At 41.4% G+C, this 72089-nt stretch overlaps 3 protein-coding genes and 1 pseudogene across 4 annotated transcripts; 3 read left to right on the top strand and 1 right to left on the bottom strand.

Annotated features, from left to right (window-relative positions):
• Positions 1 to 561: 561 nt before the first annotated feature.
• Positions 562 to 1494, top strand: LOC308272366 (olfactory receptor 1L6; the record flags this gene model as incomplete). Its single annotated transcript, XM_080709133.1, has 1 exon — positions 562 to 1494. The coding sequence occupies one exon, from the start codon at positions 562 to 564 to the stop codon at positions 1492 to 1494; it is 933 nt and encodes a 310-aa protein (XP_080565259.1).
• Positions 1495 to 7626: 6132 nt separating this feature from the next.
• LOC308272099 (tubby-related protein 4-like) lies at positions 7627 to 13031 on the bottom strand (annotated as a pseudogene). The gene is made up of 2 exons: positions 12900 to 13031; positions 7627 to 10962 (listed from the first exon to the last, which is right to left on the bottom strand). The product of its transcript is annotated as a tubby-related protein 4-like (transcript).
• Positions 13032 to 32105: 19074 nt separating this feature from the next.
• On the top strand, positions 32106 to 33035 carry LOC308272367 (olfactory receptor 1L1-like; the record flags this gene model as incomplete). Its single annotated transcript, XM_080709134.1, has 1 exon — positions 32106 to 33035. One exon carries the CDS (start codon positions 32106 to 32108, stop codon positions 33033 to 33035), a length of 930 nt encoding a protein of 309 aa, XP_080565260.1.
• Positions 33036 to 39239: 6204 nt separating this feature from the next.
• On the top strand, positions 39240 to 69547 carry OR5C1 (olfactory receptor family 5 subfamily C member 1; the record flags this gene model as incomplete). Its single annotated transcript, XM_080708886.1, has 7 exons — positions 39240 to 40165; positions 50014 to 50168; positions 50241 to 50344; positions 50561 to 50698; positions 55043 to 55170; positions 66097 to 66220; positions 68549 to 69547. 7 exons carry the CDS (start codon positions 39240 to 39242, stop codon positions 69545 to 69547), a joined length of 2574 nt encoding a protein of 857 aa, XP_080565012.1.
• Between the last annotated feature and the right edge of the window lie 2542 nt (positions 69548 to 72089).

The following is a 72089-nucleotide window of genomic DNA, read 5'->3' as shown; positions in this document are numbered from 1 at the left end:
ATTTTAATAAATATTAAGCAGGTTTTATTCTGAGGTATAAGAAGTCTCAGCTGAATCCTCTGGGTACCGACGAGAAATGATTAATTCTCATACTCACTTTTCTACTAACACCACTAGAATTATCACCTCTAAAGCCCTGCAGAGAAGAAGACCCTGAGTGAGAGACGATCATTCATGAATATTCCTTCCCTGAAAGCATCCTAAGAAATATGAGGCCCAGAATATCCTTCCTCTAGGACAAAAAGAAAGAGACTAAGGAGCTGATCAACCAACAACCTAAGAAGAATGCTTAGAAAGAAAACAAGAACTCAACCCAGGTGATATAGAGTGGCTAAACACCCATTTAAAAAACCTTCAGCTTTTAATTTATGAAGTAACTTGAAGTCCTTTTAACTCTCTCCTTGCCTCCTCCATATGTCTCTTTAGTTTCTTAAAGTAAATATTTTTAGAAATCTTAACATAGCAGCAAGAAATTATATGGACTTGGTATTAGGGAAAAATCTGCCGTGCTAACATTGCCCTTTGCATCAATCTCTCAACAATTTAAACCTGCTCAGAGCCATGGAGATGAACAACTACAGCAGCAGCACAGGCTTCGTCCTCCTGGGCCTCTCTTCCAACCCTCACCTGCAGAAGCCCCTCTTTGCCATCTTCCTTGTCATGTACCTGGTCACCATCCTGGGGAACGTGCTCATCATCCTGGCCATCTACTCCGACTCCAGGCTCCACACACCCATGTACTTCTTTCTCAGCAATTTGTCCTTCATGGATATCTGCTTCACAACAGTCATTGTGCCCAAGATGCTGGTGAATTTCCTATCAGAGACCAAAGCCATCTCCTACATTGGATGCCTGGTCCAGATGTACTTCTTCATGGCCTTGGGGAATACAGACAGCTACCTGTTGGCCTCCATGGCCATTGACCGGCTGGTGGCCATCTGCAATCCCTTCCACTATGACACCGTCATGAGCCCGCGGCGCTGCCTCCTCATGCTGCTGGGCTCCTGCACCATCTCCCACCTGCACTCCCTGTTCCGAGTGCTGCTCATGTCTCGCCTCTCTTTCTGTGCCTCCCACGTCATTAAGCACTTCTTCTGCGACACGCAGCCTGTGCTGAAGCTGTCCTGCTCTGACACGTCCTCCAGCCAGATTGTGGTCATGACCGAGACCCTGGCTGTCATCGTGACCCCCTTCCTGTGCATCCTCTTCTCCTACCTGAGAATCATCGTCACAGTGCTCAGAATCCCCTCTGCAGCTGGCAAGTGGAAAGCTTTCTCCACCTGTGGCTCCCACCTCACTGTGGTGGCCCTGTTCTATGGGAGTGTCATCTATGTCTACTTCAGACCCCTTTCCATGTACTCGGTGGTCAAGGACCGGGTAGCCACAGTTATGTACACAGTAGTGACTCCCATGCTGAACCCTTTCATCTACAGCCTGAGGAACAAAGACATGAAGCGAGGTTTGGGGAAACTGAGGGACAGAATTCACTCATAGAAATGAACAAAAGGAGGTAATGTGATAGCTGTGAGATGACCGAAGAGAGTATCAGGTTCAAGGTGCAATATCATAATTGTGGGATGACCTAAGAAGTGACCTAAGATATTATCAGGTTATCCCTTCTAACCACTTTACATGTGGCATTCAAAAAGGTCACGATGGGTAATGCTGGATACCAATGAGAACATTAGCCTGACAACAAAACATCTGATTTCTGCCCATAACCTTAACCAAATACATATTCAGTACCATGTAGGTAATAAAGGGAATCCAGATTTCAAGAAAATCATTTTTGCCATCCTTAAAAGACCTGAAAATGTACAGTAGGATGATGTGTCTCCAAGTATCTCTTCTCTAAGTCTTGCTATGTTTGGTATATTAAAAAATTACAAATTCTATTTACTGGTTTTCAAAAGAAGAAATTACCTGGCTTGGTAGATAATCAGAAAAGACATATTGGACCAATGGGCAAAAGTCACTCAAGAACGGTTTGAGCATTGACAAAGAAAATTCCAGATTGTGAGGAAATAGGCGAAGTGTCTCAAATAGTGGAATCGAGCCACACAGGTCAAGGCAATGAACATGGCGGTGTGTGTGCCACAACTGTGAAAGCCCTGTGGGGTGTGTCCACTGTGAGAACAGGGGAGGAAAGCTGGAAAGACAGAAGAAACTCTAAGAATCTTTGCTATCCTCATCAGCACTGAAGTGTCATGACAGTGTAGCCAACTGCTTTCCCATTCCCCTTGTTTAATATACTTTTATTGGCACATTGTAATTATACATCATCATGAGGTATAGAGTGACAGGAATATACACGCATACAACAACTGGTATGTTTCCCTTCAGATCCCACCCACTTAATTCTGCCTTTCTCCACATGTCCAGGATCTTCACTGAGCTGCCCTTAGGTATCTCAGGTAGGACAGACTTAGGTCATACTATGCAAATAGCAACTTCAAAAATCTTAGGACCTTAAAACCAAAGCTTTCCTCCTCACTTAAGCTGTATGTCCCCTATAGGAAACTATAAGGGAGCTGCTCGTTTTAAACACCCAGTGACCCAGATGATGGAGCAGCCATCATGACAGACACTACTCATCATTTTGTCAGAAGTTGATAGATACTCTTCAGGATTTCACACTTCTAAGTAAATACTCTGATCCAGAAGGGACCCACATCACTACTATTCAGAACTTTTTGTCCACAACTTACCTTAGGACCTTACCCAACTTGGGGAGACAGGAGAGGCCATCCTGCCACATTCCTGTAAGAATGAGAGCCAGAAGGATTTGGTAAGCAGTATTAATGACTATTACAAAAACATATGAATGCACAAACACATCAGTGTAATAGTTGCTTCATAAAGCCTCATTGAGTTACTGTTAATAACAATACTAATGTAAGATACACTCTCTCTGGATCCCTCTGCCTCAAACATTTTATCAAATTCTCATTCATAGGGTAAAAAAATGATTGTAAACTCATCTGAATGCATAGGGTCCTGGAAGTGCTTACCACTTCCATAAAAGTCCTTGATGCTTCCTCCAAATATCAAACTGAAGTTCTTAAGTTTTCATGTTAAAGAAATCACTGAAGTCATTGATCACCGTTAAGATATGCAACCTAGCTAAGCTTACTAATAATCCCAGTACTTGAGAGGCTAAAACAGGAAGATCAAAGATTCAAAGCCAACCTGGGCAATTTAGTGAGGCCTTCAGCAAGACCTTCAAAATAAAAAATTAAGGAAGTCTGGGGGAATAGCTCATATGTAGAATGCCACAGTACCAACACACACACATGCACGCACACGCACACACACACACACACGCACACGCACACGCTGCATGCAACTTAGGAACAGAAGTCAGTTGGTCAAATTAGAAATCATTACACTTGATGGGAATGAATGACCTGAGACCACATTTTGTCTAGGAATATGAGAGAAAAGCATGTGAAATAAAGAGAAATGGGCAGAAATGTAGAAGCCTAGAAGAAACAATTTCTGTAGAGAGGTCAAGAAGCAATGCTGCAAGCCTCAAAACCAACAGAGGGATGACTCCCAGTCCCCACGTGGTCATCAGTGGCTCTGCATTCTTCCACAATCTGGGAGCTTCTAGTCTTGATCTTTCTGAGCAACAGCCTTTCCTCAGGGAGATCTAGTCACATTTTACATCCAGAAACAAATTCTGGGTGAAAGGCAAATAAGGAGAGATGCTGATAATTATAAAAGCTAGAATGATAAAATTATCTTGCTTCCAATGAAAAATGTAGTCCTTTCACAGATGTGGTTTTAATTTTTTTAGACCTTTTGGAGAGTGCTACTTTGATTCACCATACAGGAAGAATTTTGTAGAATTTCATCTATTATAATTCTACCTTCTCAATAGTTAATCATTATCAATATATTTCTATCTTATCTCTGTTCTGTGTGCTGCTCATGTCTCGCCTCTCTTTCTGTGCCTCCCACATCATAAGCACTTCTGTGACGTGCAGCCTAGGCCGAAGCTGTCCTGCTCTGACACGTCCTCCAGCCAGATTGTGGTCATGACCGAGACCCTGGCTGTCATCGTGACCCCCTTCCTGTGCATCCTCTTCTCCTACCTGAGGATCATCATCACAGTGCTCAGAATCCCCTCTGCAGCTGGCAAGTGGAAAGCTTTCTCCACCTGTGGCTCCCACCTCACTGTGGTGGCCCTGTTCTATGGGAGGATCATTTATGTCTACTTCAGACCCCTGTCCATGTACTCGGTGGTCAAGGACCGGTTAGCCACAGTTATGTACACAGTAGTGACTCCCATGCTGAACCCTTTCATCTACAGCCTGAGGAACAAAGACATGAAGCGAGGTTTGGTGAAACTGAGGGACAGAATTCACTCATAGAAATGAACAAAAGGAGGTAATGTGGTAGCTGTGAGATGACCTAAGAGATTATCAGGTTCAAGGTGCAATATCATAATTGTGGGATGACCTAAGAAGTGACCTAAGATATTATCAGATTAGCCCTTCTAACCACTTTACATGTGGCATTCAAAAAGGTCATGATGGATTGCCACCGGCGGTGGCAGCAGCAGTGAATTCACCGAGTCCAGTACAGCTACATCTGCGTACTCAAGAACAGTGAGTCAAATTGCGGGACACAGAGGAGAAATCCCAGTACTGTACCTCCTGGGACTTGACCCAGTGAGGGAGTGGTGGTGGCAGAGATATCACACCATAGGAGAACGTGCAACCTGGCACCCCCCATAGTTTAAAGCAGCCTCTATCGACTCCCTGGGTCGGAGACTCTGTGATACAACCCAGTAAAGGAGTAGTGGGGTCTGAGATAATACAGACTCGAGATCCAGAGCACCTTAAGTGAAGCCATAGTGACCTAAGGGAAGAACCCAGAGAAGGCACAAACCTCCGAAATCATGGGAAAGAGGAATAACACTGGAGCAATGAATGTCCACAACCCCACAACATCAGAACCCGATAAAACAGAAAATCAGAGATTTCTAGAAGATCAAATCAGGAAAATAACTGTAGAAATAATAGAGGTGCTTCGAAAAGAACTCAGAGAGAGCCAAAAAGAGATAAAGGATGCAATTAATGAAGTAAAGGCCTCAATTCAAAGCACAAACAACCAATTAGAACACATGGAGAACAGAATCTCGCTCTTAGAAGATGAGCAATCCAAAAATGAACGCATAGTTTCTAATCTAGAAAAAAATATCCAACAGCAGGAATCTGACATGGAAGAAATATGGGCCCATCTTAAGAGAGCTAACCTAAGAATAATTGGAATAGAGGAGGGAAAAGAAAGTGAAACCAAAGGGATCAACAATCTCTTCAAGGAAGTAATAGCAGAAAATTTTCCAAATATAGAGCAAGAGGTTGATACACAGGTCCAGGAAACTTATAGAACTCCCTTTAGACAGGATCGGAGAAGAGGATCCCCACGCCACATAATTGTCAAAATGACCAATGTGGAAGCCAAGCAGAGAATCTTAAAGGCAACAAAAACAAAGGGCCAAGTGACATTCAGAGGCAAACCAATTAGAATCACTCCAGACTTCCCAAACCAAGTTATGAGAGCCAGAAGGGCTTGGAGTAACATATTCCAAACTCTGAAAGAAAACAACTTCCAGCCAAAAATTTCCTATCCAGCAAAACTTTCTATCAAATTAGATGGAGAAATAAGAAGCTTCCACTACAAACAGAAACTGAAGGAATTTATGTCTTCAAAACCAGCGCTAGAGAAAATACTCAAAGAGATTAACTACAAAGAAGAAATAGGTAACACTCACCAGAACCAGAGAAACAAGATTTTCCATCCAACAGACAACTAAGATTGGTTATCTGTGGAGATTCATTATTTTTGTTAGTCTTTACCTATCTCTAAATTGTATTGTTTGCCTTTATTGTTGTTAATTTTTAGGATTTCTAGTTGGAATATTAATATACCTTCAGATATAGCATTTGGAAATATTTTATCCAATTCTATTAGTAACTTTTAACTCTGTTTACATTGTCTTTGGATATACAATATTTTTTTTTATTTTCTAGGGAGTTTGTATATTCTTCTGTTGCCTGTGCCATTGAAATCATAACCAAGAAATCACTGCCAATTTCAATGTTGTGAGGTTTTATGACCCAGATTTTCTTCTAAAAGTTTATAGTCTTAAGATTTATATTTAGGTCTTTTATCTATTTTGAGTTAATACTTTTATGTGGGATTAGGTAAGGGTCCAATTGTATTCTTTTTCATGTAATTATTATTTTTCAACAATATTTAGTTAAAAGATTATTATTTCCACCACCAAATGTTCATGGAAACCTTGTCAAAAATAACTTGACAATATAGGGAAGAATTTAGCTCTAGGCTTGTATTTAACTCCAATGGTTTATATATCTGCCTTTAGAACAGTATTACACTGTTTCAATTATTGTAGCTTTATATGGTTTGAAATCAGAAAATATATATCTGCTAGCTTTGTTCTTTTTCAAGATGGTTTTGGGTATCTAGAATTCATATTCCATATTAGGATAGATTTTTTTCTGAAAAATAAATATATGAATGTATGATAGTTTCACCTAAAAAAACAGAAAAAAAATATGCTCTGGTAAGAAAGAAAGCAAAAAGAAATATTGAAATGTTATCTTTAAGTTATCAAAAGCTTGGTATCAGACAAATGAAACTGTTATGTGAGATTAACATTTTTAATTTTGGATAAATTGCTATAATACTAGATGTCAACCACTAAGCCAAGCATGGGAAGGAGGGATGGGGAGGGAATGGGGTGGGGATCGGGTGGGGGCTGACTGGGCGATGTGTGCATGTATGTCTACAAAAGTTTGTATTCCACTATGATGTATGAATACAGTGCACCAATAAAATAAAATTTAAAAAAAAAAGGTCATGATGGGTAATGCTGGATATCAATGAGAACATTAGCCTGACAACAAGGAGGAGTGTAGCCCTAGTACAAAACACACCACAGTCTCCCCTAGGGTCTGCAGAGCACTGTGAGCCTGTCTACATGTTCCTTCCTCCCCCATCCTTCCTTCCCTAACACCACGGATGACTCAATCATGTCCATGTGATGGTCGCACCCCAGGACAGAGCCCACTTTCCTTGGGAACCATCATTTCACTCAGACACCCTTCATTCACCAAGCCACCTCTTAGGAGCAGCATAATACCAGTGAATTGAATGCTCTCTCCTACCTCCAAAAGAACAAGAATCTTCAGGAATTTTGGTGGTGGTGGTTGTTGTTGTTGTTGTTGTTGTTGTTTTGTGGGTTCTGGGGGGGGGTTGTTTTTGTTTTTGTTTTGCAGTACTGGGGATGGATCACAGGGGCATTTTACCTCTGAGCTCCACCCCCAGCCCTATTTTTTATTCTTTATTTTGAAGCAGGGTCTCACTGAGTTGCAGAGGGCTTCACTAAGCAGCTGAGGCTGTCTGTGAACCACAATCCTCCTATCTCAGCCTCCCAAATGCTGGGATTACAAGCGTGCGCCACCACACCTGGCTTATTTGTTTTTTAAAAATGGTTTTTTCACTAGTGATAATGTTAGGAAAGTAATAAAGGACAGAAATCATGGAGAATGGTCACTAATGTTTCCTCCTTAAGTCTTTAAAAACAGCAGGCTAGGTGGCCCTGGTCCAGCTGCTGAGACGCAGCTGTAAACTGGAGCACATGATGCTTCCTGGGTACATGGGGCATGGGGCAGCAGGCGAGGCTGGGTGGGCAAGCAGGCTGAAGGATCACGGAGGGCTCCTGCTGAGCAAACGGTTCCGGGGACAGGACATCTTTGAGGAAACAGGAGCCTGCACTCTGGGCAAAGGGGGGTTATTATAGCTTCCTGGATACCACACTCCCATCCCATAGCCTGTGTGGAAAGTGGCAATGAGGCTGGCCAGAGACTTGGGGAAGACGAATCGTTCTCAGGCCATATCCAGGTGTTGGCCCTGCCCTAGCATCAGAGGGGACACCTTTGGGGGGGGGGGGGTTGGGCACTGCAGTCGGTGCTTTCCTTTCCTGGGGGACCCAAATGTCCTCAGCCAGCACAGGGTCCCACTGGTAGGGGGGAGGTCCCATGGTGACAGCAGCTTCGGGTAGCAGGGGGCCCCTTGGGGGCTTCTCAAACTGACAATGCTGGGGCAGGGCCTCATCCATGGGGATGGAGCAGCAAGGGGCAGTCAGGCGGTTCAGGGTGGCAATGCTGCAGGGCTGGGGGACCTTCTTCTCTGTGGCCGTGAGCTTTGGGTGGCTGAGCTGCCCAGGCCATGTAGAGAGCATGCAGATGCAAGTTTGCATACCTCCTCAACATTGCCACTGCTGTTGAAGGTGGTGATCCTCTCGTAGCCCAGTGAGGGCTGGTCGTGCGTTGACATGGGGTAGAGGGAGAAGTCACCCTTCTTCAGACACATGCCCACTGGGTGGCAATGGGGAAGGGAGTGTTGCCATGGTGGGGCAGTGGGGATGGCTCCCAGGTAGGGGGGCAGGGCATTTTTCTTCGTCTCCTGGATTTCCTGGAGGTCACTGAAGACTACTGTGTCCCCTCCACTGCCAGCTGAGGCACCGGCCACAGGAATTTGGCCAGCTTCTGGAGGTGCTCCTTGTCTCCATCATCGTGGTCTACCACCAACAGCGGCATGGCCCCCTGTGGTGTTGGCAGTGGCAAGGACAACTGAGGGGTTTTGAATGATGCAGCCCATATCCATGCCCCCCAAAATCACCTATCCAGTGTTGGAGTACCGGTTGGAGACTGGGTACTGGTTGGCACTATCACCTGCACGTTCTGCTGCCCCCACAACTGTCATCTGATTGGTCAGGATGTCCAGCTTCATGTTCTGATTGGCCAGCAGGAATTGCACTAGCCCAGTGCTCTGCATGGGGGACATCGCTTGAGCCCAGCTATGGATTGGTGCTATAGGGATGTTCACTGTACAAGGTGGATTGTTCTGAGGGACACAAGATGATCCTGTCACTGGTAAGTCATCTTCATCTTCGCTGAAAACATGTGGGTTGAAGGTAAATTTAAATAGTCCATGGAGATCTTCTGAACTTCTGGGAAATAGAAGGGCAACTGCCATGGCCAGGTGATGTAGCAGGCTGGTTTTTTAGATCACTACAACAAGGTTAGTTGGCAGGAAATCAGCCAAGCCCACAATTTTAAATTTGGTTCCCCAGATATTGGATGTGATTTGAGCAAGATAGGTGTGCTGAGTGATGTCTTCAGAAGGAAACTCTCTCTGAGTCAGGCTAGGTGACCCAATGGAGGGCTTACAACTGGGTATCTGAGGCCATTGGGAGATCTCCTGAGCAGCCCAGTTCTGCCTGAGAGACTTGAAGGCTGCAATGCTGATCCTTGGGAGTTTGGATGACTTGCTAGCTCTGGAATTTTGGGGAGTTTTTTTGGCAGCCCAGTCATCATTCAGTTCAATGTCACTGGACTCTGAGCAGTTGCAACTGTCAATCACCATAGAAATCAAGCTGTTCTCATAGATCTTATCTGACTTTCTGTCTATCCCTTAGGTCTATGGTGACAAACTCTGGCCGCGGCTTGCTGATGCATTGTCCCTTGAGGACAGGCTCAAGCCCACCCAGGTACTCCAGGTAGAGTGTGTAGCACAGGCCGCCCACCTCTGTGTCATCCTCTGTGCGCTTCATGATGCAATGCAGCCACCTGTTCCCAGCAGAAGGGTAGCTGACAAAGTATCCAATATTTTTTGGGTCTAGGAACGGGGGCTTGATGGTGGAGACAAATGCAGTAGAGAGATAGGAGCAGAGGCAGGGAGAGACAAGGTCAGCTTGCTGATGTCCTTGTCTTTTCACAGGGTGCTGGTAATGGCCTGTTGGCACAGCAGCTGCAGACTGGGCACCTGATGCTCCACACAAACCACATAAAGGCTTGGACCCAAAGCCATCAGCAGCCATGAGTTCCAGTGGCCTCAGCAGATCAAGATAATAGGGCACTGCACAAGCATTTTGAGCTCCCCACAAACATTGTAGAACATGATCATGGCACTCTTAAGAAGGGGACCACTGGGGAGCTCGCTGAGTTGGGTCTACTGCTCCACTCAGCAACTGCCAGCATGCCTCCCTGTGTGCACCAGTGGGCCACCAGCTCTTTCAGTCTGGAGTGGATAACAGTGGGAGACAGGTCATTATAGTTGTGTATTAAGCTGATATCTCAGGACACGAAGCTGACAGTGAGCAGAGGCTCTGCACTTGGATGGGTACACTTCAGGCCCATCTTGGGGCAGGGAGTAGTTCTCTGAGTCAATGTCACTCTTGCTGCTGTCTTCCATCAGGAAGATGGAATAGTTCCAGGACATGCTGAGGATGCCATCTGCCTCATGCAGCAATGCATGGGTCAGCTTCCTGCCATGGCAATCCATGACAATCACCTGCCCATTGGACATGCCAAATAGTACCTGTTGGTCATCCAAAGTCCATAAGCCATATGTGATTTGATTTTCCAGGTTAATTTCAAATGACCAGTGTCTTTGTCCACTGACAGAATCAACCAAGACAAACCCATCTTGATATGAAATAAGTGCTTGAGTTCCATCGTGACTCCACGTGAAATTACTCACTTGAGCCCCTTGGTTCTTTACCAAATCCACGGACCACATGCCTTTGTACTGGATCCACAAAAATATTCTACCATCTGCATCACATGTGGCCAGTTTCTGGTATGGCTCACCCCATCTCACTAGCACAACCTCACTATTGTGGCCCTGAAAGTTGAAGTTCATCCTCTGTGGAGTACTCCTGTCCCTGTAGCAGTGACTGGAGGTGAAAGTCACCCCCACCACACCACTGCCATTGCCCATGGCCAGCCAGCCTTCCTCATAGTAGTGCCTCCTGCACACAGGCTTCTCCTTCTCACTCTTGAGCACATGCCCTTTCCATGACAAGCAGAGGATGTTGGAGTTGCTGCAAAGCACGGGCCCATGTTCCACAGAAGACCTAACCTAATACTTTGAAAATTATTCTGTAAGATTGAAAGAGATAGAATTCTTCCAAACTCCTTCTATGAGGCCAGTATCACATTAATACCAAAATTAAATAAAGATACTTTAAGAAAAGAGAATTAAAGACCAATATTGCTTATGAACATAGATGCCTTGAGAAGTCATGGTGGGTGTTGGAGAACAGAATCATGTTCCCAGGTCATGGACAGCTATGGGAAAACTAAACTATAAAGTTTGAATTGTTTTTCTATTTTTACATGCAAGCCTAACTTTCCTGCCTTATCTCTGGTCACTCCAACATATTGACTCGAAGCTTGCATGAGTATGGCAACTGGCAAATTCCCAGACATAACAAGCCTACCCAGAGATGGTCTTAAATAATCTTTTCCCTTGATTCCCTTGTCATCTTTTACTTTACTTTCTTTTTAAATATACTTTTATTGGTTCATTGTAATTACACATCATAATAAAGTTCAGAGTTGGCCGGGCGTGGTGGCGCATGCTTGTAATCCCAGCATTCGGGAGGCTGAGACTGGAGGATCGTGGTTTGCGGACAGCCTCAGCTACTTAATGAGGCCCTCTGCAACTCATGAGACCCGGTTTCAAAATAAAGAATTAAAAATAGGGCAGGGGGTGTAGCTCAGAGGTCGAATGCCCCTGGGTTCCACCCCCAAACCCACAAATAAATAAATAAAATTCAGAGTGATGGGGACATTCATGCACACCACAGCACTTGGTGAGCTTCCCCCCAGGATCCCACCCCAATATGTCCCTTTTCCTATACATAAAGTTTGAGATTGACATTGATAATATAGATAATTTTGTATATGTACATAGCATCATTGGAAGTGTTTCCTTCATCAAGCCTCTTTTCCCCCCACCACTTCTCTCCCATATACCCTATTCATTGCTCAACTGGGATTTCTTCTTTATCTGAAGTCCCTCTTATAGCCCAGTTTTTCTCTAGCTTCCTCATATGAAAAAACACATGATCCTTCACATTCTATGACCAACTTATGTTATTTAACATACTATTCTCTAGTTCTATCCATTTTCCTGCAAGTGATATAATTTTGTTCTTCATTATAGCTGAGAAAAATTTTATTGTATGTATATACCACAGTTTCATAATCCATTCATCTCTTGATGGATGCCTAGGTTGGTTCCATAATTTAACTATTGTGAATTGCTATAAACATGAATATACATGTATCACTATAATATTCTGACTTCAATTTCTTTGGAAAGAAAGAAAGAAAGAAAGAAAGAAAGAAAGAAAGAAAGAAAGAAAGAAAGAAAGAAAGAGAGGGAGAAAGGAGAGAGAAATAAGAAAGACAGACAGGCAAAACATGGTGGTATTGGATGCAACATAAAGAGCACAGGACTGAAAAAAGCTGCAGGTATCTCATCTGGTGAGCAGAGAATGGAAGCAACATCATCTTGGCAAGCCCGCACATGAACTGGTAGTTACAGCTCTCAGAGACCTACTTCAGCAAAGAAGAATGCTGTTGAGCCAGTGATCTTAGAAAACCATCATCAAAAACAATCACAGTCTTCTCTCCATGCTTGAATATCTCAAGACTGATACTCCTCAGACCACCCAAACAAACTGCCAGTGAACTCCTGCAACTACAGCTAAACTCAGATCAAGAAAAACAGGACCTTTTTGTAGCTACCCCAGAAGCTACATCCTGCCTCATCAAAACCACTGTGAATCTCCAGATCAACCAACCAAATTGCCCAGTGAATCCTATGGTTGCAGCTGAACTCATCCCTTCTGACAGGGGCCTGAGCTGCACTCATCAAGACCATGAGTTTATAAACCATTCTAGCAGAAACCTTTATGGCTCCAGGAACTTTCTTTTTAAAAAATCATTCCTTCAGAGATGGGTGCCAGGGGCTAAAGTTGGACATGTCAGAAACATGAATTAGCAAACAGTCCCTAGGGACACATAGGCAGCAGAACCTAGCATCATAAGTTCACTATGTTCCTGCAGCATCTCCAGCAATGACCACAGGAACATCAGCAGCATTGTCTGTGTGATTAAATAACTCAGCCAATCAGCCATGATGGTATATGCTTATAATCTCAGCATTTGGGAGGCTGAGACAGGAGGATCACGGTTCAAAAACAGCCTCAGTTACTTAGGTCCTTTGCAATTCAGTAAGACCCTGTTTCAAAATAAAGAATAAAAAATATGGCTGGGGGGTAGCTTGGAGGTAGAATGCCCCTGCATTTCATCCCCAGTACCAAAAAAACAATAGTAATAAATAAAAAATAGCTCAGTCAACTGTGCTGCAGGCTCAGAAAGCTATAAACTCATGCCCAGCAATGTTTGGGCTCTACAAACACTAAGGCCAGATGCCAACTAAATCTATGAGATCTCAACTGACTGGAGCAGCAGTGGTGTTCCTGGAACTAAATACCTCAGCCACTTAATCCCCAACCTAAGAATGATACAATTTCTCTCTCCCAGAGCCTGGGCCCTGAAAAGAGGGGCCAGGGGTCAGCAGGGATTTATGTGAGTGCAGCTACAAGCTGGGAACACAACACTCCCTCTTCCAGCAGAGTTTGTGCTGAGCAATCACACATGCCAGTTAACAAACAGTGCTCCAAATGATCACAACCAGCAGATCAACAGTGGTATTCCTGGGCCATCATAGCTCAGCCAGCTGGGCCAAAATTTTGAAATATAGTAAATTCTGGCCCTGCTTTACTTATGCCCCATGATCACAAAGACTGGAGGTCAGAGCTCTACAGTGTCTCATGAGTTTGCAACAAGCGGAGTAGTGATGGTTTCTGTAGGGCATTAAATACCAACCAACAGACCACAGACTCTGAACAAAACATCATTAATTTCTGGCTCTGCTGAGCTTGAGTCTGGAAAGCACAGTGACTTGCAGCCAATGAGATATGCCTGTTTGCCTAAGAACTATATCTCATTAAAGATATTCTGGGGGACAAACTCAAAAGTATGATTATTTGAGATTGACACATTGAGACAAATATATGCCCCAGAATATGCCTTATTATAAAGAGATAAAAAAAATAGACATAAGACTCTTATGCAAAGAGGAATAGGATGCCAAGAAAACAAAAATACAAACCTGAGAATTCTGAAGACAGGAGAATGAAGACCAATGAGGAAACACAAAACTTTTACAACTCAACAACAAGAGAGATCACCAATAAAGAGTTGTAGAAAATGCCAGGAGAATTCAGAATTTTTATTTTCTATATGATCAAAGATTTAGAAATGAAAGCAAAGAAAGAGTACAGGATATAAAATAACATATCAATAAAGAAATTGAAGTTCTAAGTAAGAACAAAAAAAGGCTTTGAGCAAAATGAATGAGACAATGAATTAAAGGCTTCAGAAGAAACCACCTATGAACAACTAGACGATATGGAAAATAGAGTCTCACTCTTGGAAGCTACCTTTTCAAAATTGACCAGTCAATATTACAGAATAAGATATAACAATGTTGTGATAAAGTGAGCCTAGGCCTTAGCTTCAGTAATGTGGTGATGTTACCCTAGATGACCCCAAGGCACTAATATTCAGCAGCCTGAGAACTAATGTTTGTCACCAGGTACATTGCTAGTCACATATAACTGCCTGTTTGGCTTCTGTAACTCAGACTTAACTGTACCTACAGAGAAAAAAAAGGTCATTAGGTACTTTTTATCCTTAAAACAATCAAAAAATGAACAATAGAATGGACTGACATGGGCTTTTGAGCTCCTGCACAATGCTGTTCCTGGTTTCTGTACTTTCCACTTGATCTGCACACTCACTAAAAGAAACTGTTGGGAATTGTCCATATCTGTGAGAACCTAAACTCTTTACTCCTGAGCTTGTGATTTTTACATATAAAAGGAACTCTGAAAAAAATGGCTCTGGGCTGAACTCAGGACTAAACACCCTGCAGTTTAATCGCTGGCCAGCTAATAAAGACTTTCAATTCAGCTTAAACTAAGTCTGAGTGGTCTTCTCTAGTGGTCTCTCTATAACAATATGACCAGAATATTTTTAAAATATGACATAATATGAAATGACCCAACTTATGGATAATAGACATTGAAGAAGGTCTAGTAGCACAAACCAAGGGCATTATAACCCTCTTCAGAGATAATATCATAGAATTTCCCAAATATAGAAAAAGAGTTGGACATCCACTTACAGGAGACATTCAGAACAAGACAAAGAACTCCATGCCACATAGTAATTAAAAATGACTAACAGAACAAGAAAAGAATCTTATTCATGGGAATAAAATAACAGATGACTTCAGTTAATGGAGGAGAAACTTCAGTGGAGTCAGGAAAGTGGTCTAGGGGAAGGTGAGGGAGAAGAAGCAAAATTAACAAAGAAATCACTTTCACTGACACTGTGTATATATGTGAGAATGTCTATGTCAATTTCAGTATCCTGTATGGGGAAGGAAGAAGTGGGAAGAAATCCAGGGGAAAGTCAACCAAGTGCTGTGCACATGTATGTCACTATCACTATGAACGGCATTATGTGACACTATAATGCACCAATAAAAGTATACGAAAATAAACTAACACAACTGACCATACAACTTAGAGGAAGATTTATTTTCTCACAATTATTTGGAGATCTCAAAGTATCAGTTTGTTTCAGGGTTACATATGCAGAGCTCAGATCATGACAAGAGGAAGCAGAGAACGAGTGAGAGCAAGGGCTCTGAATCTCATGTCATCAAAGTCAGAAGCAGAGAGCAAACAAGCAAGGGGCTTCAAAGTAAAAAACACAGTACTTAAGGCCATATCCCCGGGACCTACCTTTTCCAGACATAACCCACCTGCTTAAGCTACTGCCCAGTAAACCCACCACAATGAATTTACATGCTGATGAGATTACAGTCCTCATGATTTGATTGCATCGACTCTAAACATTAATACATGAGCTTTTCAGGGACATTCTATATTTAACCATTGCAGAGATGCATAAGTGAACTAAAGAGAGGACATGGTTCTCCCCTCATGGAGCCATTTGATGAGTGGAGAATCAAGCTGGTCAGTATTACCTGAATTGAGAAGGGGGCTAGCTAAGTTTACAGAACATCTAAGAATGAGCCAGTACCTTGGAGGAGAAAAATGAGAGGAAAATATAAAAAGAAATTCGCCAGTGTAGTCTTTGCCCAACCAAGCAGAAAAGTATGGAATTTAGGAGCAAAACATTGCTTAATTGAACCTAGACCTAACACTTTCTAGCCATGTGATTCTGGGAACATTACTTAATAAGAATGGCAGATGAATGGATAAAGAAAATGTGGCATATATACACAATGGAGTTTTATTCAGCCATAAGAAAGAACAAAATTATGTCATTTTTAGAAAAAAATGGATGAAACTGGAGAGCACCCTGTTAAGCAAAATAAACCAGATTCAGAAAGTCAAGAATTATGTTTTCTCTCGTAAGTGAAATCAAGAGAGAAAAGGGGGAGAAACGCATCTCATAAAAACAGAAAGACAACCAGAAGAGGACAGGAAGGAAGTAAGGGGGAGGGAGGAGATGAAGTCAAAGGTACCAGAGAACAAAATTGATCAAATTATTTGTGTGTGTACATATATGCCACAGTGAAAATGACTATTCTGTATAATTATTATGTACCAATATTTTTTAAAACAATGAACCTCAATTTTCTCACCTATAAAAAAAGACATTGTAACTGAATACCACATACAAAGTGTCCTGTTGATGTATGATAGAAGAAATAAGTAGGTAGAAGGGAGACAGACAAAAAGAAAAAGTAAAATATAACTTTAATGTAAAAACATGGAGCTAAAGTGCTTCAGCCTCTAATCCACAGTCCAGTTCACTTTCCTAGGCCTGACTCTCCTAAAATTCCTGGAAAACTTGTAAATCCTAGAGTTAACTAAAAGAAACTATAATTGCTCTGTGCATTGATAACAAGACAGATACAATATTTCATAGAAACCTTTAACTTAGGTTAATCAGCTAATGAGGACCCCAATCAGCCTGAAGACTCTAAGGCTGACTGGACCACAGACCACCAGGAAGCTCCTCGGGACTACTGGACTGAGATCATCCACCCTAAGGCTGACCAGACCACCTGCCAACCATAAACTGCCTCGGGACTACCAGACTGAGCTCATTCTCACATACCTTCTTTAGCCCACTCCTCACGAAAGTCTCCTATGAGAACACTGAACTCCCCAAAATGCCTTCCTCATCTTGAGGTGGCCTGCATTCTCCCTCAAATGTGTACTTCCTTCCCTTTTCCCCAAATAAACCTCTGTCCATGTCTCTGACTGGTGCATACTGAAATTCTTTCCCATCACGTTAACCAAGAATCCTGCAGACCCTGATTTCCTGAGCTGAGGGCTCATCCCAACAATATGAGCATTAGATAAATGATGATTATGTGAATATGTTCTCATGCTTGAGATTATTTAATTCTCCATCAATTCTTTCTCATTTACTGGTTCTACCAAACCTATGTTATAAATGCAAAATCTAAAATTCAGAGAAGCTACAAGTTTATCTGAAATCACAGCTATTCATTGGCTGACTAGAGCTCAGGAATCTTCATTCCCAGGACCCTTTCCAGAGCACTACGCATCCTCCTCCAAATCCCTCAACATCCCAGGTACTTCCAAGACCCAAGCTTTTTCTATTTACCTACCTCTTGATCTCTTTCAAAATCACAATGGTAACAAGCCACTAATTATCTGAGATTGGAAAAAGCTTGCGAATCCTGAGATTCCTGTCTTCACTCTTCTCCCAAGCCTCTCTTCTTAATAAGCTCCCTGGAGATGGTTGATGGAAAGATTGCCTGTTTCCTCAGGGTGAGGTTATCTGAAGAGCATTCACCTCCTTCCAGCAAAGGGCCATAGATGGCAGTTGGGGAGGGGGAAACACATGTTCCTCATGCCTAAGGTTGCATGTGAAAAAGTACTACCCCGAAGGAAGTGGGGGGAGGGGCTGAGATGACGATGGCACCCACACCTCCCAGGGTGAAGTGAACCCTGTTACCCCAAATGCAAGTCCTGAGCCCTTTTCTTCTTCACCTGATTCAAGAGCTCTGCCTGTCTCCCCAGCTTCCTTTCTCTCCTATTCACCAAGGCCAATGAGACTGAGAAGATGCCTGGGCCTTCAAACAACCACCCTGCAGGTTACCAGCCCTTTTCTGAGTAAGTACTGTTTTGGGTTGGTTGGCTGATCGGGTGGTAGAACCCAAGAATGTTCTACCTCCAAGCTACACTCCAAATCTTTATCATTTTTTAAATTTTGAAACAAGGTCTTGCTAAGATGCTGAGGCTGGTCTCAAATCTGCAATCCTTCTGTCTCAGCCTCCCAAGTACTGGGATTACAGGCATGTGCCACCACTCCCAGCGAGGACTGTTACCTTTAGGCCTCTCTATATATCCAAATTCTATAATCCTGGCATGTTTAGAAACTGAGAACTGATTTCACATGACATCCTGTTTTCACAAGTCTGAAATCAGAGGCTTGGTGTAGCTGAGACTATAAACCAGGTCATCTGCCTGTGCTTTCTAAATTTCAGGCATGCTCTAAACACCCATACTACAGTCTCTGTATTTTCTGGTTCCTTCTACATTTACATAATAGAGAAAGGATTTTTTAAATTTTTATTTATTTATATTTTTTGTGGTACTGGGGTTCCTGGTTCCTGGAAGCCCTTCTACCTCTGGGCTACACTCCCAGACCTATTTTATACTTTTTTAAATTTGGAAACAGGATCTCTTAAGCCAACATGGCTGGCTTCGAACCAGCGCGATCCTCCTGTCTTCGCCTCCCAAGCGTAGGGATTACAAGTGTGCACCACCACGCCCGGCTGAAAGGATTTTTTTTAATTGGTGGGTAAGATCACAAGAAAAGGGAATCTTCACTTTGGAAGGAACATATTGTAGCTGCCCAGATACTAGCAGGTAGAACCCAGCTTCTGTTGGCCCCTGATTATCTCCAAAGCCAAGCCTGTAGAAGGAAGCTCCACTGAGTGAATTCATCTGAGAAAGAAAAACATAACTAGCATGATTAACAAAGAGTGGAGCAGGCTAACAGAGAATTCTGGCTTTTAAGGCCTCATAGAATCTTTGGATCTTGAATTTCCACCTAGGATATGTGAGCTACCTAGTTGTGATTACACAAGGTCCAAGGGTCCACTTTGGACTTCTTTGCTGGCAACATTTTATCCAAATGACCTGGTATTTGCATTCTTGATGATCTCATGCCCTGGAGAATATAATAGGAAACAAATTTCCTGAGTTTTATTTAAGATTTTTTTTCTTTTTCTCATTCATAGATTTAAATTTCAAATTTAAAGTATAGTCCATGCCTCAGTCCATGGCATATTACCAGTACTGGCCACTTTTATTTGTTTTTTTTTGTTGTTTGTTTGTTTGTTTGTTTGTTTGTTTTTGCAGGTTTGGTGATGGAACCCAGGGGCATTCTACCTCTGAGCTACATCCCCTGCGCTATTTTTTATTCTTTATTTTGAAACAGGGTCTCACTAAGTTGCAGAGGGCCTCACTAAGTAGCTGAGGCTGTCTGCAAACAGTGATCATCCAGTCTCAGCCTCCCGAATGCTGGGATTACAAGCGTGCACCACCACACCCAGCTTGTCTTTTTCTTTAGTCATCCATGAACTTATATAGCACTCTCTACTCCTGTTACCCTCCCCCATTCTAATATATTTAATGTTTAACTTATGCAGGGACACAATTTTCTTGCATTTTAAATTTACACAAAGTACATTGTGGCTAGGAATGGTGGTAGTGCATGCCTATAATCCCAGTACTTAGGGTGCTGGGAAGGGAAGACTTCAGGTTTGAGGCCAGACTCAGCAACTCAGTGAGATTCTCAGAAACGTAGTGAGATCCTGTTTCAAAATAACAAAAAAAGGGGGGGTGCAGGAGTGTCGTTTGGAGGTAAAGTGCACCTGGATTCAAACCCCAGTAGAAAACCCAAAAAGTACATTGCATACTTCTCATTCCTCTTACTCATTTCACTCAGATCACATTATTAAAAATCTATCTGTATTGCTATGAGTGATTCGACTCCCCTGTTTCTAAACAGCTCCAGGGTGGGCTTCTGTCACATTTACCAGGCAGAGATAGACACCCAGATTGCCTCAGACTTCCCATACTGAAAATGATAGGGCAAAGACATCCTCAGACATGAGCTCTTATACACCTGCATGGGAATCACTCTGAGATACACATCTGGGAGCAAGATCGTTGGGTCATGAAATGTTCATGCACCATTTTGCTCTTCCCAGTCCTGCCTACATTCCCAATGGCAGAACCAACAGGTCCCTCTTCTCACATCCCTGCCAAGACCTCTGCCAATATTTGTCTTTATTCTCCTTTCTAATGTTTGCCAAACTAACAAGTGCAAAGTGAAATCTTGTTTCTGTATTCCTCTGATAACCAGAATTAACCATCTCTTCATATACTTGTTACTCTTTGGGCTTTCTCATACACTTTCCAACTGGGGTTCTTATTTTTTTGTGCTGAATTAAAAGTAATTGAATAATTCTACATATTGATGCCCCATCTGTTAAACAGTGCAAATATCATCTACTCTTTCACATGCCTGTTTATTTTACTTCAAATTAGGAAGTAATCAATTTGATGTCTGCCTTTTAGCATTTTTAATGGGAGTCTTGTTTAAGTTCTCCTAATTTATAGATTATATTTTTCTATTTACCTTATATATTTGTGTGTCACAAGTAAAATCATAATCCACTTGGATTAGGATTCTAACTTTATATATAATGTATACCAATTAAGTATCAATTCTTTCCAATTATCCTCAAAATAATGAGCTCTTTTTTTTTTTTTTTTTTTGGTGTTACTGGGGATGTAACCCTTCTACATCCGGACTACACTCCCAGACCTATTTTATATTTTATTTGGAAACATGGTCTCTTAAGCCAGTGAGGCTGGCTTTGAACCTGTGCGATCCTACTGCCTCTGCCTCCCAAGCACGGGGATTACAAGCGTGAGCCACCACGCCTGGCCAAGTGTTCTATTTTCACTCTTCATTTTCAAGCTTAACATGGCTGCTTCCAATTCTTTATTAGTCCATGTAAGATTGAAAATAAATTTATTAAAAACTTTTAAAAATCCAACAGATGTCTTATGTTGAATTAAATTTATAGATTAATATGGGAAATAACATTTTTATTGTTATTTACTCAAGAAGGTGAACTTTATACTCATTCTTTCTAATTATTTTGCATGCTCATTTGTTCACTTTTAAGTGTCTCCACATCATACTTTTGTGTATTGTTAGATAAATTAATTCCAGCACTTGTGAGGCTGAGACAGTAGGATCACGGTTCACAGACAGCCTCAGCTACCTAGTGAGGCCCTTTGCAATGCAGTGAGACCCTATTTCAAAATAAAGAATAAAAAATAGGGCCAGAGGTGTAGCTCAGAGGTAGAATGCCCCAAAGTTCCATCTCAAGTACCAAAAGAAAGTTAAATTAATTTCTCAATTTTTAAAATATTCTTGTAAACTGAGCTAAGAAGGTCATCTCTCCCCCCACCCCCCATTTACTAGTTTCTGGAACAACTTTTATAAGATAGAACTACATAGAAAGTTTGCTAGAATGCACCTTAAAACCATTTGGGCATGAGTAATTTTTGTATTGTTGTTAATTGTTTTTAGAGAGGTCTTGGCTAACATTTTACATTTATTTACATTAATTAATATATTCAAATTATTTCTACATGTTTTATATGTTTACAAAAATTAGACATTTCAGCCAGGCATGGTAACACACGCTTGTAATCCCAGCATTCAGGAGGCTGAGACAGGAGGATCGCAGTTCACCAACAGCCTCAACTACTTAGACCCTCTGCAACTCAGTGAGACCCTGTTTCAAAATAAGGAATAAAAATTGGACTGGGGGTGTAGCTCAGAGGTAGAATGCCCCTGGGTTCCATCCCCAGTACTGCAAAAAAAAATTTAGACATTTCACCTAGATGTTATAATTTAATTTCTAAGATTTTTTGTTATATATTTTTGTATGTCAGAATAATTTCTCTTGATTATTTTTACATTTTTAAAATTTTTCTTAGTCTTGCCAGAGGTCTATTTCATTGATTTTTAAAAATAGGACCTATATATTAGTTTCCTATGGCTGCTATAACAAGTTATCATAACTTAGTGACTATAAACAGAAGATATTTATTATTTCACAGTGCTGGAATTCTGAAAATCAAAATTGGTTTCCCTGGGCTGAAGTTAAGTTGTCAGCAGACCCATGCATCTTCTGGGAGCTTCAGGGCAGAATCCACTCCTTGCTGAATCGTCTCCTTCTCTGTGTGTGTCAAATCTCCTTCTCCTTCTCTCCTACAATGATATTTTTTATCACATTTAGAGCCCACCTGAGCAATCCAGAACAATTTTCCCGTTACAAAAATTTTTAACTTGCTAGTCACAGTGTAGTACACCTGTAATTCCAGCTACTTAGGAAGATGAGGTGGGAGGATCATAAGATCAAGGCCACCCTGAGCAGCGTAGTGAGATCTTGCCTCAAAATAACATTTTAAAAATAACTGGAGATTTATCTCAGTAATAAAGCACTTTCTTAGCATGTGCAAGCCTCTGAGTTCATTCCTTGGTAGTGAAGATAATAAAAACAAAAACCTAATTTAATCACATCTACAACGAATTGTTTTTTTCAATAGCATTTATGGGTTCCAAAGATCATAATATTAAGTTCTGATATTTGGAAAGGCCATTGTTCAGCATACTACAAAATGATCTAAGTTTTATTAATAATTTTTGTTAGTTTGCTGCATTATTGATCTTTGTTCTTTATTCTTTCTTTTATTGCCATGTTGTAGACTTATTTTATAGAATATTATTTATTTTGGCCTCCTTTTACATTTCTTTAATATGTATTCTGCTCAAATTCTCTTTTCTTTTTTTCATTACTTGAAATAATCTTTTTAACTTTTATGGGTGCATTGTAGTCATACTTCTTAATAGAGTACAAGATGGTGGAGGCATACATGCACACATTACCCAATTAGCCGTTACCCAGTTCCCGCCCCATTCCCTTCCCCTTCCTCCTTCTCATGTTTGGCTTAGTGAATGACTTTGATCTGTTTATTAATGTACATCATGAACATTAGAGAATTTTCCTCTTCCACCCTCCCATCTCCTCAGGTCGCCTTCTTTGCTCATCTATAGTATCTCCTTCATCTAGAGTTCCTCCTAGGACCCATTTTCTCCCTAGCTTTTGCATATTAGGAAGAGCATCTGATTTCTAATTTTTTGTGACTGACTAATCTCACTTAGCATAATGTTTTCCAGTTCCATCCATTTCCCTATAAATTATGTAATTGTGTTTTTCTTTATGGCTGAGTAAAATTCCATTGTGTACATATCCCATAGTTTTGTAATCCGTTCATCTGTTGATGGACATCTTGGTTAGTTCCATAGTTTGGCAATGGTGAATTGTGCAGCTATGAACATAAATACATATGCATTAGTTTGGTAGTTCAGTTTCCATTCTTTTGGGTAGATACCCAGAAGTGGTGTTGCTGGATCATATAATAACCAGTTGTGCCAACACCATTTGTTCAACAGGCTATCTTTTTACACTGTGTGGGGGGGGTTGCCCCTTTGTCAAAAATCAATTGGCTGTAAGTGTGCAGATTTGTTTCTGAGCAGTCTATTCTGCTTCACTGGTACATGTATCTGTTTTTGTGCCAGTACCATGCTGTTTTTATTGCTATGGCTTTGTGGTATAGTTTAAAGTCAGGTATTGTGAATTCTCCTGCATGTTTTTTGTCACTGAGAACTACTTTGGCCATTCTAGGGTGTTGTTGTTGTTGTTGTTGTTGTTGTTGTTCATGAATTTAAGGACTGATTTTTCTATGTCTGTAAGGAAAGACCTTGGTAATTTAATAGTTACTGCATTGAATCTGTAAGTCACTTTTGGAAGTATGGCCATTTTGATGATATTTATTCTGCCTATTCATGAACAAAGAACTTTTCATCTTCTAATGTCTTCTTTGATTTCTTTTTTCAATGTTTTATAATTTTCTTTGTAGAGGTCTTTTAACTCCTTGTTTAAGTTTATTCATAATAATTTTATTTTTTGAGGGATATCCTGAGTGGAAGTATTTTCTGGATTTCTTTCTCAGTAGATTTATGGTTAGTATACAAATAAGCTTTCAATTTTTTAAGATTGATTTTTTTATCCAGACACCATGCTGAATTTGTTGACCAGTTCTATAAGCCTTTTGGTTGATTTTGTTGGGTCTTCTAAGTATAGTATCATGTCATCTGCAAATAATGAATATTTGAGTTCTTCTTTTTCTATTTGTACTCCTTTGATTTCCTTTTCTTGCCTTATTTTTCTAGCTAGAGTCTCAAGTACTATATTGAAAAGAAGTGGTGATAATGGACATCCTTGTCTTATTCCTGTTTTTAGGGGAATTCTCACAGTTTTTCTCCATTTAATATAATGTTGGCTGTGGGCCTATTGTAGATTGCCTTTATGATGTTGATATATGTTCCTTATATTCCTATTCTCTACAGTGCTTTTAGCATAAATGAATGTTAAATTTTTTCAAATGCTTTTTCAGCATCTATGGAAATGATCATGTGACTTTTGTCTTTGGTTCTATTTATGTGATGAAGTACATGAATTGATTTCTGTATATTGAACCAGCCTTGCATCCCTGGGATGAACCCTACTTGGTCACGGTGTATGATTTTCTTGGTGTGGTTTTAAATGTGTGTTGCTACTATTTTGTTTGGCAGGTTTTCATCCAAGTTCATCAGTGCTATAGACCTGTACTTTTCCTTCTTTGAGCTGTCTTTTTTTTTGGTTTTGATATTAATGTGATGTTGGCTACATAGAATGTATTTGGGAGAGTCCCATTTCTTTCTATTTCATGAAATAAATTGAGGAGTATTGAGATTAGCTCTTCTCTAAAGATTTTATAAAATTTACTTGGGAAACCATCTAGTCCTGAGCTTTTCTTTGATGTCAGGCTTCTTATTGCTACTTCAATCTCTTTGTTTGCTAATTGTTGGTTTAAATTTTATGTATCTACTTGACTAAGTTCAGGAAGGTTGTAATTATCTAGAAAGTTGTCAATTTCTTCCAGATTTTCCATTCTGTTGGAGTATAGTTTTTCAAAGTAGTTTCTGGTAATCCTCTGTATTTCTACACTGTCAGTGGTAATATTTCATTTTTTATCTCTTACCTTCATAATTTGGGTTGATTTTCTCTTTCTCTCTCTCTCTCTCTCTCTCTCTCTCTCTCTCTCTCTCTCTCTCTCTCTTGTTAAGTTGGTTAGTGGTTTATCTTGTTAATTTTTTTTTGAGAAACCAACTTTTGGTTATGTTTATATTCTGTATTTTTTATGTTCTACTTTGTTGAAGTCTGTTCTGATTTTCATAATTTCCTGATTTCTACTGGCTTTGGGGTTAGACTGTTCCTGTTTTTCAAGGGCTTTGAGGTGTGTCATTAGGTTATTTATTTGATTATTTTTTGTTCTCCTTGTGTGGGCACTCAGTACTATGAATTTTCCTCTTATTACTGACTTCAAAGTATCCCAGAGGTTTTGATATGTTGTATCTCTATTTTCACTTGTTTCTAGAAATTTCTTGATTTTGCCTCTTATATCTTCTATGACCCATTATTCATTCAACAGTGTGGTGTTCAGTCTCCAAATATTTACGTGGTTTATAGTTGATTTTTAGTTTCATTCCATTATGGTCTGAAAAGACACAGGGAAGTATGTCCATTTTTTTAATTTGCTAGCGCTCACTTTGTGGCCCAGGATGTGATCTATTTTGTAGAAGGTTCTGTGATCAGCTGAGAAAAATGTGAACTCTGCAGTAGTTGGGTGGAATATTGTATATGTGTTTAATAGGTCCATTTGATTGGTGATATTCTTTAGGTCTGAGGCATCGTTACTGACCTTTTGTCTATAAGATTGGTCTAAAGGTGGGAGAAGGGTGTTAAAGTCTCCCAGTATTATTATTATATTGAGACTTATGTGTGACTTAATGTCACAAAGTTTGTCTTATGAAAGTAGCTACACCTATGTTTGGAGCATAAATGTTGACTATCCTTATTTCCTCTTGATGGATTATTCCATTTACCAGTAAAAAAAAAAAAAAAAGATCTGCTTTGTCTCTTCGTGTGTGTGTGTGTGTGTGTGTGTGTGTGTTACTGGGGGTGGAACCCAGGGGCTTTTCTACCTCCGGGCTATACTCCCAGACGTATTTTATACTTTATTTGGAAGCAGGGTTTTACTAAGTTGCTGAGAGCCTACTAAGTAGCTGAGCCTGGCTTTGAAGCTGTGCAATCCTTTTGTCTCAGTCTCCCAAGCAAAGGGATTACAAGCATGCACCACCATGCCCAGCCTGCTTTGTGTCTTCTAATAAGCTTTGACTTGAAGTCTAACTTATCTGATATCATAGTTGCTACTCCTTTTTTTTGGAGTTTCTGGAAACCCTTCTACCTCTGGGCTACACTCCCCCGACATCTATTTTTTATATTTTTATTTGGAGACAGGGTCTCTTAAGCCAACAAGGCTGCCTTCGAACCTGCATAATCCTCCTATCTCCACCTCCCAAGCGTGGGGATTACAAGCGTGTGCCACCACACCCAGCTTGCTACTCCTTCTTGTCTTCAATTTCTGTTGGCATGGATTACCTTGCTCCAGCCCTTTGCCTTTAGTTATCTCTACTTGTAAGGTGTTTCTTGCAGGTAACAGATAGATAGTGATTTTTAATCCATTTTGCCACCTTATGTCATTTTATTGGGAAGTTGAGGCCATTTATGGCCAGTGTGATTATTAAGAGATGGTTTTTAATTCCTAACTTATTAAGATTTAACTTCTGTTTGAAGTAGTTTTTGTTCTTCTTTGCTTAGTTGTTTGCTGAGTGGAAATTTTTATTTCTCTGGTTCTGGTATGTATTACTTATTTATTCTTTGCAATTAATCTCTGAGTATTTTCTCTAGTACCGGTTTGGAAGACATAGATTCCTTTAGCTTCTGTTTGTCATGAAAGATATTTATTTTCCCATCTAATTTGATTTTTATTTCCCCATCTAATTTGCTAGGTAGAAAATTTGGGGCTGCAAGTTGTTTTCTTTCCGTTTGGAATATGTTACTCTTGGCCCTTCTGTTTTTCATGACTTGGTTTGGGAATTCTGGAGTGATTCTAATTGGTTTGCCTCTGAATGCCACTTGGTCTTTTTGTTGTTGTTGCTCTTAATATTCTCTCCTTGGCTTCTATGTTGGTCAGTTTGACTATTATATGGCATGGTGAACCTTTAATCTTGTCTAAAGGGAGAATCTATAAGTTTTCTTATAGAAGACCTCTTGTTCTATATTTGAAAATTTTTCTGGTATTACTTCTTCTTTTTTTTTTTTTTTTTTTTTTTTGGTGGTACTGGGGTTCCTGGAAGCCCTTCTGCCTCTGGGCTACACTCCCAGACCTATTTTATACTTTTTTATTTTTGGAAACAGGGTCTCCTAAGCCAGCACAGTTGACTTTGAACCTCTGTGATCCTCCTGTCTCTGCCTCCCAAGCAGGGGGATTACAAGCGTTCGTCACCACGCCCGGCCTGTTATTACTTCTTTAAAAATATTGTTTATCCCTTTGGTTTCACCTTCTATTCCCTCTTATATGCTAATTATTCTTAGGTTAACTCTTTTTAAATGGGCCCATATTTTTTCAATGTCCAATTCATACTGTGCAATTGTTTTTTCTAAGTTATATTCTATGTGTTCATTTTTGGAGTGATCATCTTCTAGGAGCAAGATTCTATTTTCCATGTGGCCTAATAGATTGTATATAATTTGAATTGATGCCTTCACTTCAATTATTGCATTCTTCATTTCTTTCAGAATCTAAATTATTTTTTGAAGTCCTGTATTATTTCTATAATTACATTCCTCATTTGACCTTCTGGAGATCTCTGCAATTCTGTGTTGTCAGGTTCTGTTATTGTGGGGTTGTGGGGGCTCATTGCTTCCTTGTTATTCCTCCTTCTCATGATTTCAGAAGTTTGTATCTGTTGTTTTTGGTAGATTTCTGTCAGTCTCTAGGTGTCAGCTGGTATACTCAAGGACAAGCTGTGTTGTATTCAACAGTGAAGGTTGAGTGTGGAGGGAAGTGTAGTTGTAAATGAAAGAATAGGGTAAAGCCACAGATAGGATCAAGTAGAATAAGAGTATGAGTTTGGTAAGGTAGTATATGGTAGAGATTAGAGATAGTGAATATTTAGTAGTATTCTAGTAACCAATGTAGAGTTTTTACTATAGTGGTATGAAGTGAATTTAATACAAAACAGTGAAGAGAAAAAAAGAAGAAAAGAAGAAAAGGCATAGAGAGAAGAGAGTATGTAGTACAAGGGAAGAAGCTTGGGAGAGAGTTTGGAGATAAATCAATCAAACAAACATACACACAAAAAAAAATAAAAACAAAATAAATACAAAATAATGCAACCCTACAAATATATGAATATTCAGTAGAGTGGGCCTCCAAAGTCTCTCTCCGTGCAGACAGTGAGTGCCACTGGCACCTTTGCTGCTGCAAGCCTGATTCTCTGAGTCTTTCTCAGTCTATGTAGATGACCAGTATCAAAGGGGCTGGATCACCCTCTATGCTTTCTACAGATGTGGAGTCTCAGTCTCTTCCTACCTTCATAGGTGCCAGATGCCTCTGAGACCAAACTCAATCTAAAAATCTCTTTTCTGCACAGCTACTGTTGGGCTGGTCTAACTTTTTTCCACTCACCATGATTGGGTGGTCTGTGGTCTGTGGTGATCCCGGAGATCCTACAAGTTGGATCTAGTGTTAAGCGTAGTCTCCTCCCACACTTTCTGCTGATGCAGAGCCTGACAGGCCTCTGCTATGTCCAATAGCAGAATCTACCCCCACCTTCACCAAGTTGAACCACAAAGTTCCAAACCCAGAGAGCTTATCAGGGCTGTGAAAGTCCCTAGGGACGCTGCACTGTGTGGTCTCCTGTGGGGACCATGGCTTCACTTATGGTGTTGCTGAGTGCCAGTCTGGATCTCTGGAGGGTGTGGTGAGCTCAGCTGCCACTGCTGCAAGTTGCAGCTTGTATTTGTGCAGGAGGAAATGATGGCTTACAATTCCGATGATCTGCAGCCACTTACTTCAGGTCCTTGGTTATTTTCGTCTCTGGAGTTGGGTGCAGTTAGGCAAGATGGCACCATTGCAGCATCCGCGAGGTGGATAGGCCTCTTCTCTGCTCTCAGATTGGTCTTCTAGCTTTCTTTTTCTACCACTTTTGTTCCTTTTCAAGTTGTGGTGTTTTCTGGCTTTTGTAAGAATGCTGTTTTTAAGGCAATAGAGATTGGGTGTCAGCAGGACTGGAATGTGCTGCTTTCCTCAGTCACCATCTTCCTGGAAGTCCTCTTAATTTATTTTATTTTATTGGTCCATTATAATCATTAATCACGATGACATTCAGTGTGTTAGAGGCAATATATGCACACAATACTCCCTGAGCCCTCCCCCAGTTTTCACCCAACTCCCTCTTCCTCTCAACCTCCTCATGCAGGACACTGTGATTGGTATTGATAAATTTGTGTATGTACATCATGTCCACTGAAGTGTTTTTCTCATCAAGTCTTCCTCCTGCCTCCCTAAGTTAGGGCCCCACTCTCACTAGGGTTTCTCCTCCTTTGTCTGGAGTCCCTCCTGTGTCCCACTTTCTCTCTAGCTTCCGTATATGAGGGAAATTTTCTGACCTTTCACTTCATAACTGACTAACCTCACTTAGCATCATATTCTCTACTTCCATCCATTTTCCTGCAAACTATACAATTTTGTTCTTTAAGGCTGAGTAAAATTTTATAGTGTATATATCCAATAATTTTATAATCCATCCATCTGTTGATGGATATCTAGGCTTGTTCCATAGTTTGGAAATTATGAATTGTGCTGCTATAAACATAGATATACATGCATTACTATGATAGCTCTGTTTCAATTATTCTGGATAGATACCTAGGAATGGTATAGCTGGATCATATGGTAGTTTCCTCCACATTCTTCTGATGACCCACAACACTGTTTTCCAAAGTGGTTGCACTAATTTGAAATCCCACCAATAATGTATCAGAGTTCCTACTTTTCCACATCCTTTCCAGAATTTGTTATTGTTTGTGTTTTTAATTATTACCACTCTAATTGGGGTTAAGTTAAATCTCAGAGTAGTTTTGATTTTCATCTCCCTGATTGCTAATGTTAATGATCATTTTTTTCATATATTTATTGGCCATCTGTATTTCTTCCTTGATGAAGTATCTTTTTATTTCACTTACCCATTTTTATTGGGTTATTTTTGGGAGGTGGTAAGTTTCTTGCATTGTTTGTATAGTGTAGATATTAGTCATCTATCAGAAGAGTAGCTGGCAAAGATCTCCCATTCTGTCAGCTCTCTCTTAATTTTCCTTTGCTTCACATAAGCTCTTCAGTTTAATGCAATCCCACATATTAATCCTCATTTTAATTTCTAGTGCTTTTGGAGTCTTAATGAGGATGTATTTACCAGTGCCTATATGTTGGGGCATTGGCCCTATGCCCTCTTCAAGTAATTGCAAAGTCTCTGGTCTAATATTCAGGTCTTTAATCCATATTGAGTGGACTGTTGTTCAGGGTAAGAAGGTGGGATTTATTTCCATTTTTCTACATATGGATAATGTGTTGAAAAGGCTATCTTTTTTTTCCAGCATATGTTTTTGGACCCTTTTTCAAAAATAAATTAGCTGTGTCTGTATTTGTTTCTGAATCTTCTATTCTGCTCCACTAATCTATGTGTCTGTTTTTGTGCCAATATAATGCTGTTTTTATTGCTATTGCTCTGTAGTATAATTTGAAGTCAGGTTATGTGATTCCTCCTGCATGGTTCTTATTGCTGGAAAATATTTTGATTATTCTGGGTCTTTTATTGTTCCATGTAAATTTAAGGACTTTTCTAGATCTGTGAAGAATGACCGTGGTATTTTAATGGGTATTGCATGGAATCTGTAGATCTCTTTTGGTAGGATGGCCATGACATTTCCCAGTAACCAGCAAAGTGATGGTACTCCCTGTGCTCTCTTTTGAGCAAGTCAGAAACTATTGGAAGACAAGATAACTGTGGTAAGGGTGAGATGTTCTTCAAAGCCACCTGAGAATTGTCTTGCCAGGTTTCTAAGAGTCTCACTACACTGCTGAGGCTGTCCTCAAACCTGTAATGCTCCTTACATGTATGTGCCACCATGCCTGGCTACCTTGTCACATTTCTGCTTCCTATACTACCACCTCTTAGACTCTCCTTACTTATGAAAGGCACCCATCTCTTACTTCCTTTTTATCATCCTTTCAGCCACCCGCCCTCATGAAACACCAAGTCCTATGTTGGATAAATAGACTGACCTCTTCCAGAAATTGTTCTTCAATATCCCACCTTCCCTAGACAGTTTCACACTCTCATGAACACATCAGATATTTAGGTCTCAGCCACTCTTAGTGTGACCTCCCTGCCCATAATTAAACTCCCAAGTAAGTTACAAGAGATTATTTTCTCCAAGATGTGTTTCATCCCATCTTTATCTAATTTCTGTAGGTAGAACTTAGGGTTCCCCACACTTCTACTTACAGAAGAAGAGAAGAAAGGGATATCCTGGCCAAAGCATCAAGTGGAGACTGATGTGGCACAAGAGGAGGTGCCCCTGAGCAGCACAGAGCAAAAATATGTGTCATAGATGTGCCTTCAGAAATTGAGCCAAATTATTATTTTCTAAACACCTTTCCAGTGATTTTTACCACTTATTCTTAGAATGACATAAGACCATGGGTATTATAAGTTTTTTTCTTTTGGACATGGAACAAGAACTGAAGTGCTTGTTCAACTTTGCAGAAGGAAGATAAAACAAAATATGCCAACACCAAACCTACGAAGGAATATCATACACCATAGGGCAGTCTGCATAAATGGCTCCCTTTATGCAGCACATAAACTGAAATTTCTTATGCAGTATCCTCTCTATAAGATTGGAGATACTAAGCTAGGACACCTACCTAAAATACCTTCATATTTTTTACTTGTAGGCCAGCAATGCCAAGGGGAAACCAGAGCCACATGGCTGAATTCCTCCTTCTGGGACTGACCACTGACACTGAACAACAGAAATGGCTCTTTGCCTGCTTCCTTGCCATGTACCTGGTCAATGTGGTTGGCAACTCAGTCATCATTGCTGCCATCCGGGGGCACACCCACCTTCATACCCCCATGTACTTCTTCCTCTCCAACCTGTCCCTGGTGGACATCTGCTTTACCACTGTCATCGTGCCACAGATGTTAGTGAACATGCTGACCCAGAAAAAGACCATCCTCTTTGCCCAGTGTCTTGCCCAGATGTATTTCTTTGTGGCATTTGGTATCACAGACAGTTTTCTTCTGGCTGCCATGGCCGTTGACCGCTATGTAGCCATCTGTCACCCACTTCACTATACCACAACCATGAGCCCCAGGTGCTGTCTCCTGCTGGTGACAGCATCCTGGGTAGTGTCCCACCTCCACTCGCTGGCCCACACAGTTCTCATGGGCCGACTCTCCTTCTGTGGACCTAACATCATCCACCACTTTTTTTGTGATGTCCAGCCACTGCTGACCCTCTCCTGTTCTGACACCTCTGTCAATGAGCTTTTGGCATTCACAGAGGGCTCCTTTGTGATCATGAGCCCCTTTATCTTCATTATTGTTTCTTATGTCTACATTGCCCGAGCCGTTCTGAGAGTCCCTTCAGGGGGAGGCAGGTACAAGGTCTTCTCCACCTGTGGATCCCATCTCACAGTCGTAACGCTATTTTATGGAACCGTAATATCTGTGTACATTCATCCCTCATCTACCTATTCAGTGACAAAGGACCGTGTGATCACTGTCATCTACACAGTAGTTATCCCCATGCTGAATCCTTTCATCTATAGCCTTAGGAACAAGGACATGAAGCAGGCCTTGAGAAAGCTGGCTAGAAGAACAGAATAGAATGTGTATTTTACTGCTTCTAGGAGTTTAACTATCAACAGTGAATCACCGTGTTTGGGAGAGGACATACTTTACAGGCTACTCCAGGATAATGATTGAGCCTTGCAGAAGTACCAAAGCAGGCCCATCCTGAAGAAATATGGGACTGTCCTGATGGACAATTTTGATTCTAGGATCCTCCATTTCTCAAACCTTTCTGGATACTTCATTGTAGTCCCAGACTTTCTTCCTTACCCCAGTCTTCCTTCCTTTCCTCTTTTCTTCAAAATGAGTCTGAAAGATTCCTCCTGCTCCCACTCCGGTAGATCATTTGTTTGTGATGGTTAAGTTTTGCATGCCAATTTGAACAAAAAGATGCCCAGATAGTCATCAAAACATTATTTCTGGATGTGTCTTTAAGGCTCTTTCCAGAAAAGATTATCATTTGAATCTGTAGACTGGGTGTAGGTGATTAGATCCCTCACTGATGTGGGTGGGTCTCATTCAATCTACTGAGGGCCCAAGAAGAACAAAAAAGCATAGGAAAGGTAAATTTGCTTTTTTTTCTTGAGCTAAGACACCCATCTTTTTCTTCCCTTGGCACTTTTGGTTCTCAGTCCTTCAGACATGGGCTGAAACTTATACTGTTGACCCCTTGGGTGTTCAGGCCCATGGGTGTGGACTATATACTACTGACTCTCTTAGGCCTAATAATAAATCATGGGATTCAGCTGCTGTAATGACGTGAGCGAATCTCTCACAATAAATCTATCTATCTATCATCTATCTATCCATCTGTCTATTTGTTCTTTTTCTTTAAAGAACCTAGACTAATACAAGCATCTAATCACATCTTGGTATCTGTTTCTTAGAAAACCATTTCTAATGCACCAGTCAATAACCCAGCGAACAATTCTATTCCTTGGTATATACCATCGAGAACCTCAAGCAGGCACACCAGGAAGATGTACAAGATGTTTGTGGCACAAATTCAAAATGGAAAAAATGTTATGTCCTTGCTTTATTTATGATGGTTATACTCTCTCACTTATAAAAATAATCTAAGTTAATATAAAAATAATAGGGAACAAAATATCAGTTTACTAGATATTCTACAGAAATAATAAGTTTGGGGTTATTATTATAATATCAATAATAGAACAAAGGAATGATAAATTATTATTATTATTATTAAGAGATATTTTATTTGGAATATGGTAGTCTCAATGTGTTTCTCCAATTTTCCTCCAAGAAATTTGTTTTAGAAGAAGTAAACAATACAGAAGGGCAGGTAACACTTATTCAAAAGTCATGCATGCATTTTTATGAGAGTAATAGGTAGTGTACTTAGGATAATAGGTGATTTTTAAAATAATAGCAAAAACATAACAATAAACCCAACATTATAACTGAAACATTATAATACACCACCACTCTCGGCAAATGAAAGGTATTTAATTTCAACATCCTTATTTTGTAGCTAAACTGACCCAGATTGAAATGCGCCTATTTATTCCACTTGGTATGAATATTTACTTGTCAAAATATTACTAGGTTTTATTATACTATACAACCCCATAACCTACTGGTGAAATCACTTAATATATAGATGATAAGCCAGGCGTGGTGGCGCACACTTGTAATACCCGCACTTGGGAGGCTGAGACAGGAGGATCGCGCAGGTTCAAAGCCAGCCTCAGTTACTTAGTGAGGCTCTCAGCAACTTAGTGAGACCCTGTTTCCAAATAAAATAGAAAATAGGTCTGGGCATATAGCCCGGAGGGAGAAAGCCCCTGGGTTCCACCCCCAGTACCACCAAAAAATATATAGAGATAGATATATAGATAGATAGATGATATATTATTATTTTCTTAAATAAGAAACACTGCATTTCAAAGTGAAAAGCCTTAATGGCAGTGGTAAAGATAGTATGAACCTTTACTGTACAGTGGTGAAAAAGAATGACCTGTAGCTACAGATATCAGCATAAATATAAAAATCCCAAACTGAGCCAGCTGCAGTGGTGCACACTTGTAATTCCAACCACTCAGTAGGTTGAAGATCCCTGTGGAAAACTGTTCTAAATCTGAATAATATTGGTTTAAAGATTTGTAGCTTCTTGCTTGGTTTGGAAGAAGACTTTTTTTTTCAGCACTGGGGATTGAACCCAGAGGTGTTCTACTTCTGAGCTACACCCCAACCTATCATTTATCCTTTACTTTGAAACAGGGTCTCACTAAGTTGTGGAGGGCCTCACTAGGTATTTGAGACCAGGAAGAAATCTCAAGAACATTTTTTTCATCCTGTCATTCTATGCACTGTTGATCCAGAACCTAGCAGATCCCAAGTATGAGGTCAACTTGGACAACTTAATAAGACCCTAAGCTAGTAATAGAGCCTAGTGCTCGCATGTGCAAGGTTCAATCCCAAGTACTGCAGAAAAAAATTATGTCGATGAAAGATAAATGATTCAATTTAAAGGAAGACAGATTAATATAAATGCTGCATGATTTATGCATATATGATAGAAAGTAAAACCACAAAAATTGTTCTTTTATGTCATATACACTTATTTTCAAGACAAGGATTTTATTGAATTTAGGCAATTTATAATATTTTATCATGGTTTTTTCTCCTGAGTAATGAATATTGCCTATAATGAAACAAAGAAAATATGTTTTAATGTTTATACACTTGTACATATTATACAGTTTATTTATTTAGATTATTTCTAAATTTTCCAAGTAATTTTGCATGTAGAAACCCTATGACCTATGCAGATTTGTATCTCTACCCTCTGATGTCACAGGGAGTAAGTTTGTTTACATTCTTCACATGATAGAACTGTTGGCATTTGAAGGCACTGATCTGCTTCCCATCCCATATCAAATCTTTTCTATCTGCTTATTACTTATTTTCTGGGAGATGAGGACTAAACTCTGATTGGAAATGGGGATTCCATGGCAGATTAGGGTGGGGGAGGTGGAGCCCTCCCTCTCCTTTGCCTAGGGGAGGGGTAACAGAAAGAGTGCTCACAGGATCCCCAAACTTGGTTACTCTGAAACAAAGATGTTCCTGATATTGCTGGGACTCAGGACTCCAGGGTCCAGAGGGCACATCTGGGAAGCTGGACATTAGCCTTTTCTTGTCTCTAACTAAGAGGCCTGGGATTGGATCTCAGGAGACACTGCAGAAGAAAAGCCCACAGCTCTTCCTGGCTCCCATTCCTGGAGACAGGTTGCCCAGCCCTGAGTCTGGCTCCCGTCAGTCCTCTTGAGGAGGAAAAGAGGCAGGTCCAACAGCTAGCTGGAGACGGTGATGAGCCCTGAGGATGCTCACAGCTTTCAGGTAAGAGCCAGTAATTTCCAGATAAAGAAAGGTAAAAAGGAGAGACATTAGCCTGTCTCCTCCTCCTTCTTCTTCTTTTTCTTCTTCTTCTTCTTCTTCTTCTTCTTCTTCTTCTTCTTCTTCTTCTTCTTCTTCTTCTTCTTCTTCTCTCTCTCTCTCTCTCTCTCTCTCTCTCTCACACACACACACACACACACATACACATACACACATACACACACACACACGCACATACACACACTTATCACTTATCTCCTATTCCTTATTCCTTTTCTGGTTTTTACTCACTTTCAACTAAATACAACCTGGCTCTAACTAATTACCTTGAGGAAGTCTTTGATTTAATATTCATGAACTCCCTAAGAGTCCAGACTGAAGCTCACACAGATTAGCTATATCCAAGTTCCTAGTAATACCACGACATTGCAACTGGGTAATAACAGTGCCCAGGATCCATGTCTTATGCACAGACACTTCACTCTCTGCCCAGTCTACCATGAGTAGCTTTCAGGACCATGCTAGGCCATTACTCAAGCACAGTGACGATCTCTACAACAATTGACAGCTCAGTGAGCCTTGTTTCTTTCTTTCTCTTTATAATTTGAGCCTCAGAATCATTGGAGTTAAATTCATTTAGGTTCATTCTACAAACAGGGCTCTAATGAGTAAAATAATTTTTTCATGTGTGTGTGTGGTACTGTAGATGAAACCCAGAAGCCTTCTACCTCCAGGCTATACTCCCTGACCTATTTTTTATATTTTATTTGGAAACATGGTTTCATATTTTATTTGGAAACATGGCTGAGAGCCTCCCTAGGTTACTGAGGCTGACTTTGAACCTGCAATCCTCCTGTCTCAGCTTCCCAAGTACTGGAATTACAAGCATGGGCCACCACACTGATGATTTGATCAAGAGGACAGAGCTGAAACTCAAGCCTGAGCCTGCTATGCTATAGTGGATGCTTTGTTATGACAGTAATAGGTCAGATCCTTCACCACCTAAGGTCCCCAAAAGTGGGACTTCCCATGTTTATATACTCCTATGTGTGCACTGTAATTCTACATCATAGTGAGATAATGAGGTTCAAAGTGATATAATCATGCATGCACACAGCACTTGGTGGGATTCCCTCAGATCCTGCCCCACTACTCTCTTTCCCATTCACATTAGTGAGATTAGTAGTGATACCTTCACATATGAATATAGTATTCCTTAAACTGTCACCTCCATCAAGCCTCTTTTTCCCCTCCTCACCTACTTCCCCCAACCCTCTTCCACCGTTCTGCTGTTTTTTCTTTGTTGACCTGAAGTCCCTTTGTTTCTCATTTTCTCTCTAGCTTTCATAGATGAGGGGGAAAAACATATGGCCCATGGCTTTCTAAAACTGGCTGGTCTCATTTAGCATATTCTCTCGTTTCATCCATTATTCTGCAAATGACATAATTTGTTTTTCTTTATACCTGAGTAAAAGAGTGGACTTGCCATTTTAAAAGTAGGAAAGTCCCAGGCAAACACAGAAGACTAGTCATCCCACAAAGCACCCCAATTTTATTCCTTCCAACACTACTAGGAGTTGAGCACGGTCCTTCTTACCTTCCTTAAGCAGGTACAGAAAGTGAATCCACTAAGACTGAGCAACCTGTTCAGCATCACAGTTCATAGAATAGTGGCCAAAGAGAGATGTGTCAGACCAGAGAGAAGGTGCTTTATCACCACACCCAGGAGCATGAGATTAGCACAGCTGGCCATACCTGTTCACCATCCAATTGCACAATTTAGAATCTCTCATTTTGAATTTTATAACACAGGTCGTGAAAAATATCTTCAACTGATTTCAGCATTTTGATGCCTTCAGCAATATATAGCAGGCTTATGTCCACATCTTACAAACAAATAAAATGAGGCTCAGAGAAAGTAAATAATTTACCCAAACTCTAAAATGTCCTTGAGGTTTAGAACTGGATGGCATATCATCTAACAGGAATTCCAGATTTCTTTTTATCTATTACTGCTAATAACATTAATAGCTATTACCATAACTTTTTGGAAACTTACTCTCTACTAGTTCCTCGGATAGTTTATCTCACTGGTTATCTACAACTACACAAAGTATTTTCATCACTTGCAGACTGGAAAACTCAATCTCAAAGAGAATAAGATAAGAGGTGCATTGCAGACCATTACATAGCTAGAAAGGACAGAAAAAGAAATTCCATCTGGACTCCAAAACACTGCACTCGGATACTCCTGGTGACTGATGATATCAATAATGTTGTTGATGATGCTGATGGTGGCACCTTTTATTTGTGAACTTCTTTTTAGTTGATAAGGTTGTTTCATTCACATTAGTCCACCTGATGGGAAAAGAAAAATAAAGAAAAAGAGGGCTTCTCTCATTATATCAAGAACATCTGAGCCCCAGCTAAGACCCATCTATGTAAATCGTTACTGCTTCTCTTCCCCAACACACACACCCCTCCTTCAAACTTTCTAGTAAATGTATAGCCCCAATATATCAAATTAAAATTTGACAATCCTTTGAAATTGATAGCTTTCCTAATAAAAAAGAAGGGGTCAGGGGAGACTAGGAATTAGGAAAGTGCCTCCTAGCAATCTCCAGTTCAGCCTAACCTAGGAAGTCTGGAGGACAACTAGATAACCCAAATGCAGAATTCACCTTCAACTACATCTACCATTATCATTTTCCAGAATTCTTACTTCTATACACATGTATGTACCTGGCACCAAGAAGCACCAGTGCATCTCTGTGGCCTTTGAGATCATCACAAAAAATAGATGAAAGGCCTTAAATAATATGAAAAGTTGGAGTTTATCTATATTTAAGCAATATATTTTTGCACATTGTTCTACTCTAAATGGAAATTAGAAACCAAACCATCATTCCTAATTTCCTGCTCCTGGGCTTCTCTGAGCACCCGGAGAGGGAGCCTTTCCTGTTTGGGCTCTTCCTGGTCATGCACCTGGTCACCCTGCTGGGAAACCTGCTCATCATCCTGGCCATCGGCTCTGACCAGCACCTCCACACCCCCATGTATTTCTTCCTGTCCAATCTGTCCTTCATCGATACCTGCTTCACCTGCACCATCGTGCCCAAAGTCCTGGTGAACATGAAAGCACAGCACCACACCATCTCCTATGCTGGGTGCCTTGTGCAGATGTACTTCTTCATGGCGTTGACCCTGCTGGATGACTTCCTGCTGGCTGTGATGGCATATGATCGCTATGTGGCCATCTGCCTCCCACTACACTATACCACCATCATGTGTCCCCAGCGATGCCTGCTGCTGGTGGCCACCTCCTGGCTCTGCTCCAATCTCCTGGCCTTTTCACTCATTCTCCTGATGGCTCAGGTCTCCTTCTGTGCCTCCCATTCCATCCCACACTTTTTCTGTGATCTTCTCCCACTCCTCAAGCTTGCCTGTTCAGACACCTGGACCTTTCAGGTCATGATGTTCACTGAAGCTGTTCTCTCAGGCATGATCCCTCTCACCTGCATCCTGGTCTCTTATGCCCACATCATGCACAGCATCCTCAGGATCCCTTCTGCTGGGAGGAAGCACAAAGTCTTCTCTACCTGTGGCTCCCACCTCACAGTTGTCACTCTCTTCTATGGGACACTCTTCCTGGTGTACTTCCAGCCATCATCAACCTACTCAGCAGACACTGGAATGGTTGTATCTGTGATATATACAATGGTCACCCCCATGCTAAATCCTTTCATCTATAGCCTGAGGAATAGGCACATGAAAGAGGCTTTGTGGAGACTATTTCGCATGGGGAAGTGCTATCCTCAATAAAGAATACTTCATCAAAGCAGAAGCCCAGGCTCTTCAAAATGCCTTCCTAGTTGAATTCTATTTTTTTTTTTTTTTTTTTGTACTGGGGATCAAACCCAGGAGTGCTCTACCTCTGACCTTTTTATGTTGAAACAGTGTCTCACTAAATTGCCCAGGCTGACCTGGAACCTACAGTCCTTTTGCCCCACCCTCCCCTGTAGCTGGGGTTGCAAGTGTGCATTGCCAAGCCCAATTGGTGATGGGCTCATCCACTATTATAATTTTTGAAAAACTCAAATTCAAAGCAGTATAGATGCTCAGCTCACAAAGAGGTTTAGCAGATTGAGACTGCCTGACTTGGCTGGACTGATACAAGGCCAATTGATCAAGGACAGAGCTGCATTCTGGAAAGAGGGGTGCAGGGTGACTGGATTAATCCCGTCTGCATACAAGCCAATTCAAACCAGACAGTGAAACCACCAAAAGAATCACATAGGACAGAATTTAGGTTCTGGAAGGAAGCTCAGTTAATAGTTCAGTCTGTGGCTAGGAGGTCCCACCAAATGCCAAGAAAGGCTGGCAAAATCTGGCAAGGATCGAGTACTCTGAGTTTCAGGGGCCATTTCCAAGCCCAGGTTTAGAAGTAGCTCAGTCGTAGGGCTTAACCTGAACCAGGAACTAAGAGAACAACAATGATTCTAGAAGAAGAAACCAGGCACAGATCAATCAGGAGACTGTCAAAATCACCCAGCTGGGATTAGATCTAAAACTACTAACAGAGAGTAATTATTAGTTATGGGGACAAGTCATTGATTCTTTTGTTTTTAAACTCTGATTTATTTGACTGCCTATATTATAATACATATTCATTGTAAATTCATAAAACATAAGCAAGTAGAAAAAAGGAAAACCCTCACCATTCTTCCACTTAAAAATAACTAATAATATTGTATATCATATCTCTTCTGTTCATTTCTAATTACTTTTGTCTTTTACTCTGTCTAGAAACACTGTAGTTGCAATCATATATGCTTTTTCACTTAGTTGAATCCATAGTATTATTATTAACTCTTACCGAAAATTTAGCCCTCGCCGGGCAAGGTGGTGCACGCTTGTAATCCCCGTGCTTGGGAAGCGGAGACAGGAGGATGGCGCAGGTTTGAAGCCAGCCACGCTGGCTTAAGAGACCCTGTTTCCAAAAATAAAAAAGTATAAAATAGGTCTGGGAGTAAAGTCTGGAGGTAGAAGGGCTTCCAGGAACCCCAGTACCACCGGGAAAAAAAATTTAGCCCTCAAAGGTTACATTAGAAGACGCATCCATTATTTATATAACATTTCACTATTGTTGGATGATTGGGGGGTTCTAAGATTTCAGTATTACAAAAAACAGTGAAACTCTTTAAAATAATTCTGTATTTATAGTCTTATACCTTTAAATTTTCAGAAGTAGAATGTCTAAGTAGAACATTTTCAGGATTCTTTATCTATTTTTCCAAAATGCCCAAATTAGAGTGCCTTTTACCTGCATCCTCTAAGATTCTGATACTCATATTTTTCCCTCAATCATATTTAATTTAGCTGAGCATGGTGGTGCCCACCTGTAATCCCAGTACTTGGGAAGCTGAAACAGGATGATTGCAGGTTCTAGGATAGCCTCAGCAACATAGCAAGACTTCCAGCAACCTAAAGAGATCCTGTTTCAAAACAAAAAATTTTTTAAAAAAAAGGTCTGGGGTATAGTTTGAAGGTATAATCCCCCTGGGTTCAATCCCCAACACCACAAAAATTAATTTGATATCAAAAATGACTTCTCCTTGATTTAGTTTTTATTTATTTGGTTATTGGTGAGGAGACCACTTTCTTCTGTATGTTAACCTATTTTTGCTGTGGCTGGGGATTGAACCCAGGGCCTCATGTGTGCTAAGGATAAGCTCTACCGTGGAGCCTCACCCTCTGCCCTGAATTCTCTTGATTCTTCATGTCATACACCCATTGTTTTATTAAGGATTTTATATTGAATTATATAGACTTTTATATTAAAATGCTATTATACCTTTTTTCTTTTTGTCTTAGTGTCTCAGTTAATTCTTCATTTCCTTGTAATTTTTATATAAGATAGTTTTTATTTTCATTATTATCAAACCAAGAAGTCTTCTTCTCTGTGACTTCTTTTTTCTGGAATTATAACTAAAAATCCTATTCTATACAGATTTCATGCAAAAAGTCAACATGTTATCTTTCATTTTCTAGTGGAATGTAGTATTTTTAATGTAACCAGGTTGTTACTTAAAATATAAAGCAGAAAATCATACAATTGAAATGGTTCTCTCTCAACACATCTCTTTCACTTTCTGTAAATTATTCTCCTACACTTTGTGATATGCATTTATTAACAATTACAAATGCTGACTGTCTCTGAACAGGGACCTGAAGAACAGCCTGGGGTGCAGGTCGTGTTCTGTTTTATGATCTGGGTACTGGTGATATGAGTGTGTTCCCTTTGAAAAAAAACCATCACATTATATATGTATTATTTTATACATTTTATGTACTTCAACAAATGTTTCTTCAACAGATGAATAGATACAGAATATGTGATATATATACACAAAGGATTTTACTCAGCCATAAAGAAGAATAAAATTCTGTTTTTGTTTTTGTTTTTGTTTTTGTTTTCAGGAAAGTGGGTGGAACTACTTAGTGAGATCAGCCAGTCTCAAAAAATCAAGGTTCATGTGTTTTCTCTCATATGTGGAAGCTAGAGATAAAATAGGAAACAAAAGAGACTTTAGATAAATGAGAGAACCCTGTCTAACAGTTGAAGGGGATTTAGGGGTAGAAGGGAAGGGGAAAAGGAGAACTGATGCAGGAAACAGCTTAGATAGTGATACCTGCAGGTGTGAACAAAGAACTAACAATCACCAACATGTACAGGGAGGGAAAGTGAGCGGGGTGAGATCCAGAGGGAAATATGCCAAGTGCTATGGACATGTATGCTGGTATCACTTTGAACCTTACCATGATGTATAATTACAATGCACTGAAAAAACAACAAAAATGTTAATGTTAATTCAATATACACAAAATAGCAGGACTATGCCAGAGCCAGCCGGCAAGAGTACGGGTTCCGAAGTGAGGCATGAGGATGGAGAATTTTAAATTCTAACATGGAGGGCCGCCAGCCTACCATCTCCACTGGTCGACCCCTGTCCGTGGGTCAATATTTCCTACGGGTCGATGACTATGCCTGGGTCAGCATTCTCCATTGCGCTGACACTACTGGCCAAGGCAACTTCTGGGTCAATCTTATCTCTATTGTGCCGACACCGACCCTGGGTTTGTTTTTCCAGAGGTATTTATACACAGCTACAGGTCAATCAACTTTCTCGTGCTACCACCACCAGAATACAAAAAAGACCAATACAAAACACATATTACAGATAGGCCTATCAGTACCCTCGTGTCATCACCACCTGATCTTCTCTCAGACCTCTTTGAACTTTCCATAACCCCAAACCTTGTTGACTCTGGGCAAAGGACAATCAGCTGAGTCAGGGACACCAATCTAGGGGAAGGCCTTAATGGCTCCCAACAGGACTAATATTAAAGAGTTAACAAATAATATGCTATGCAACTATTGAAATGGTCTATTCTTGTCAAACAAATTGACTTAAAGGTATTATTACAATGTAGTAATTATTGCATGTAATAAGAATGAAGCCTTTTATGCACCAGAAAAATACAACAGTTCTAAATTTTTTCAGTAATGAAAAAACCACAAATATACATAAAGAAAAAATAACAACAGGAGAAATAGACAAATCTATTCTTTTTTTTTTTTTTGCAGTACTAGGGATGGAACCCAGGGGTATTGTACCTCCAAGCTACACCCACAGCCCTATTTTTTAGTCTTCTTATTTTTGAAACAGGGTCTCACTGAGTTGCAAAGGGCCTCACTAAGTAGCTGAGGCTGTCCGTGAACTGTAGTCCTCCGGTCTTAGCCTCCCTAATGCTGGGATTACGAGCTGTGCCATCATGTCCAGCTTGCCAAATCTATTCTTACTGGGAGATTTTTCTAAACATGTTTATGATAATTGAACAAATAGATTCCCTTAAGTTCATTAATGGTACAAAATACCTGAAAACTGCAACTAACAATATTAACTAGGTCATTGCACTTAACCCAAAGAATACATCTTTTACAAGAACTGAAGAAAAATGTACATTTCCTGAGCCATAAAGCAAACTTCAGTAAATGACAAAGGGCTGAAATCAGATAGAACACATACAATTCAGCTAAGTCACAACAAAAACATAACGAGAAGAAATTATAGTAACTATTAGAAAACCTTTTTATTAGATACTGTGATGGTTAATCTGAATTGACAAATTGACTAGATTATGGAATATCTGGGATGACGTGACTTTGGGTGTGTTGATGAGATGGTTGGTTTATGTAACCATAGTTGAAAGGGGAAGTCCTACCCTGAATGTAGGCAGCACTGTTCTGATGGGTGCAAGACCTGGGTAAAAAGGAGAAAGCTGTGGGAATGAATGTGTGTTTCTTCCTGAGAAAAGTGGGTCTGCTCTCTCCTGGGATATCAATCTTCAGCTTTTCAAACTGGACTTTCACCATCATTTTTCCAGAGAGTTTTCTGGCCTTTCCCTCTTGGACTGGGACTGCCTTATTGGTGGCTCCTATTCTGAGACTCCAGCTTTTGGACCACTCAGTCAGCTGCTGGTTCCTGCAGGTCTCTGTGTGCAATCAGCCACTTGGGACTACACTCTTTGAACTGTAAGCTGACTTGATAAATCCGCTTTTACCAGAGACATATCCTGTGTGTTCTTTTACTCTAGCGGACCCTGACTAACACAGGGATCTAGTGAAAATAAAAAGGAGACCAGATATGGCAGTGAAAGAGGAAGAAGGAGAGGGCAAGTCCTGGGCAGTGAAGCTGATCAAACTAAGCACATGTTCAAATGTGCCACAACAAACCCATGTTCTATATAATTAATGGTCACCAAGCCGGGCGTGATGGCGCACGCTTATAATCCCCGCTCTTGGGAGACGGAGACAAGAGTATCACACAGGTTCGAAGCCAGCCTCACTGGCTTAAGAGGCCCTGTTTCCAAATAAAAAATATAAAACATGAGTCTGGGAGTGTAACCTGGAGGTGGAAGGGTTTCTAGGAACCCCCCCAAAAATAAAAAATAAAAATAAAAAATAAAATTAAATAATTAGTGGTCACCAATAAGAATAAAGTATTTTTATTTGAATGTAGACCAATAAAGAATATTATTCATAGGAAACTGATTACCTTACATGCAAATGCTAGAAACGGGGAATGAGCTAAGCATCCATCTTGAATCATAAAAGAAATAGCAAAATCAATCCAAGGATGATAGAAAGGAAACAGAGCAAATGAGAGAAAAAGAAACAAAATAGAATGAACACATTCAGCAGAGACCAATAAAGATAAAAGACGATTTCTTGGAAAGATTATTTACATTGCTCTGGTGAAAATGACTATATAGGGAAAATACCACTAAGCAATGTCAGAAATGAAAAGGGCAGCAACATCTCTGATATTGAAATAAAGAAGATATTACCCATAATGCTCTACAAATAAAATTCAATTTTTTTTTTTTTTTTGGTGGTACTGGGGTTCCTGGAAGTCCTTCTACCTCCGGGCTACACTCCCAGACCTATTTTTACATTTTTATTTGGAAACAGGGTCTCCTAAGCCAGCTCGCATGGCTGGCTTCGAACCTGCGTGATCTTCCTGTCTCTGCCTCCCAAGCGCGGGGATTACAAGCGTGCGCCACCACGCCCGGGCAAAATTTAAAATTTAAATTAAATGAAAAATTTTCTAGAGAAATGTAACTCATCAAAACTAACTTAATAGAAAATATGAATAAGCATATAGCTTCTGAAGCTATATGATATATTTTGGCCCATAGCCAAAAATATATCAATGATTCAAAAAAATCACTTCTTGCTTGCAAAAGTCTTTCAAGGATAGAAAATAGAAGAACACCCACCAACTCCCTTTTAAGAGCACCAACACCACGCCCACCTCAATATCTAAAGCTGATGGGAACACTGAAAAATAAGGGAAACAGGCAAATGCACCAATCCACAGTAAAATACTATTGATACAATAATAATGCGAAAGAACTTGTGATATGTCATGACCAAGTTGAGTTTTCTCAGAAATGCAAGTTCGATAAAATATTCAAAAATTAAAGCCAGTCAATGTGTGTGTGTGTGTGTGTGTGTGTGTGTGTGTGTGTGTGTGTTGTACTAGAGATAGAATCCAGGGCATTCTACCTTCGAGCTAAAACCTCAGCCCTTTTTTCATCATTTTTTGTTTTGAAACAGAGTCTAACTAGATTGGTCACCAACTAGGGGTCCTCCATTCTCAGCCTTCCAAGTGCTGGAATCACAAAAGTGCACCACCAAGCCCAGCTCTATTTTTAATTTTTTGAGGAACCTCCATATTGTTTTCCATAATAGCTGTAGTAATTTACATTCCCAATAACATTGTATAGGGCTCTCATTTGTCCACGTTCTTGTCAGCATTTATCTTTTGTTGTGTGACAACAGTCATTCTTACAGAAGTGAGTTGATATCTCATTGTGGTTTTGATTTGCATTTCCCCTATGATTAGTGATACTGAGCATATTTCATGCACCTTTTGCACATTTGCATGTCTTCTTTTGAGAAATTTCTATTCGAGTATTTTTCTCATTTTTAAAACTGGGTTGTTTTCTTGTTATCAAGTGATTTTATTTTTCCCCTTATTGTTGAACTTCTAGTCTTGTTCATGCGTTATCTTCTTGATATTACTTGGTTGCTATCTGTGTTCTCCTATACCTCACTGAGCTTCTTTAAAATGATTATTTTTAATTCTTTGTAAGGTAGTTCATAGATCTCCATTTTTCATCATTTTTAAACTTTTATTGCTGCACTGTAATTACAAATTATAGTGAGGTCCAATGTGATGCAACATACATGCACACATTACTTCGTGTATTTTCTTCCACATCCCACCCTGCCCCCTCCTTCCCTTTCTGTACATATTTCTGAGATCAGTAGACTCATATATGGACATAGCATTATTTGAACTGATTCCTTTATCAGTTCTCCTTTTCCTCTTCCCCTCTCCCTCCCCCAGCCCCCTTCAACTCTTCATTTATCTGAAGTCCCTTCATTTCCTATTTTCTCTCTAGCTTCAACATATGAGAGATAATATACGGCCTTTGACTTTCTGAGACTGGCTGATCTCAGCATAATATTCTCTAGTTCCATTTTTCTGCAAGTGACATAATTTTGTTTTTCTTTTTGACTGAATAAAACCATTTCTCTAGGGTCTGCTACTAAAGTTACTGGTTTGTTTGTTTGTTTTTGTGGGTTTAGGGATGGAATCCAGGGGCATTTGACCTCTGAGCTACATCCCCTGCCCTATTTTTTATTCTTTATTTTGAAACCGGTCTCACTGAGTGGCAGAGGGCCTCACTAAGTAGCTGAGGCTGTCCGCGAACAGCAATCCTCCGGTCTCAGCCTCCCGAATGCTGGGATTATAAGCGTGTGCCATCTAACCCGGCTTATTTGTTTCTTAATTATATCATGTTTTCCTGATTGCTTATGATTCTCTGGCTTTGTGTAGATATCTATGCATGTATGCAGAGAGGTTATGTACTCTTTCAGTCTCTAAAAACCCACCTTGGCTGAGAAGGCCTCCAACATCCAGCTCACCCAGAGCTTCTAATCTTGCCATGTGGTTGGGTCTGTGTGTGGGCTTGTTGCTGGGGGCCTCGGGCCTGGTCGGTGGTAGTAGTGGATGGGCCTGATGCCTGAGTCTGTGTGGTGGGACTTGAACTAGAGAATTTGGTGACAGGCCTAGATCAGGGGTCTGCAGGAGCAGGCCTGTGTCTTGGATCTTGGGGGTTGGTATAGCACCAGGGTCCACTACAGTAGGCCTATCTGCTGGGTCTTTGTGGAAGTAAGCACCTGAAGCCTATATACTACAGTCACCAGTCCTGTTTCTAGGATGAGCCTGGGCCTGAATCTGTAAGAGCTGGCCAGACCCTCAGGTAGATCTGAAGCCTGGGCTAGGATTGGGTCTGGGCTGGTGTCGGCTGGACTGGAGCTGACCTGGTGCCTGGGACCACAAGGGCTGGCGTGTCAGTGAGCCGTCATTATGTGGAGCCCATCCCATCCCTGCCTTTATTTATTATCCCTTTACCATTTATTTATTTTCCCTTTACCATTATTTATCCCTTTACCATTTATTTATTTATTATCCCTTTACCATTTCTATTTTTCTGATTTATTCCTTCCTTTCAAAATCAGCTTCATTTCCTCAAGCTTTCCTCATAAAAGAGCAGTCATACCGCATAATGACTGCTCAATACTGTTCATCATAAAGACAGATATACAGAAGTCAGAACACTCAAGTTATTAAGTGAGAGGTACACATATTTAAGTATTCCTAGATTTTCTCATTGAAGCGAAAGCAACAACAACTTAAAAAAGCATAAAGTTTATCCAAAAGAATCAGAGCCAGCAAACTCTAGTGATACATGCATACCCATATTAAGAGCCGCACATTTCACAAGAACCAAATTTTGGCATCAGCCTAGGCGTCTGTCAACAGATGAAGGATAAAGAAAATGCGGTATGTATACACAATGGAGCTTTAGTCGATAGTAACGAAGAACAAAATTAAGACTATAATGCACAAATAAAAGCACAAAAAGAAAAAAAATTATATAATTTGCAGCAAAATGAATGGAACTTGAGAGTATAAAAATTAAGCACAATAAGCCAGTCAGAAAAGCAGGGCTGCATGTTCCCTCTTCTATGTGGAAGCTAGAAATAAAAAGGAAATAAAGGAGGAGGGATGTCATGAAAATAAAAGGGAGCCGGGTGTGGTGGCGCATACTTGTAATCCTAGCATTTGGGAGGATTGAGACAGGAGGATCATGGTTCGAGGACAGCCTCAGCTACTTACTGAAGCTCTTTGCAGCTTCGTGAGACCCTGTTTCAAAATAAAGAATAAAAAATAGGGCTGGGGGTGTAGCTCAGAGATGGAATGCCCTTGAGTTTTATTCCCAGTACCAAAAAAATAAAATTAGAATTAAAAAAAAGGGAGGCCTAGAATAGAGTAATGAATGCAACTAGGGCACAGGAGGACTTTATCTAAAAGAATTAGAGCCAGCAAACTCTAGTGATACCTGCTAGAGAAACTAAGGAATGAAATTGAAGAAATTATGTATGTGCATGTACAACTATGTAGCAATGAATCCCACTATTATGGATAATCATAATGCACCCAAAAAGAAAGAAAAATGCAGAAAGGTAATGATGTAAAGAATTAGCAGTGATTGTTTATAAGTGGAGAAATGATGGGTGATTAGTTTTCCTAGTTCTTTGTATTTTACATTCCTACTATAATGCACATACATACGTTGCTTTGCACGAGAGGCAAACAAAATAAACTAGGGCTTAGAAGCTAAAGAGTCAAAGACTTGTACCCATAACTAATAATCATTCACCATCAGTATCTAGATACAATCCCCATTTATAATGCTGTGCATAATCTCTGTTTGTGATGCTCAGCATCCATCTTACCTTCAATCTGAGTTTCTCTAAAACCAGAACAGAGGAGTTCAATTCTACCCCGGGAAAGTACCTTTTACTGATCAGGTACAATATTTCCTCAAGTCAAATAGTCTCCACAAAGCCCCCTTCATGTCTTTGTTCCTGAGGCTGTAGATAAAAGGATTCAGCATAGGGGTGACCATAGTGTACACAACAGAAGCCACCATCCCAGTGTCTGCTGAGTAGGTCGATGATGGCTGGAAGTACACCAGGAAGTTCCATAGAAGAGAGTGACCACTGTCAAGTGGGAGCCACAGGTAGAGAAGACTTTGTGCTTCCCACCAGCAGAGGAGATCCCAAAGATTGTGCGCACGATATGGGCATAAGAGACCAGGACACAGGTGAGAGGGACCACCCCTGACAGGGCAGCTTCAGTGAACATTGTGACCTGAAAGGTCCAGGTGTCTGAACAGGCAAGCTTGAGGAGTGGGAGAAGATCGCAAAAAAAGTGTGGGATGGAATGGGAGGCACAGAAGGAGACCTGAGCCATCTGCAGAGTGAGCAAAAAGGCCAGAAGGTTGGAGCAGAGCCAGGAGGTGGCCACCAGCAGCAGGCATCGCTGGGGATACATGATGGTGGTATAGTGTAGTGGGAGGCAGATGGCCACATAGCGATCATATGCCATCACAGCCAGCAGGAAGTCATCCAGCAGGGCCAACCCCATGAAGAAGTACATCTGCACAAGGCACCCAGCATAGGAGATTGTGTGGTGCTGTGCTTGCATGTTCACCAGGACTTTGGGCACGATGGTGCAGGTGAAACAGGTATCAATGAAGGACAGGTTGGCCAGGAAGAAGTACATGGGGGTGTGGAGGTGCTGGTCAGAGCCGATGGCCAGGATGATGAGCAGGTTTCCCAGCAGGGTGACCAGGTGCATGACCAGGAAGAGCCCAAACAGGAAAGGCTCCCTCTCTGGGTGCTCAGAGAAGCCCAGGAGCAGGAAATCAGAGCTCATGGTTTGGTTTTTAATTTCCTTCTAAGATAGAGAAAATAGAACAGAGTCTTGTTTAAATAAAGATAGGCTCAACAAATTAGAGTCCAAGGATGGTCTTTTTTTTCTCTATTCCTTGAAGAGGTAGCTGAGATTTAGTATTAGCTATAATTGTAAGTGTGCAAACACAAAAAATGAGGCCTGTGACCTTGATAATCAGGCATTGTAATGGGTATGTTGGTTTCTAGAGTCCTGTAATATTGCAAATTGTCTTGTATGTGCCTGGATAAATGAACCTGTCCAAGTTTTGATTCCCTCTACATTTCACAACTGTTTCAATCTTGTTGCCTTGTTGTGGAGCTATGGAGGGGGTTGTATATACTAGGATTTAGTGAATAATGTAAGGTGTAGTGTGTGTGTGTGTGTGTGTGTGTGTGTGTGTGTGTGTGTGTGTGTTTAGGGAAAATGAAGAAAGAATCATTTCTTCAGAGAAGCCAGTCGAGACCTAGGGGTCTCTAGGTATACCAGCAGTGCTCTGACCTTTCGTCTTTGAAGATTGCCAATGAGTTAACATTAATACAAGACCTGTGTCAATAAAAAGCACTTTGTCTTTAGTGGGAATGTTGGTTCCATTTCTGTCTTCAACAGCATCAGCTGCAGCATCCATTTCAAGATCATGGGATTTAAGGTCAAGAGAATGGCTAGGAATTTTTTCTCTGTCCCCTTTTTTCTTTGCAGTGTTTCTTGGACAGTTCACTTAACCTCCATGAGTCTCCATTTATTTAGTGTGTACAGCATGTACCCGCCTCATAGCATCTCTGAGGTTATCATGAAGATGATAAGTATGGAAAGCGTGCCTTCATCTGGGGAGTGTCACTGGTGTTGGTGCAGCAGTAGTCGATGAAGCCTGAGCCCAGGCCCCACAGTGCAGTGCCTACTGATGCACAACGTGCTCTCCAGCTCTGTTTCTCATTTGCCTTTTTTCACTTTGTGAAATGTTTGTTTCCTACAAGTGCTGCTTTATGGATAAATACATGAAGATGCTAATTCAACCTGACAGATGTGCCCGGGGGACAAATGCCAGCTGGACTCAGTGGAAAATTTCTTTATGAACTGTGATGTACAACCGTATGAGGAATTCCAATGTCCCTGATTGTTAGTGTGGAGGCACAAGTGCCATGATCAGTCAGTGGCAGCACGGGTGTGTAACTATACACAGAGCACATCCTCTGGGATGTGGCAGCATTTCTCCACTCTGGTCTCTCTGTGTGACTTTGAGAAAGTCACATTCGACCTTTTTGATGTTTTATTTCTGTATCTGCTTAAATGATTAATGATAGGGCTTAATAGAGAAAGAATAGTTTGAAGATTAAATGAGATCATTATCTGATTTAATATAATATTAACATTTTATAAACTATTTGGACCAAGGCTGGCATATAATAAGCACTCAATAAATATTTGTCATTGTAATTAATTAATGAGCAGTGTCACTGCTTTGGTTACTGACTTATAAGAGAGGGTCTGGTGAATTGAGAGAAGGGAAATGAAGAGTCATCATCATTACTATTACTATTTTGGGGGCGATTATTACTTCACTCAGACCTATCAATGGCAAAATATCTTTAGAATCTGAAAAATGTGGTAATCCTGTCACATAATTTCATCATGCAAAGCTCAATGTGAATAACTACATAATGGTGAGGAAGATGTGTTTTTAAGCAGTTATTCAATGACTAAAATCTTAAAACAGAATGTGAATAGATTTGGTAAACTTCAAGTGCACTCAGAGGGGTAGAGCACTGTATTGACTTAGGGTGACGGCTGGGAGTTATTCTGGGAACAATCCCTGTCCAAGTGGACATAATATTACTATTGATTCTGTAATGATGTGGTTGATAACAAAAATGAAATTAGCATACTCTTTCCCAAAAAAGTGGTATTCAGCTTACAAGTCCTCATATCCACAGGTGTTCTTATCATATAAGTCCTCTCACCTGGCATTGTTGGAGCCTGGGGAAGGGTGTTCTGAGACTTATTCTCCACAATGATCACAGGTTGGACCATCAGGGTTCCAATGAGCACTAGAGGGTAGAACCCCTCATGTTCATCAAAAGGGACAGCAAATGATTGGCAGAGAAAGAGAAAGGGAAAATGGAAAGGGAGTAAGGGAGAAACACTATGCTGTGTGTGTGTGTATGTGTGTGTGTGTGTGTGTGTGTGTGTGTGTGTGTGCACATGCACACACACCATGCATGTCCTTGGGTAAAGTCTGCTATTGTTCCAGCCTTATGCCTCTGTTCTTACCTGGAGATGCTGCCCAAGCTCCATCTGTGACCCCATCACTGAAGAGATTGGGATCTCTGCTTCTTTGTCTCTTCAGGAAGGAATGGCTGGAATCCCAAGGTCCTTTCTCTTCCACACAGCAGCACATACTGAACTCTCAAGGCTGAAGATCCCTACCCTCTGTTAAGGAGACAGGAGGAGCTGCTGACTTTCACACACAGTGTCTTCTGGGACTGAATCCCAGACCTGCTAGTTAGAGACAGGGCAATTGTCCAACTGCCCAGCTGTCCTATCTTGACTGTGGTCCCAGAGTCCCAACAGGGACACAAAGGCCTCTATTCTGGGTGACCAGGCCTGCCAAGGCTCTGCTTCTCCCTGGGGTGTGTGGCAGGTTGGCGTCACCATCTCCAGCCATCATGCTGAGCAGGCCTGTACTTGTGGAGGTCCACACTTTCTAAGAGTCCATTTCTCAATGATAAAATGTAGTATGGTCCAAATGCACAAGTGAAAAGTAATAATAAAATAGATTGGTATTCACAGTCATGGCCTTCAAATGTTGTAGAAGTCACATTTTTGTTTTATGACCTCTGGAGACAAAAGTTGACTACAAATATGAAAAACCTAGCAAGGCTCAGGTGCTACTCTAGGAATCTATGGATATATTTATTGATCTTTGTTGTCAATCTGTCTTACTTCAAATGATGGTATAAAATATATATTTCTGTTTAGAAATGATAATGCCCATATTCTTACCGCTCAGATTAAATATATCAGCATGATTAGAATGATATATGTTTATCATTTAGAAACCCCTCTTTGGGAAGCCAGGTATGGTGGTGCACACTTGTAATCCCAGGGCTTGGGAGGCTGAGACAGGAGGATCACACAGGTTCAAATCCAGCCTCAGCTACTTAGTGAGTCTCTCAGCAACAGTGAAACCATGTATACTTTCCAAATAAAGTATAAAATAGATCTGGGAGTATAGTCTGAAAGTAGAAAAGCCCCTGGGTTCCACCCCCAGTACCACACAAAAAAACCCTCTTTGCCTCACTCAGATAATATTCTTGCCCCTCTCCCATTAGAATAAATAATTATTGTGAGTACTCTTTAAGTTTTATTTCTTTTTTTGGATGTCAGAATTGTAGATATTATGGTGATATATAGTGCTATCTTATTATGGATATTAAAACTATATCTTAAAATTGGTGAAGTTTAAGATGCATAGAGAAAAATGCATAAGACATAAGCATTTTTTTTTCCACATCACTAATTTTTTTTATTTTTAATTTATTTTTTATTGGTGCACTGTATTCATACATCATAATGGGATAAAAAAAATTGTAGACATACATGCACACATCGCCCAGTCAGCCCCCACCCGATCCCCACCCCGTTTCCTCCCCATCCCTCCATCCCATGCTTGGCTTAGTGGTTGACATCTAGTATTATAGCAATTTATCCAAAATTAACAATGATAATCTCACATAACAGTTTCATCTGTCTGATACCAAGCTTTTGATGACTTAAAGATAACATTTCAATATTTATTTTTGCTTTCTTACCAGAGAATATTTTTTTCTTTTTTCTTTTTTCTTTTTTTAGGTGAAACTATCATACATTTATTTACTTATTTTTCAGAAAAAAAATCTATCCTAATGTGGAATATGGACTCTAGATACCCAAAATGATCTCGAAAAAGAACAGAGCTAGATGTATATTTTCTGATTTCAAACCATATAAAGCTACAATAATTGAAACAGTGCATTTTTACCAACAAATTATTACAAAGCAAACACTTGTGATCACTTCTCAGATCAAGACCCACAGCATCTCCTACTCTCCCAGCTTGTCCTTTTGTCTCATTTTGCATTACCCCTTTCATAAAATTTATTTTAGCTTTTGGTGTTTTTTAACTTTATATAAATGGAATGATGTACTATACAGTCCTTCCGTGGTCTTTTGGTCTTTTCTTTCTGTCCATTATTTTGCATTTTTGAGCTTCATCTAGAGTTTTCCATGAAGCTGTACTCAGCTCATTTCTATTGCTATGAGGACGCATCACTGCAGGATGATAGTAAGCATCATTCAACCAACCCACTGCTGAAGGAATGCCTAGAATTTTGCCAGTAAGAATAAAGTTGTGATAATCATTCCTATATATTTTTATTTCACTTTATTTGCAAAATATACACAATATGAAATTTACCGTCTTACAGGGCTGGGAGTGCAGCTCAATAGTAGAGTGTGCTAATTATCACTTCATACCCCATAAATATATACCCTTCCTACAAGCTGCCTAATTTTCCCCTTCAATCAATTTATAATTGATTGTTGTGCTTATTTTAAAGTTGGTTTTAGGTTTTTATTTATTTTTATTAGTGTATTATAATTATACATCATAGTGAGTTTCAGGGTGATAGAAACATACATGCCCAAAGCATTCATTGTGTGTTTCCCTCCAGGTCCCTCTATTTATTATTTTTTATATCCAAACACTTGCTCCCTTATTGACAACTCCATTATTTTCTCAGATATCTGTAGGGCCAGAACTGTCAAGATTGTGTCAGGCTGTGCATGATGGCACATGCCTGCAATCCCAGTACTTGGGAGGCTGATACAGGAGGATCACAGGTTCAAGACCAGCCTCAGCAATTTGGTAAGACCCTGTTTCAAAATAAAAAAAATAAAAGAGGTAACAGTGTAGTTCACATGTAGTTCACATGTAGAATTTCTGGGTTCAATTTTACATCAGTTATGTGTGGGCTTTTTTCTTGGGCTTTGTCTTCTGCCCTATTGGTCACTTCTGCACTGTCCTATCAACTATGGCTCAACACTGAGTGTTTACATCTGGCCAAAAATATCCTCCCATGTTATTATTTCTCAAAAATTTCTGGCTTATTTCCTTGATATTTTATTTCTCATTTTAAGACACCCATATCTCTTTCCAAACACATACCTACATATAGACAAACACATGAAGACACATGCATACATTCATTGAATATTTTTATTGAATTGTACTCAACTGATTTAAACCATGTAGAGAAGAGACTCTCATAATAGAGCTAGTCCACTCCTCAATATATTTCCAAAAGAATTAAATTTAGAACACAAAGTGATCCATGCATACCCATATTTATAGCAGCACAATTCACACTTGCCAAATTACTTAGTCAATCTAGGAATCCTTCAACAGATGAGTGGATAAAGAAAATCCGCATATACACACATTGAAGTTTTACTCAGCCATAAAGAAGAACAAAATTATGTCATTTCTAGAGAATATCATGCTAAATGAAATTGAGTCCCAGAATGTCAAGAGTCATATGTTTTCTTCCATATGTAGAAGCTAGTGAGAAGATAGGAAACAAAAGGGACTTCAGATAAGAGGATAAAGACAGGTAGCATAGTGGAAGGGGATGGAAGAGGGATAAGAGGAGGAATAAAAAGGGCTGAAGGTAGAAAACAGATCAAATAATGTTATTTCCATATATGAAGTATCACTATCAATCTACCTCTGAGATAAACCTCCAGACCTATTTTATTTTTATTTTGAAACAGAGTCTCACTAAGTTTCTGAGAACTTTGCAAATTATTGAAGCTGGCCTCAAACCGATGGTCCACCTGTCTCAGCCTCCCAAGAAACAAGATTTCAGGTATGCAGCACCACACCCAGCTAGAAGTTACAATTGGGTATCTTGATGTAAAAATGATAAATAGGCCTTCCTCATTTTACAACATACACAAAAATTAATTCCAGAGAGAATAATGAGCTATTGCTAAAGGCAAAATTATTAACTTTGTAGAAGAGATTACTGGAATATATCTTCCTGAACTTAGGAAGAAAGGACTTCTTAAGCAAGATAAAAACAAAGCACTAAAAAATGGGAAATATGGGTGAAGTCAATAAATTAAAATAAAAAAACTTTATTTGAGGAAAAGAACTCTGTAAAAAGGATGAAAAGGGCCAGGTGTGGTGGCACACACTTGTAATCCCAGTACTTGGGATGCTGAGACAAGAGGATAAGAGGTTCTCAGCCAGCCTTATCTACTTAGTGAGGCTCTGTTTCAAAATAAAGAATAAAAAATAGGGTTTAGGTTATAGCTCAGAGGTAGATTGCCCCTGGATTCAATCTCCAATACCATGAAGAAAAAAATCACACTGAATGGCCTCAACTCCCCAGTCAAAAAACCTAAAGTGGCAAATGGATTAAAAACCAAATCCATATATATATATATATGCTGCCTACAAGAAACACACCTTACAAGTAAAGATACTCACAAACTAAAGGTGAAGTGCTAGAGCAAGGTAATCCATGTCAATGGAACTCAAAGACAAGCAGGAGTAGCAACTATGAAATCAGACAAATTAGACTTCAATCCTATACTTATCAGAAGAAACAGAGCAGGTCATTTTTTACTGGTAAAAGAAATAATCCAGCAAGAGGAAATAATAATAGTTGACATTTATACCCCAAACATAGGTGCAACCACTTTCATAAAACAAACTATGACATTAAGTCACACATATATCCTAATACAATAAATCTAAGAGAATTCAACATTCCTCTCACACTGCTAAACCAATATTCTATTTAAAAAGTCAGTAAAGATGCCTCAGACCTAAAGAATACCATAAACCAAATGGACCTATTTGACACGTACAGAATATTCCACCAAACTACAGACAGAAGAGTTTACATTTTTCTCAGCTGCTCACAGAACCTTCTCTAAAATAGACAACATCCTGGGCCACAAAGTGAGCACTAGCAAATTCAAAAAATGTGACATACTCCCCTGCATCTTTTCAGACTACAATGGAATTAAACTAGAAATCACTATAAGAAGACCCAGAGTAATTACATAAACACATGGAGACTGAACACCATACTGCGAACAAGGGATGAGTCATAGAAGAAGTAAGGTGTGAAATTAACAAGAACCAGGCAGGAGTCATCACAATACCTGAATTTGTTGATTGCTGGGGTTGGATCCAGTGTAAGCATGGGTCTCCATGCTTTCCATAGACTGAGCCTGCATCTCTCCCCACCTATGTAGGTGGCAATTACTATGGGACCATACCCAGGGTATACATTGGGGTCCACGTTTTCCAAAGATATGGCTAGGGTAGTCTGACTTCTTCTGGGTCACCACAATTGGGTGGTTTGTGGAAATCTCCAGAGGCCCTATTAGAGCACTGTGCCCTGCAGATTGTAGGCTTCTTTGACCTATTGGCTCTGGGAGCTGTCTGCTAATGTGTGCCTCTGCTGTGTCCAACAGTAGACTCCACCCCCATCTTCATCAGGGTGAACCACAAAGTCTCAGACCTTGTGATTCTCTTGCTTGCTGCATGAGTCCTTGCAGCCATGTGGGTTGATATCCCTCAGGGACAATTAGTTCCCTTACAGTGTTGTTGAGTGCTGCCTGGATCTCTGGAGGGTGAGATGGGCTTGGCCATCACTGCCACAGGTTCTAGCCAAGCATCTGGGCAGTTGGCTCTCTGTGGAGCCTGGAACGAGGGCAAACTGCTGACAATTCCAATGAGCTTCAGTCACTTGCTTCACATAAAGTCATTGGCTTTTTTTTTTTTTTTTTTTTGCTGGAAGTCTCTGGAGGGCACAGTGCCAGCAGTCCTAGCACAGTTAGGCAAGATGGTACCACTGCAGCCCCTGCAGCTGCAGCTGTTCCCCAGGGGAGGCATGCATTCTTCCTGAAGGATATCAACCCACATGGCTGCAAGGACTCATGCAGCAAGCAAGAGAATCACAAGGTCTGAGACTTTGTGGTTCACCCTGATGAAGATGGGGGTGGAGTCTACTGTTGGACACAGCAGATGCACACATTAGCAGACAGCTCCCAGAGCCAATAGGGCAAAGAAACCTACAATCCACTATCTTCTGGCTTTGTTTCCACTCCCTTTTAATTTTTTGTTGCTTTGTTCAGTTTTTTGCTGATTTTTTTTCTTTTGTCAAGATGCTGTTTTCACAGAAACAGAGATCGAGTATCAGCACAACAGAGTTGTGCTGCTTCCTTCAGTCACCATCTTCCCAGAAGGTCTCCCTTTTGCTATTTTTTTAAAAAGATGAATCAAGCTAGGTGTGGTGGCACACGTTTGTAATACCCGCATTTGGCTTAAGAGACCCTGTTTAAAAATAAAAATATAAAAATATAGGTCTGGGAGTGTAGCCCAGAGGTAGAAGGGCTTCTGGGAACCCCAGTACCACACACACACACACACACACACACACACACACACACACACAAAAGATGAATCAAGCCAAGCATGGTGGCTCTGCCTGTGGTCCCAGCTACAAGCGTGCGCCACCATGCCCAGCTATCATTCTATCTTATTGATATTTTTATCTAAAAACATGGGCATTCATTTAATTATCATCTTAAACAGTAATCTGTTTTATACCATCTTTTGTAGGTAAGATAGATTGACAACAAAGATCAATAAATGTGCCCATATATTCCCAGAATAACACCTGTGCCTTCTGTAGTTTACACATATTTTGGTTCATTTTATGGATTCATAGGGTCACAAAAGAAGAAATACAAATGGCTAATAAATATAAGAAAACATGTTCAATATCATAAGCAATAAGAAAGATGTGAATCAAAACTATACTGAGATTCCATCTAACTCCAATCAGAATAGCAATCACCAAGAAGTCAAACAACAGTAAATGCTAGAGAGGATGTGGTAAAGGAGGAACTCTTCTCCAATGCTGAAGGGGTTACAAATTAGTGCAGCTGCTATGGAGACCAGTGTGGATCCTCAGAAAATTGGGAATGGAACCACCTTTCATTTAGCTACATCACTCCTGAGTGTCTTTTCAAAGGAACTAAAACCCAGTCATTATAGTACTAGATGTGTGTCCATGTTTATAGCAGCACAATTCACAGTAGCCAAATTATGGAACCAGCCTAGGTGTCCATCAATAGATGGATGGATTACAAAATGATGGGATATACACACAATACTCAGCAATAAATGAAAACAAAATAATGTCATTTGCAGGAAAATAGAAAGACCTGGAGAACATTATATTAAATCAAATTAGCCAGTCTCAAAAAGTGAAGTATCATATGTTTTCTCTAATAGGAGGAAGCTAGGGAGGATTGGGATACTAGAGGGATTTCAGATACTGGAGAAGAAGCCTCAGTGGAGCCAGGGAAGTTGTCTAGGGGAAGGGAGGAAGAGGAGGGAGAATCAATGAAGAAATCACTTGCATTGATATTGTGTACGTCTGTGAGAAAACCAATGTTAATCTCAATGCCCTGTATGGGGAAGGGGGGAGTGGGGAGGAAACCAGGGGAAAGCTCACAGAGTGAGCTGTGTGCATGTGTGTTACTCACTATTAACTATATTATGATGTGAGACTATAATGCATCAGTATACGTATAGAAAATAGAAAATATATATAAAGGGCTGAGGATGTAGCTCAGTGGAAGAGCACAACTGGATTCAACCTCCAGTACCAAAAAATAAAAAAGCAGCATAGAGGAGGAAGAGTTTTGCTGCAGAGGCAGGAAGGCCTCCTCAGAAGGCACTATCAGAGCCGCTCTGAAAGACTTTGGAAGTTTTCCAGTAAATTAGAAGAAGGCAAGTCATCACAAGCAAGAGGAAGAGCATGAATTGTTAGAAGAACCCAGAAAGAATTGAGTTTGTATAGAAGGGTTTCAATTATTTCCAAGCAGCTAGACATGGTGGCTCATGCCTGTAATCCCAGAACTTGGGAGACTGAGACAGGAAGATCCCAGGTTCAAGATCAACCTCAGCAACTTAGCAAGGCTCTCATAAAACTAGCAAGATGCTGTCTCAAAATAATAATAATAATAATAATAATAATAATAATGGTCTGGGGTATATCTCAGAGACAGAATACCTCTATATTCAATCCCCAGTATCAAAAATATATACACACACACACACACACACACACACACACACACACACAAAGCTGGCCGTGGTGGTGCACACCTGTAATCCCAGTACTTGAAAGACTGAGACTGAAGGGTCACAGGTTAACAAACAACCTCAGCAATTTAGAGATTTTCAGCAAATTAGATAGAACTGTGTCAAAATAAAAAAGGGCTGGAGGTATAGCCCAGAAGTAGAATGCCCCTGAGTTCAGTCCCCAGTACCAAATACTTTTATTAGATATATTAGGTAGGTAGGTGGTAGGTAGGTAGGTAGGTAGGTAGATAATAGATTTTTGATAATGATGGTGGTGATGATAGATAATGGATTGATGGTAGATGATAGATAGATAGATAGATAGATAGATAGAGATAGATGATAGACAGATAGATAGATTCCAAAGAATGGGTGAAGAGAGTGAGCTAGAATCCCTTTCATTGAGTATTATCTTTGTCTTCCCCACACAAAGAGCCTGGGGACCCTTTTAGCCAAACTTCTCTAATCTCTCCAGGTACCAAAGAGTGAGTCATCCCTGGCACTCCCCTGCCACCAGCTCTCACAGAATCCTCAAAGGCTATGGAGAAAGAGTCTCCGTGGACTCTGGGATAGCAGAGGGGGAAGAGGCAGGAGGAAACAAAGCAATTCCTTGGGGCCCAGGAAGCCTTTAAATCCCCCTCTTCCTACCTGGGGGTGGGCACATCCCTGCTACCTCCCCTGCAGTTCTCACCCCCGAGTCTGGACTGAGGCTGCTCTGCTGACAACCCCCCCACCTCCACCTCCAGGTATGTCTTCAAACCCACACTGCACACCCTCACAGGGTGGCAGCTGGTGTCTGAGCCGAGGCATCTTACATGTCTGCATGCTGGGAAGGAATAAACTAAGAATTCAGGGTTATTACAGAAGGGCAAGCCCCTTATTGAGATGGGCTGGAAGGCCAGCCCCACCAGACAGAAAGGCTTCTTGGCGGGGCCAAATCAACTGCCCATTACAATGTCCTAGAACAGTTTTTCACTTACAGATTTCTAACCCTTGCTTGTAGATCAACTGTTCAGAATTTCTACTTTTCCACCAATATTTTTTAAAACACTGGAGATTGTATCCAGGGGCATTCTACCACTGAACTGCAACCCTAGCCCATTTTATTTTATTTATTTATTTTTTTTTTTTTTGGAAGCAGGATCTAAGTACTAAGAATTTCACTAAATTGCTGAGAGGAGAACCTCACTAAATTCCTGAGGCTAGCCTCGAACCTGTGATTCCCCCCGTCTCAGCCTCTTGAGTACTGGAATTATAGGCATGTGCCACCACACCTGGCTTCCACCAGTAATTCAAACGACATCAGCCCACAGAGTAGAACAGGAGCCACTGATCTGGTCCAAAGTGCTCAATCTAAAGATGAGAAGACTGGGGAAAGAGAACTGAAAACAACTAACTCAGTAATCTATTAAGAGACCGAATTAGGGTCTCTGCCTAGAGACAGCATTTAAGGAAAGATAAGGAGATCCAAGTTCAAGCCCGGCTCTGCTCCTTTGTGTAGCTGTGGATTTGGGGACAAGTCTCTTCCTTTCTTCAGAACTCAGTTTTCTTACCGTTGAGGTAAGATACCCCACCCAGAGAAGGGAAGGGTCTGGAGACAGCTGGAGCAGAGGTTGGAAGAGCAGAGGTTGGAAGACCTCCCTCCAGGAGGGAGCCCCAGCCATGCCACCACCAGCCATCACTCCTAAAGCAAATCCTTAAGGGGTAGCAGCAGGAGGAGATGTAAAGGCTAGACACCAACAGATACCGACCCAGTCTAGGTCAGGGTGTTCTCAATAAATGTTGAACGAGATAGAAAATCAGACAAAACCATCTTCAGTCAAAGAAAGAGGTTCCACGCAGCCTTCCTCCCAGATCAGGCTCCTCATATTCTTGGAAGGGAATAATAATTCTAGGTATGGGAACCAACCATCCTGGTTTGCCTGGAACTGAGGAGTGTCTTGGGACAAAGAACTCTCTAGGCTAAAACCGGGATAGTTCCTGGCAAACTGGGGTGGCTGGTCACCATAATCCTAAGAGGGAGGGTGTGTGGACTGAATTTCCTTTGTTGCCAAATGAGATACATAAAAGTCTATATCCAAGCCAAGTGTGATGGCACATGCCTGTAATTCAAGTACTTGGAAGTCTGAGACAGAAGGATTACAGATTCGAGGCCAGCCTCAGCAATTTAGTGAGACCTTCAGCAACTTAGTGAGACCGTATTTCAAAGTAAAAAAAGGGCTAGGGGTGTAGCTCAGAAGTAGAATACCCCTGGGTTCAATCCCAGTATCATATGGGGGGAAATGGGGGCTTTAGCCAGTCCTCATAAGCAAAAAAGGGATCTACTGTCATCATTCCAAAATAATTTACTGGACACCAACTTTATGCCCAGCTTTGCCAGCTACTTGGAAATAGCATAGAGACACACAGAGCCACAGCGGAGGCGAGGAGCTGCCTCACAACTTCACCGTGTCGAGCCCTCTGAGCTCCCAGTTCTGCTTCGTTATTGGTGAAAAAAGAATCATATGATTCCTCACTTAACAGCTTGCACCAAAGTAAATACCAGATGGATTAAATACCTAAGCATAAAACAAAACTATGAAAGTACTAAAGGAAAACATAGAAGAGCACATTAATAACGGTGAAATAGAGAGACAAGTATATATGTGCATTCACATGGAGGTGAATACGTAGACTAAGCCCAGGGACTGAAAGATGGACAAACACAGGAAAGTTGAAAGGGCAAGCATCAACTTTAGGCAAAAGGGGGCCAGGAGCCTGAAAGTCCAGGGCCCTGCAGTCTTCAGTTCTGCTCTGGCGCTGAAGAGCACCTGAGAGCAAATCCAGAAGCCATTTCTTATAGGACCTGAGTCCTCCTGTTTCCGTGACAAGTCCCACATGAAACTACCCACCCAAACCTAGAATGGCAGAATTTCTCCCTATTGGTAGTAAGGCAAGAGAGAGAAGTTAACAGAAAATTAATTATGTTTTGTGCATATGCGTGAACATATACACATCTGCACGCCTCTCTCTACATATCTCTATTGAGGATCCTTTCACCAAACATTCAAACATTTCAAGGCAACTTAAAAGCCCTGAAGTCTCATCTTCCCCATTTTGCAGATGGAGAAATGGAGAGACACTCAAAGCAGCTCTCCTCACTGTGTAAAGGTAAGTAGTGTTTGCTTGCCATGTGGGCAGACCAAAACCCACACAAGGCTGCCATTAACTGGGTTTGGCATGTGGGGTATCAGCCAAGCAGCTGACTTCATTCAGGACAATGGGTAGTTGGATGGAGCTAGAATCCTGCTGCTTTTTCTATCCCCAGAAACTATCCGACTCCCACTCGGGACCCCACCCAAGGGAAGAGGGAGATGGCTAAACTCCTGTATCCCTAAGGATAGAAGAATGAAGTAGGCAAGGTCCCAGAACTTGAGATGCTCAAGAGGTGGAGAGAAACAAACACTTAGGTACAGTAATTAAGAAGAATGGATGAAGGAAACAGTTCCCGTAATGCTGTGCCCTAGCAGGGAGAGTGTGTGGGCTGAATTTCAGTGATATGAAGGAGCTATGACAATCCCACCAATATGGATGGGGAGGGGGCGGTGGAGTGGGAGCCCGAAGGAAACACACCAAGTCTGTGTGCACGTATGTCTGTATGCCTTTGAGCCTCCCTGAGATGTATAATTACGATGCACCAGAAAAGCCCATTATAAATTTTATATTCTAATGAAGAGAGAATAACTAATAAATAGGTAAATAAAATACAAAACTAAAACAATGGAGTACCATGCAGTGCAATAAAACATCAAAACTTTTTCCTCTAGTCTAACTTAAGCTTTGTGCTTTTTTTTTTTATATTGGGATTAAGCCCAGGGGCATTCTACCTCCAAGCTATACCCCTAGACCTTTTTATTATTATATTATATAATATATTATATTATTTAATATATTATATTATATTATATATATTATTTATATAACCCCTGATCTGAGTCTTAAAAGATAAGGAACCAGGCATGGTGGTGCACACCTGTAACTCCAGTACTTGGGAGGCTGAGACAGGAGGATTGCAGATTTAAGGCCAGTCTCAGAAATTTAGCAAGACCCTGTTCCAAAATAAAATATAAAAAGGTCTAGGAGTGTAGCTCAGAGGTAGAACACCCTGTGTTCGATCTTCAGTATAAGACAGACAGAAAAAGAGAGAGAGAGAGAGAGAGAGAGAGAGAGAGAGAGAGAGAGAGAGAGATGCTGTAATGATGGGGAAGGGTAAAGGTGATAAAATCCCCAAAATGGCCTGGGGTTCTTTATCTAAAACCTGAAACTCAGGCCGGGCGTGGTGGCGCACGCTTGTAATCCCCGCGCTTGGGAGGCAGAGACAGGAGGATCGCGCAGGTTCGAAGCCAGCCGCGCGCGCTGGTTTAGGAGACCCTGTTTCCAAATAAAAATGCAAAAATAGGTCTGGGAGTGTAGCCCGGAGGTAGAAGGGCTTCCAGGAACCCCAGTACCACCAAAAAAAAAAAAAAAAAAAAAACCTGAAACTCACCTTAGAAGCAATCAACACAAAATATATGAAGCAATCAACACAAAATATATATGGGGTTTTTTGGTCAATCTGTGTGTTTTTCTGTGAGTTGTGTTTTTGAGCTTTCGGTTCTCTTATTTGACTCCTATGAGCCTTTTGATAAACATTGATCTTTCACTGATGTTGGTCCATTGTGAATACTCCAGGGGTGGGTGTACCATCAGGCATGTCTCCTTGTGTACACATGAAAGTTTTCAAAAGTATACACCAAGAATCACTACTACATGGGATAAAGTAAATGAATGTTTGTTTTCCTAAAAATTCCATATTGAAGCTCTAATCCCAAATATGATAATATTTAGAGTTGGGACCTTAGGGAGGTAATTAGGTCTACATGAAGAACTGAAGGTGGTATCTTCATGATAGGATTAGTGTCCTTATAAGAAAAGAGCAAATCTCTCTCTCTCTCCCTCTCTCTTTGTCTTCTCTCTCTCAACCTCTCTCTCTCTCTCTCTCTCTCTCTCTCTCTCTCTCTCTCTCTCTCCCTCTCCCTCTCCCTCTCCCTCTCCCTCCCTCCACTATAAGGGAATACAGAAAAAAGGAGTCTGTCGGCAACCCAGAAACAGGGCCCTCTCCAGAACCCAACCATACTGGCACCCTGACCTCAAACACCCCACTGTCCAGAGCTGTGACAATAAATGTCTGTTGTGTAAGCCGTCCCGTCGTTGGCACTGTGCTGTAGCAACTCGAGCCGACTAAGACACTAGAGTATGTGCAGCTGTGGAGAACATCCCAACCTACATTGCCACAAGCATGACCTCACCAACGTGTGACAGATATCCTCAAACTTATTTATGCTTGCTGTGCTTTGTAGGAGCCCTTCCTCACTGCCATCCAACACAGGGAGGTCCCAAACATCCAAACTCCTCATATGGGCGGGGAAAGAGACTTCACTCAGCTCCGGGCTCTGCGCAGCGCACCCATTATGTCTTGGAACACACCAAGAGAGACAGGGGAGGGGAGGTGACTTTCTGGAAGCTGCACATCAGAAAGTGGTGGGAAATGGGCTCAACACGCAGCCTGCAGACAGGTGTGGTGGGGCATCCTCTCATCCCAGTACTTGGGAGGCTGCGACAGGAAGATCACAAGCTCAAAACCAACCTCAGCAATTTAGTGAGGCCCTCCACAACTCAGAGACCCTGTTTCAAAATAAAAAATAAAATAGGGCTTGAGGTGTAGCTCAGAGATAGAATGCCCTTGGGTTCAATCCCAAGTACAAAAAGACAGAAGAGAGGCTAACGCCACTAATGTCCACCATGTTTTCACTCATCTAACATGTATAGAGTGCTGACTATATACCAGACCTGGGAGATACAAAGATGAATAACGGGGCCATTCTTAGCACATGATGACATGCAATGAACACACTTATCAAATGATTAGCCCAATAGGCCAGGCAGATATGTCAAAAATATTTGCACTAGCCCGGCACAGTGGCAAATGCCTTTAATCCCAGTACTTGGGAGGCTGAGACAGGAAGATTGCAGATTTGAGGTCAGCCTCAGCAACTGAGCAACACCTCAAAATAAAAAATAAGATAGGGTTGCAATGTAGATCAGAGGCAGATCCTGGGTTCAAGCCCCAGTACCACACACAGGAATTGCAACGGGATGGTGACATGTGTTCTGATCAAGTTTGGCTTCCCTGCACCAGGCACAGACAAGGGAGAAGTTTCGTTTTCTCTAAGTAAGTCAGGTAAGGCTTCACGCTGGAGGTAGATTTTTTATCAAACACAAAAGAAGAAATGGGTTCTTGGTAGAGGAGCTTAAGTGCAAAGACCCGGGAGTGTGCAGCAACATTGCACTTGTGGAGAATGACGCTATTTGTAGTTGCGTCAGCTCGCTTCTTTCCTAGATCAAGTGAAAGCTTGGTTTGATTCAATTCACTTGACTGCTTCTCTTTAAATGCCTTTTAGGAACCTGGCCCTGTGTGGAATGCTCTATACGCATCGTCTCACTAATCCTTGCCCCTGTCCCCATATTACACAGATGAGAAAATTAAGACTTAGGTGGAAAAACATTCTCTGTTCTGCCCATGCCTCGCTGTCTCCCCAAGATCCCAGGTCTTACTCCAATGGAAAGATGTCTTCCCAGCAGATCTCAGCACCCATAATTAGTTGCCTTTTGGATCAGGAGACTACTCCTTCTACCCATCATTGTCTCTTTTCCTCCTTAGGAAACTGGAAAGGAGAATGAACTACAGTCCTGAAATGTACAGTCATTGGCCACATGCTAACTATCATCCCATTCATCACTGGTTCACTTAACACATATTTATTGAGCCAGGTACAGTGATACACGCCTGTAATCCCGGTTCTTACGAGTCTGAGACAGGAGGGTAGCCATTTTGAGGCCAGCCTCAGCAACTTAGAGAGACCTTGTTTCAAAACAAAAGAGGCCAAGGAGATAGCTCGGAAGTAGAATGACCCTGGGCTTGATCCCTGGTACCACAAAAATAAATAACTAAATAAAAATAAATAAATATTTGCTTATGTATTTATTTACCAAGCACCTGCTACGCGCCAGGCAATGTAATAAGTACTGTGAGTACAAAAATGAATAAATAAGACAGACAAGACTCCTGTTTTTGTGAAGATGAAATTGCCTCAGTGTTAGAAACAAAGCTTTTGGCCAGGCATGGTGGCGCATACCTGTAATCCCAGAATTTGGGAAGCTGAGACAGGAGGATCGCAGATTCGAGGACAGGACAGCCTCAACAAGCAGTGGGAGACTCTCATAAACCTAGGGAGATCCTAAAGTTAAAATAAAATATGGCTGGGGGTGTAGCTCCAAAGTAGAATGCTCCGGGGTTCAACCCTCAGTAACACACACACACAAAAAAACATTCTGAAAGGTCACATGATTTTTCCAAGGTCAAACAGTAATTTTGCTAGAAGAGGGACTGATACCCGAGTCTCCCAGCTGTCCTCCAGGGGCTCATGGCCTTTCTCCCCTCTCTATTGCTTGCCTGTCCTCAGTCTCTTCCCAGAAGGATGAGCCCAGAAAACTGCACCTGGGCCAGAGTGGCCCCTGCAGAATTCATCCTCCTGGGCATCACGGACCGCTGGGACCTGCGCGTGGCCCTGTTCCTCACCTTCCTGCCGGTCTACCTGGTGAGCCTGCTGGGGAACGTGGGCATGCTGCTGCTGATCCGCGTGGATGCCCGGCTGCACACGCCCATGTACTTCTTCCTGGCCAGCCTCTCCCTCCTGGACGCCTGCTACTCCTCGGCCATCGGGCCCAAGATGCTGGTGGACTTGCTGCTGCCCCGGGCCACCATCCCGTACGCGGCCTGTGCCCTGCAGATGTTTGTGTTCGCGGGGCTGGCTGACGCCGAGTGCTGCCTGCTGGCCGCCATGGCCTACGACCGCCTGGTGGCCATCGGGAACCCTCTGCTCTACACCGCGGTCATGTCGCGCCGCCTGTGCCTGGCCTTGCTGGGGGCGTCGGGGCTGGGGGGCGCCGTGAGCGCCTTCGTCCACACCACCTTCACCTTCCGCCTGAGCTTCTGCGGCTCCCGGGAGGTCAACAGCTTCTTCTGCGACATCCCTCCGCTGCTGGCCATCTCGTGCGACGACACCCGTCTCAACGAGCTCCTGCTCTTCGCCGTCTGTGGCTTCATCCAGACGGCCACGGTGCTGGCCATCGCGCTGTCCTACGGCTTCATCGCGGGCGCGGTGCTCCGCATGCGCTCGGCCGAGGGCCGGCGGCGGGCCGCCTCCACCTGCGGCTCCCACCTCACGGCCGTGGCCTTGCTGTACGGGACGCTCATCTTCATGTACCTGCGCCCCAGCTCCAGCTACGCCCTGGACACTGATAAGATGGCGTCGGTGTTCTACACGCTTGTCATCCCGGCCCTCAACCCGCTCATCTACAGCCTCCGCAACAGGGAGGTCAAGGAGGCTCTCAGGAGGAGTCGGAGTCGGTTCTGCTGTCCAGGGCCCGGCACCGGCGATCGGTCCCAGGAGGCTGGCTAGGTCTGGCTGTGAAGAGGAGTGGACGCTCTGTCCCCTTACTGTGGGTAAAGATAGATGCTCCTCTGGCTCGGATGTCTCTTGTCATTGTTTAAGGGACTATAAAGAGGGAGAAATGGAAACACCGAGGAGGGAGGCAGGGACCTGAGGGTATTCCATAGCTGGACCTGGAGCCAGAATCAAGACCGGGTTACCGTGGCTACAGAGCTACCTTAGAATCCTTTGCATTCAAACACGGATGTAGAAGCCGGCATGGTGGTGCACACCTGTAGTCCCAGTATTTGGGAGGCTGAGACAGGGGGATTACAGGTTCAAGGCCAGCCTCAGTAATTTAGCAAGACCCTCAGCCACTCAGGGACAACTGTTTCAAAAAAAAAATCCAAAAGGTCTGGGGGTGCATCTCAGAGGTAGAATGCCCCCCCCCCCGAGTTTAATAATCAGTACCAAATAAATAAATACAGTTCCTAGATGTTACCAGGAGAAGCAACATAGGCTTATATGCCACCTAGGCTTCTACAAAGGCTAGCCCCAGAAGTCCTGAGTGAGAGCCACTTTGCCTCAAGTGTTCCTAGATTCTGGCCCTTTTAAGTTTCTCTGTGGCCAGCGGGAATGCTCTTTGTTCTCCTTGACCACAGAAGAGCATCTTCAGAAGCCACTCGTGCCAAAGAGTGAATCTGTGCGTCGTGTCTCAGGAAAGCGGCTGCACAGCCCTGGGACACACACGCTCCTGCTCCTAAGCTTCTAAGAGTTGAGTTTTGCTTTGGTCAAGTTGCACTAACCCAAGTGTATGGCAGGGGTTAAGGAAAAGTCTAAATTGTGATGGTGGTTAGGGTAAGGTGAGGATCAGAGTTCAAGATGCGGCAAAGAGTTGAAGTCAGGGTTAGTGTAGCAATTTATGACTGAGTTAAATTTGTGGAAATTTGAAGATAGGCATGGTGGAGCAGGCTTTGTAATCCCAGTACTTGGGAGGCTGAGACAGGATGATTGTGGGTTTGTGGCCAACCTCAGCCACTTAGTGAGGCCCTTTGCAACGTTTCAAATTAAAGAGTTAAAAATAGGGCTGGGGTGTAGCTCGGATGTAGAATGCCCTTGGGTTCAATACCCAGTACCACACACACAAAAAAAAATTGTGGAAATTTGGTTATTTGAATTCATTTTTATTGGTAAGTAGATTTAGAAAACGTTTTAGAGTCAGAGTTTGGAAAACTTGAGACTGATGAGAGAGAATAATATTTTAGGGCTGGTATGAGTGTGTGGGAATAATTCAGATTGGAGCTCAGGTTTCATTTGCACTGCTAGATTACATTTGAATTAGAGTTTAGTTTATATACGGCATCAGTTAAGTTGGTATGTGGATAACAGTCCTGATAAGTTTGTCACAGTCTAGTTATATTAGTTAGGCTAGGGTCAGAACTGGATGAAAGTTGAATGTAAGAATATTTTAGGAGCCAGATGTAGCGGCACATGCCTGTAACACCAGGCTGAGACAGGAAGATCATAAGTTCGAAACCAGCTTCAGCCACTTAGCAAGATTTTCAACAACCCAGCATGCCCCTGGGTTCGATTGCATGCTTACATTAGCATATGGTCGAGCGAGGTTAACATCCTGACTGTTGCATAAAGAGTACACCATCCAGAGGTAAGGTTGGGTTTAGGAAGGAAGCACCATAACCCTGACTTACTGGACAACAGTAACTGCAGTCCTCCAAGTTTTGAGTTGTGTGGACCCTTTGGAACCAGAGCTCCTGGGACCTTCATCCACTTGGAGTTAATAAGTTGTTGTTGTTTTTTTTTTCCAGTACTGGGGATGGAACCCAGGGACATTCTACCTCTGAGCTACCCCCAGCCCTATTTTTTATTCTTCATTTTGAAACAGGGTCTCACTGAGTTGCAAAGGGCCTCAACTAAGTAGCTGAGGCTGTCAGCAAACCAAGATCCTCTGGTCTCCTCCTCCCAAATACTGGGATTACAAGCATTCACCACCACGCCCGGCTGGAGTTAATAATTTTTGTAGATTCCCTTTGTCTTCTTGACCCCATTTCACATGTGTTGCAACTGCCTGGGAAGCCCTTCTGTGCAGAAGCAAGACAGAGGTGAAGCTGGGGGTTTGGGAACAGAAGCTTCCAAAGAGAGGCCGAGCACATCCAATAGCTTGATCCTCCTTCCAGTCCCCTGGTTATAGCTGAGGGGAGGCTGGGGCAAGGTGTGGGACTCAAACAAGCCTCGCATGATGCCCAACAGGCTCCCCATGGAGTCTCTTCCTTGGGCCCCAACCAGGGGCTAGCCTCACCCCGCATACTCCCCTTAAAGGAGAAACTAGCCACCTGGCCCTTAGATTACAAGAAGACAGAAGGCTTCAGCCTGGCTTCCTGGGGAGGGGATGCTCCTTGTTACCAGGGGCAGGATCCTTCCCCTTAGTAACAGTGGACCGCTTGGAGGTCCCAGACTAATAGAGACAAGGATGTGGATAAGGTCTCTCCCTCCTCAGAACTGTTCCAATCTTAAACTCCAAGTTTCATAAATGAAGATCACAATTAGTCCTGGG

This window comes from Muscardinus avellanarius, assembly GCF_963383645.1.
Source record: "Muscardinus avellanarius genome assembly, chromosome: 13".
Lineage (NCBI taxonomy): Eukaryota > Metazoa > Chordata > Mammalia > Rodentia > Gliridae > Muscardinus > Muscardinus avellanarius.
Note: the sequence above shows the minus strand (reverse complement) of the source record. Positions and strands in the feature narration are given on the sequence as shown.